General features: G+C 40.3%; 1 long non-coding RNA gene across 1 annotated transcript; it reads right to left on the bottom strand.

Moving 5' to 3' along the window:
* Positions 1-16,203: 16,203 nt before the first annotated feature.
* Positions 16,204-58,107, bottom strand: LOC145398638 (uncharacterized). Its single transcript, XR_013897172.1, has 3 exons — positions 58,045-58,107; positions 17,661-17,774; positions 16,204-16,255 (listed from the first exon to the last, which is right to left on the bottom strand). It is a non-coding gene; the product is annotated as an uncharacterized LOC145398638 (long non-coding RNA).
* Positions 58,108-72,089: the final 13,982 nt, after the last annotated feature.

Below are 72,089 nucleotides of genomic sequence, written 5' to 3'. Positions count from 1 at the left end.
TTGAAACAGGGATGTGTCATGTCTCCATGGTTGTTCAGTCTGTATATGGATGGGGTTATAAATGAGATACAAGGTATAGCAGTGGATGTTGGAGCGGCCCCAATGAGAGAGGGCAGTGTTTGGAAACTCTCTGTACTGTTGTTTGCAAATGATACTGTGTTGTTAAGTAAACCATAAAGCGGAGCTGCAACGCTTGGTGGATGAGTTTGGGAGAGTGTGTAAAAAACGGAATCGAAAGATGAATGTAGGGAAGAGTACAGTTATGGTCTTAGAGAGAAGTGAAGTCAGTGAATGTACAGTGAGGTTGGATGAGGAGGAAATGGAAAATGTGAGTGCATTTAATACTTGGGTAGTGTGATGAGTAAGAATGGAAGTTTAGTGGTTGAAGTGCTTGAAATGGTACAATAAGGAAGAAAGGTTGCTGGTTCCATGAAAGCAGTGATAAGAAACAAGGAAATGAGCGTGGAATTGAAAAAGTTACTACATGACAGTATTGTGATACCAACTCTAACATATGGAAGTGAAGCTTGGACCTTGTTGGAGGGACAGAAGTCAAGAATGAGAGCAGTGGAAATGAGTTATTTGAGAGGAGCATGTGGAGTCACATGGAGAGACAGACTGACAAATGAGGAAGTGAAGAAGCATTGTTGCGTGGATGTGATAGGAAGCGTTAGGAGAAACACACTGTGGTGGTTTGGCCATGTGGAGAAGATGGAGAGTGAGAGACTGACGAGGAGAGTGTACGTGAGTGAGGTGGAGGGGGGGAAGATGGAGGGGGAGGCCAAGGATGAGATGGAGGGATGGAGTGGAGAGGTATTTGAGAGAGGGGGGTCTGAGCTGGGAGCAGGGGAATGAAATGGCAAGGGACAGGGCGACATGGAAGCGATTTGGTTGTGGCCACCCCTTACGGGATTAAAGCGTCTGGCAATACTGTAGACAGACGTTTTTTCCGGTGTCTTTTACCTTGTTGTCCGGTGGCATATGACCCTGGCAGTTGCGCTGCCAGATTTTTATTATTCTCAATCAATCAACATTCCAGTTCCCCTTCAACTTCACTTAATAAGGTATCACCTACAAACAACAGAACAGGAAGTTTCCAGACGCTGCCCTCTCTCATTTGGGCTGCTCCAACATCAACTGCACTACCTTGCTTGTCATTTATAACTCCATCCATATACAGGTTGCACAACCATGGAGACATGACACATCCCAATTTCAATCCAACATTCAACCAAAAAAGTTAACTCAATTCACCATCCACACGCACTGCAGCCCTAGCACTTTCATACATACTCTTCACAGCATTCAGTAGCTTCCAATTTACTCCATATATTTTTAATATTTTCCACATGCATTGTCTATCCACTCTGTCTTATGCTTTCTCTAGTGAAGCATCTTTCCCTTCTCTAGAAACTTCTTCACGAATCACCTTAGGATGAATATCTGATGTATACATCTTTTTACTTCCTGATGCATTCCCGTTCTTCTCCAACTAATTCATCAGTTGTTCCCCTATCTCTGTCAGTATCCTACCACAAACTCTGTGCAATTCTTGGATAATAAATTTTATTTCCTGCTCCTCGATAGAAAATGTCGATTCAGATTGCTTCTTCATTCTGTGGCGGTAAATTTTCTTCAACTGTGACTGCACGTAATGTGAAAATTAATGCAGAATACCTATTGGATTATTTTCGTAAATGAAATACAGTATACCTGTCATATCACAATATACATGATGGTAAAACATCCCCTAGTGATGAGGTCTGAAGGCAATATGAAGGAAATCGTAAGTCCTCGGGAAGGAATTTTTATATTTATTCTTCAGTATTAAGTGGATAAGACTAAGCAGTCATGTATATACACTGATACCCGAGGATTTTAAAATGCTTAATACATACTGACACGTAATAGTAAGAGTTTTATGCTAATGAATACAAGGGATTTTAGGTACGTTACGCAGATCTTGAGGCATACCAGATATTAACTTTATTGTGAATATGCACTTTTTATTTTGCTGCAGCTTTTACCTTGTTGTCTGGCGGCATATGACCCTGGCAGTTGGGCCACCAGATTATCAATCAATCAGTCTAGAGGCATACGCCAATTGTACTGTACTGTACAAAAATATTTCACCCAGAGATTATGTGAGTCTGCAGCTACACATTATAAGAAGACTCTATAACACTGTCCCTTGTCATTAAAAAAAAAATTAAAACCAGTGACCAACACACAGGTAGCTACTTCCCATTGCAATATCTATCTATCTATCTATCTCTATCTATCTATCTATATATATATATATATATATATATATATATATATATATATATATAATCGGGTGTTCAGCTAATATAGGGGAGAAAAAAAACGGATATTTAGGTGGGCAACGTATGCAATCGATTCCATATATATATATATATATATATATATATATATATATATATATATATATATAATCGGGTGTTCAGCACTTACAGGGGAGAAAAAAAAAGTGGATATTTAGGTGGGCAAAGTATGCAATCGATTCCACTTTACAAAGAACGCATTCAAGCAAAAATTTATATTTTTTTATCAATGCAAAGTCGTGCCTCACTACCCCTGTATTCTGTAAATCTAACTGATCTGAGTACATGAATGGTATGGTGAGAAAGGTAAAAATAAACAATGTAGTACAAAAAGAAACAATATTTTTGTGCTATACAACAAGCATAATCAGTTTATTACATGTGGGATTTTTTGGTCGAGTCGTTGAGGGCTCTGTGGTGCTGCACCACATGGAAGATCAGCTGTCGTTCTTCTTCATTCTTCGTCAGACCATCGTTGTAGTCCATTGCCAGTTTGACTGCCCGCCTGAGAAGCGTCACTGACCACTTTGAGGTGGGCCATGACATCAGGAATGGGGCAGAGGTCATTGATGCTTGTCGGACTATCCAGCTTCAAACGCTGGAAGAGGTTTTTCGACTTCTGGGTGACAAACTTAGGAGATTCTCAGGTCTGATGCCGTATCAACCGTCTTCATGTTCACACGGCACGCACCCTTCTTCCTCGGCAGTCCTGTGGTCACATTTTTCAGCATTTCCTGCTTTTCCTCAGCAAAGACTTTGTCAGAATACATGGCTAGCGTAGCCAGGTCCTCACTGATGTACCAGAGGTGGCTTTGGACTTTGTCCAGTGCCTTCTTTGCTACAATGGGATCCACCTCTTTGAATTCTTCAATCTTCTTCAGGAGAATGAGGTCATTGATTGGAGAGTCGATAGCATTTGGGGCTTCAAACCAGTGCATCAAACAGATGGTGACAAGGAAGACACAGATGCATTTGATGGCCTCCTTTTGATGCCATGTGAAAGGGAAGGAAGCTGCATCGTTCAGTTGATCTCTGAAAAAGGAAGATCTTGAGGCAGTAAAGGCCTTTGGCCATCCAACGTGATCTGTGATAGGCACCTGGACGGTGGAAGGCCATCCGTGTTGGCTTCTTGCCGAGGAAAGCCAATGACGGCTGGAGGAGCTCAAGGTAGTCATCACGAGCTTGCACACGATCCATGTGGCTGAGTATGAAGTGTTCAATGTCCTCGGCTCTGTTGGCTGTGCATGACTAAGATTTTTCATCTAGGTCATCATCGAAGGGATCGAAGGAATCTTTGTCAATTTTGTTCCAGAACTCTTTGAACTGACCGAAAAGAGGAATTTCAGGACCAGAAGAAGAGAAAAAGAGGTCAAATGTACCTACAACTATGAGTTCACACATGTGGTGCCTGCATGCCAAGAACAACAGCGGGACTTGGAGACCTCTTTCAATAACAAAGCAAGCTCCGTTGTGAACCCGTGTTATATGCTGTAGTATCAAAACAGAGCCCTGCAATCCAGGGCTTCACTTCCGGACATTCATCTAGAGTCCTTAGCACTGCCACTCCCATTGCTTCGCCCGTTCCATCAGGGATCTTAGGGATCACCAGGATCTTCTCTGTACCAATCTCTGTAACAACAATCGCCAGGCGATCACTGAGGCTGCTACCATCGATGTTGGGCAAGAGCGTTCCATTAGAATAGAGAATCAATGATGTTTGTGGCTGGAATTCTTTTTCGATCTTTTCAACGATCTCAGTCCTTGATTCCTTCCGAACAGAGTGGAGAGATTTGGCAGACAACGTGAGTTCCCTCATGTCAAGCCCTGCTGCGATCAAGGCGGGAGTTACCACTTGCATTGCAACTCGTGTTGAAACGAGTCATGGGTTTGAGAAGGCCAAAGAATATATATATATATATATATATATATATATATATATATATATATATATATTATATATATATATATATATATATATATATATATATATATATATATATATATATATATATATATATATAAAACCTGCTTAAAGATGGTGTAAAAAAAAAAGGACTGAGGAAAAGAAAGCTAAAAACTGTGACCCGTCTATTATAGAAAGCAAATGACTTTGTTAAGTAATAAAGTAAATATGAAGATTTGTTGCCAGTATAACAACACCACATGTAAGATTATGTGCGTAGATCTATTTTTACTACAATAGCATACAACCTACCCTCTGAGCTTCACTAACTGTCTGGATAAGATGTTTCCGAGTCGTGTTCTCGTCTTGGCCGTGAATCTTGCTCTCAAAAACTGCCAGTCCCCAGGGTGCTCGCAGCTGAGGCAGATCCTGTACCAGTGGAATACATTATTAGCCATGTCCTTCTCTTCTATCCTGCCTGCTACTCGGAGAGCCATACCCTGGATACATTCTAGTGGGGCTGTTTGTTTTACCCTTTTCACTCTTATTTGGCCCCGATTTTCGTCCTTTTGGAGCTTATACCTTGCAGGTCAGTGGCAGAATAGGCCAATACTAGGGCTCTATATTCTTTCCAAAGCATCTCCTTGTGACTAGCACCATATTCGAATGTTAAAAACTCTTGTTCCAGCTCAGTATTCATGATGAAGAGATGGCAATTTAAGGTGGTTAATATAAAACGAATATAGTGACTCTGGAGAAGGGGTGGAGACATTATAGCCGGTCTGCTCTCATACGACGGAACACTGCCACTCTTACAACTCGAATACTTAAGTTGTGGTTGTGTGAATTTCGGTGAGCCTTAGTCATGAGGTAGGAACGAACTTTCCCTGATTTTTAGTCGAAATTGCTCTCCCATTTGACTGCATCTGGCCATCAGTTTAGCTTTTTGAGGGTTACATATCTTTGCCAGTATATATGAAATCAACTGTAACATGTACAGTATAGTGCATTCTCATCGTAACATCTGTTCAACATGTGCTATGCAAAGTGTAAAATGTAGGCTACTCTCTGTGATATATATACTGTATATTACATATATGTAAAACAAGTAATTGAAACCGTTCCCCAATTATTTTATCGCTATGACCATTATTTCGCCTTTTAAGAAAATTATTGTGGGACATCTCCCAAATTATGGAAGAAGAAAAGACTAACATATACCATACTCATGGGAGACTTCAATGCAAAAGTTGGGAAGTCGAAAAATGGAGAAGCATGTATGGGAAAATTTGGAGTGGAAGAAAGGAATGAAAGAGGAGAAATGCTGGTAATTTTTACTGAAATGTTTAACATGAGAATAATGAACACATTCTTCCACCAAAGTACAGGGAGAAAGTGGACTTGGAGAAGCCCAAGTGGAGAAACAAAGAATGAAATCGACTTCATTATAGCAGATAAGAATTACACGATCACAAATGTCACAGTTATCAACAAAGTAAATATAGGAAGTGATCATAGAATGGTGGGTTCCACAGCCAGATTCAATATCAGAAGTGAAAGAAAGAAATGATTAAAGATAAAAGATATGCCCAGTAACAGTAACTGAAAACAAAGCAGCCTTTCAGTTGGAAATAAGGAAAAGATTTCAGGCTCTAAGTAATGCTGAATGTGACATTGATTAGCTGAATGACAGACTAACAAAAGTGCTAAGAGAATCAGCGGAGGTAGTAGGAAAACCTAATACAACCAAAACCAAGAAGTATTCAGAAAAGACACTCGAGCTTATGAAAAAACGAAAGGAAATGAAAATAAAAACAAAGAAAGACGAAATAGAACGAGTAGAATTAATAAGCTTATCAACAAGAGACAAAGATAAGAAAAAAGAAAGAGAAACATGAATCAGATCAAAGAAACGATAAAAAATGGTAAAAGTCTGAAGCAGGTCCGAAGTAAAATGGCACTAGGAAAGCAACAAATGACATCACTGAAAGAAATAAACGGTGAAATCATTAAATGCAGAGATAAGATGGTGAAGAGAGTTGAAGAATTTTACAGAGAACTGTATGCATCAAAGACAGTAGTACCAATAGCTAACTTTTCAGTTGACACAAGTGAAATACATGAGGTAACACCACACGAAGTAAATATTTGTCTTAAAAATATGAAAAGAGGGAAGGCTCCGGGAGAAGATGGAATAGTAACAGATTTACTGTTGGATGCAGGTGTAGAAGTACAATATAGGCTTGCTCACTTATATGCCCAGTGTATAAAACAGAAGAAAATTCTCAAAATATGGTGTAATGCAATAGTTATTGTACTCTACAAAAAAGGTGACTCAAAAGATCTTAGTAACTATCGACCCATTAGCTTATTATCAGTCATTTACAAACTCTTCACTAAAGTCCTTACGAACAGAATAACAACAATTTTGGAGGAAAACCAACCTCGTTTACAGGCAGGATTCCGAAGCGAGTATTCGACCACTGATCATCTGCACACAATGAATCGGCTAATTGAGAAAACTACAGAATATAACAAACCACTGTGCTTAGGTTTTGTTGATTACGAAAAGGCTTTTGATTCAGTGGAGCACATAGCAATTATAAATTCATTACGAGTATAAGGAATGAATGAGAACATTGTAAAACTGCTTGAAAACATATATAAAGAGGGAACTGCTACAGTTAAATTACATAAGGACTCGGAAAAAATTTAGATTGAGAACGGCGTGCGTCAGGGAGATACAATTTCACCAGAAGTATTTACAACATGCCCAGAAAGTATTTTCAGAAAGCTAGACTGGGAAAACAAAGGAGTGAACATAGATGGAGAAAAGCTAAACCATTTAAGACTTGCAGATGAAACTGTCCTAATCTCTGAAACAGCGGAGGCATTGCAGGAAATGTTAAATGACCTGAACAGAGAAAGTCTGAAAGTAGGGCTGAAGATGAACCGGAGTAAAACTAAAGTAATGTTTAATCCACAAACACCGAAGAGCGTCATCAGAATAAGCGATGAAATTCTTGAAGAAGTTGAGGAGTACAACTACTTGGGACAAATAATAAAATTAACAAAAGATCATGATAGCGAAATAAAAAGACGCATAACAATAGGATGGAAAGCTTTCGGTAAACATAGACATTATGAAAAGTAGCTTGCCAGTTTGTATGAAACGAAAAGTATATAACGAATGTAAAAATCCAGCAATGACGTATGGTTGTGAGACCTGGAAACTGACAAAATCAATGGAAAATAAATTAATTCGTTCTCAGAGAGCAATGGAAAGGTCAATGTTGGGAATATCTTTAAGAGACGGGAAAAGATCAATTTGGGTGAGAGAGCAGACTAAAGTCAAAGATATTAAACAAGTTATAAAAGAACAGAAATGGAGGTGGGCAGGCCATATAGCAAGAATAAGGGATAACCGATGGAGCAAGAGCCTCACTGACTGGACACCAAGAGATTGTAGGCATAGCAGAAAAAGGCCAGACAGGAGATGGAGAGATGAGATAGAGAAATTTCCTGGGAAAACGTGGCAGAGATTGGCTCAGTCAAGTAATTTGTGGAAAAGGTTGGGGGAGGCTTTTGTTCAGCAGTGAACTATACTCATTTTTTTTTTTTTTTTTTTTTTTTTATCAAGGCGAAGATGCACTTGACTGGTTAACGATGACTGGCTGAATGCAACATTACTTCGTAATCTCTTTACTCGTTAGCATTTTTAATTAACATCATATATCTGAGGCGGTCATTTGGGTCAGTAAATGTTAATCGGACGTTGCATTTAACCAATCATCACCAACCTGTCAAGTGCATCTTCGCCTCGATAAAAAAAAAAAAACTGTATAGTTATGGGTGCTGTTGATATATATATATATATATATATATATATATATATATATATATATATATATATATATATATATATATATATATATATATATATATATATAATGAAGGAAAATTAATAATGAAAATAAGAATGAGACGACAAATCATCGAACACTTGAATGAAAAAGTACAAAGATTCAGAATAAAATACTTACAGACGTTCTTGACAAAGAATATTTACGTCAGTATGTTTGAGTAAAGATACGTGACAGCGATCCACTGTCACGTAACTCAGCCCCAAACAAGAAACGGTGCCAAGGCACTGCAAACCTGTCCCCGGCAGTCATTTTAGTGCTGACGTATAAGCATAACAGTATATCTAGCCAAAGATATCACATATCAAATATGGAGTAAATTGGGTGAAAATTGACGATTTTAAGCCCAGTCGAACTTATAGGCCCAACCCACCTAACACTGACTCCCCTACCGATAACTGGATGTAATGAGGCATGTTATACGATGAAGATTTGAAAGATGCACATGTAGGCTTTGGTTTCACGTCGATATGATGAATTTGAAGAGTCATGGTAAAAAAATGTTTTTTTTTTTTTAATCATACTTTATATTACATTTTCTGGGCCTACAGCCCCTCCGGGGCTTGGACGAATAACTACCGCAACTAAATTACTGTTAAAAAGGAGTTTTTCCCTCTACATCCCAAAATGTATGCAACAAAAGCACACAGGATGTTTTAGGAGGACTTTAGTGAAATCTTTCAAGTTGATATTGTACATAATTTTATGAATGAAATAAAAAGAACATACTATCAAGAAGTACTTGATTTTGGGTGCGGCTGTAATATTTACCTCTTTTTCCTTAACCCATAGATTGTGCAATTACTTTTTTTTTTTTTTTTACCCACCCCGTGGTGCGCAAATAATGAAGGAAATTTTTTAGCTTTTGTTTTTATAAACTTGAAGATAAATATCCAAGGCATCATCTGGTGAAAAAAAAAAAAAAAATCTCTCTCTGTCTTTGCGTAGGGCCATGCGTAAGTTTACGTAGGGTAGTACTGAAAAAATGAAAAGAATGTTTTTGTTTATAATAAACTTGAAGATAAACATGCAGAGCATCATCTGGTGAAATGAAAAATCTCTCTCTCCATCTCTGCATAGCGCCATGCGTAAGATTGCGTAGAGGTAGAGTTGTTGACTGTGATGCACGGCCAGCACAGCCTGAGCTGTGCAGCAGATATTTTATTGCTGTTAAATACTGACTCGTTTATGCCATTTAGTGTCAGTGCACAATTAAAATCTAAGGTAATGGCACAAATGTTCTCAAGTTAACTCCTTTGAAAATCCATGATCTTGCATTTGACCTTTCAGGGTCATTCAAGATCAAAGGTCATGCTGCCAAATGAAAGCCCAGATGAGACATCCTATATCTTGGTTTTGGTAAATATCTCTATCTTCAAAGAGTTTCGAGTTATAACCACCTGATTATCCATGACCTTTAGTTTGACCTATCAAGGTTGCTTACGGTCTAAGGTCAAGGTACCAATAAAAAACCCATATGAGATTTCGTATATGTTGATAATAGTAAATATCTCTCTATCTCCAATCAGTTTCTAATTTATTGCCCTTTGAAAATCCGTGACCTTGATTTTGACCTTTCAGGGTGACTCAATTACCTCCAAAATTTAATCACTTTCTTTGGGTACCAGTTCCCACATATCGTAAAAGTTTCATGTAATTTCATTCAGCCTTTTTTCCGTAATACTGCTAACAAACAAACAAACAAAATTCCACCAAAAACAATACCTCATAGAACTCTGTTCGGGCGAGGTAACCAACCATGCCATACAGCATTTCCTTCTCTGCTAATCAACCATGCCATACAGCATTTCCTTCTCTGCTAATCAACCATGCCATACAGCATTTCCTTCTCTGCTAATCAACCATGCCATACAGCATTTCCTTCTCTGCTAATCAACCATGCCATACAGCATTTCCTTCTCTGCTAATCAACCATGCCATACAACATTTCCTTCTCTGCTATTGCTTCTAAAATCTCCCCATCAGTCCTTCATCCTCCAATAAAAGCTAAACTGTTTCCTTCTGCTTTATCATTTTTAATTAGACAAGACTAGTAGTGGTCAACCATTCCATACTAAATTCCTCATTCTGTCTCTGCCTATGGAATCTTTCCATCAGTTCTTCATCCTGCAATAAAAGATCTACCGTTTCCTTCTGCCCTGCTATTTCTCCATGCACACTGCAGTGACAGGAAAGAATGATTACTCTTTTTACTCTAACTTGGCCTAGGTTTTCGTCTTTTTGCAGCTTATGTCACGCATATCAGTGGCAGAAACAGGCTACTATGACTCTTTACCTCCCCATGGCACTTTTTTGTGACAGGTATGTTCTATGATAATCAGTTTTAACAAGTCAGCATTCTTGATAGATACATGATAATTTTAGGACGAGTCAGTAGAGATGTGGTCTACGGTTCTATTGGACGCGGGTTTTAATCCTGTCTAGGGCAGGGAACAGCTTAAATAATTTGAATCTCAGTGAGGTAGAATTTCCTAATCTACCCAAGGACAGCTGACATGTCATACACACATCCCCACTAATATTAATACATCAGTCATGCGACAGCCCTAGCATGTGTTCGACAGTATAAATAGGGAAATGCGATCACTGCACATCTAAAGCAAAATTTTGTAATCCATTATATATATATATATATATATATATATATATATATATATATATATATATATATATATATTGTAATCCATTATATATATATATATATATATATATATATATATATATATATATATATATATATATATATATATATATATATATGGTGGCTCAATCGGTAGAGAGGTGGGCTGCAGTCCTACCGGACCCAGGTTCAAATCCCCACTGCGGCAGGGAACAGTTTAGGGATTTGAATTTCATGAAATCAGACTTTGCTGATCTACCAGAAGACCCGCCGACATCTCGTAAAAATACCCCCGCTAATACCAATACACCAGTCCTGCATGAGACAGCCCTAGCATGTATTCAATTTAGACGGTGGGTAATAGCACCGAAGTGGTGACATGTAGAGAGGTGTATGGTATGGAGGACTACTGGGCCTTGAGAGCAGGCTGTGAAGCCTACTGTATGTCCAGAGCCTGAGACATATATATATATATATATATATATATATATATATATATATATATACATACAGTGGTGGTTGGGGGTGCCCATCATCCACTCGCTCAAAGTAGGGTGATACCATATGAGCTCTACACTGAGTAACAAGCCAAATGGTTTCCTTTACCCAGGAAATCATTTACTGTGCTGGGTGTTAACCATATAACCGAGGTGTCTGGCAGGGTTAAGTGTCCCCCAGATTCCTCTATCCAAAATTACTTAATCATGGCAGTCGTTTCAGAGAGCCTCAGAGGGTCCAATACCTGCCCAGGGCCCCAACCAAATGGGCAGACTCGCGTGGACATGTTGAATGTGAGAGATGTGAATGAGGACAGCAAGAGGGTGGAAGTGGTGAATGTGTTCAACAGTGCGAGATATGCTGTGATGGCATTCTGTGAAACGAAGATGAAAGGGTGCGAAGTGGAGGAGTAGGAGGGTGTGAAATATGTAAGACCGGGAATAAATGGGCGAGAAAGATGTAAGGAAGGAGTTGCTTTGTTGTTGAATGAGGTGTGGCAGAGTGGAATGAGAGACTACAAATGTGTCAGCTCGAGATGTATGTATGTCAAGTTCAAGTTTGAGAAGGTGAAAGTGGCAGTGATTGTAGCATATGCTCCGTGTGAGGACAGGAGTGAGAGAGAGAAAAACAGGTTTTAGGATGAGCTGGGTGAAGTAGTGGGAGAAATGCCCAGGAGCTATAAAGTGATTGTGATGGTGGATATGAATGGAAGAGTAGGCGCTGGTCCTGAGGATGACAATATGGGTTGTTATGGAGTGCCCGGAGAAAAAGATAATGGGAAGCGACTAAAGGATATGTGTCAGGAGAGGAGGTTGTGCATTTGTAACTCGTATTTCAGACACAAAGATGCACATAATTATACATGGTGTAGAGGAAATGGGGATCGTGTTCAGCGAAGCCTGATTGATTACGTGTTCGTAGAGAGGTCGATGATGGGAATGGTTGCTGATACGAGGGCTGTGAGAGGACGATGTGGAGGTCTGTCAGATTATATCACTGTGGTATGCAAGATCAAGCTGAGAGGAGTGAGGTGGATCAAGGGAGAGAGGAGCAGTTATGGAAAAAGACTGAAAATTGAGAAGCTGAGGATCAAAGAAATAGCAGATGATTACAGGACCAATGTAGAGGAGTTAGAATCAGTGAACTGGAATGAAATGAATTTGGACAGCCTGTGGAATGCATATAGGGATTGCTTAGTTAAGAATGCTTAAGTGGTGTGTGGTGTGGCAAGAGTAACAACAGAGAAGAAAGGTACGGCATCGTGGGATGAGGAGGATAAGAGAGCGGTGGAGGAAAAGAGGAAGTGGCTAAAGTGGTTACAGGATAGGGGTTCAGTTGAAATAAGAACTGAGTATAGTGAGAACAAGAAGCACGTAAAGAGACTAGTAAAGAGGAAAAAGAAGGAGGTAAATGATAATATTGGAAGTAAAATGAATGCGAAATACTCTGAAAATAGGAAGTTATTCTGGAAAGAGGTGCGGAAATGTAGAAGTGAAGGCAGAAAGAAATGTGATGGTGTGAAGGATGCAGGTGGTAGATTATTAACCCATGGAGATGAAGTAAGGACCAGAGGGAAAGAATATTTTGAAAGCCTGATGAATGGGAATAGAGAAAGCAGAGCAACTGTAAACAGGATTGGTTTTGGGGGTGTGCAGAGAAGGAATGCAGTACCAGGAAACGTGACACTCGCACAGGTGAAAAGTGGTGTGAAGCGGCTGAAAAATGGGAAAGCAGCTGGGGTTGATGATGTGTATGCAGGGATGCTTAAGTGTAGTGGAGAGAGTGAAATGAAGTGCTTGTTGGAGATAGGTAAGAAGGCATGGATGAGTGAAACCGTGCCTGCAAAGTGGAAAAAGTCTGTGATTGTACCCCTGTACAAAAATACAGGTGAGCGAAGTGAGTGCAAGAATTATCGTGGCATAAGTTTACTGAGTGTGGTAGGGATGGTATAAGGAAGAATTATTATAGAGAAACTAAGAGAGATATCAGAAGTCCTAGTGAGTGATGAACAGGGTGGCTTTAGGAGTGGTAGGGGATGTGTGGAAAAAATATTTGCAGTGAGACAGATGTCAGAGAAGGCTTGTGAGAAAGACCATAAGGTGTTTATGGCATACATGGATCTGGAAAAAGCATACTACAAAGTGGACAGAAAGGGATTGTGGAAAGTTTTCCGCATGTATGGTGTAGATAGTAAGCTGCTAGGTGCTGTCAAGAGTTTTTATGATGGTAGCGAAGCATATGTAAGGGTTAATGGGCATCTAAGTGAATGGTTCACGATCGGCGTGGGCGTGCGATAAGGTTGTGTAATGTCCTCATGGCTGTGCTAAATATATATATATATATATATATATATATATATATATATATATATATATATATATATATATATATATATATATATATATGGATGGAGTGATGAGAAAAGTTAAAACACGAGTAATGGAGAGAGGGACGGCGTTGGTAATGAATGGTGATGGATGGATGGAATTTGTTGTGTGCTAATGATATAGTACTGCTTGCAAGTACCGGACAAGAACTTGGTAGGCTAGTGCAGAGTTTCGCTGATGTCTGTGAGGATCGTGGCTTGAGAGTAAATGTAGAAAAAAATAAAGTGATGGTTATTGAGAGGGTCGGTAATTCCCAGTGTGATGGTACAGTGAATGGAGAGAGACTGGAATTGGTGAGAGTTCAAATACTTGGGTACAGTGATAGAAAAGAGAGGAAAATGTGCAAAAGAAATTGAAGGCAGAGTGACACAAGGGAGAAAAGTAGCTGGTGCAATGAAGGCCTTGATAAGAAACAGAGGCTTGAGTGTTACCGCTGCACGAGGCTTACATGAGGAAATGTTAGTGCCAACTTTAAGATATGGATTGAGGAATGCATGTCGAGTACAGAGGGTGGATAGGATACGAAATAATGTGATTTGTGAAAGATGTGGAGTGAGAAAGTCGGCGGACACCAGAATCAAAGAAAGTGTATTGAGATGATATGGTCATGTGGAGAGAATGGATAACAATAGAGTGGTGGAAGAGGTATACCTGAGCGAATTTGAAGGAGGGAGGAGGCGAGGTAGGCCAAGGAGGTGGAAAGAAATGGTGGATGAGTGTGTGAGGAAGAGAGGTTTGGAAGTCAGTAAGGCTAGGGAACTGACAAGAAATCGAGCTGGCTGGATGAATGTTGTGAGAAGAAACGCATGATCAGGGATTTTTGGTACCCCTTTTTAATCTGGCAGCGTCCGGATTGACTCAATTGGATACGTTTGTGTGAAGCTACAGAATGTGGTGAATGTTGTTGACGTATCCGATAGAACAAGGATTCTGGGGGCTTGAATGATGAGTTAATGGAAATGTGGCACATTGGACTGGGCATATTTGGGCTGTCTGGACATTGCTACTCCTCACTCTGACCTTGGGTGGGAAAGGAGGTCCGGATGATGATTACATATATAAATATATATATATATATATATATATATATATATATATATATATATATATATATATATATATCCCATTGGATCCCAGGGGTGCTGGGTGAGGCATGGCGCTGCGTGGGTACTAAGTGTACCGCTCTCTACCTATCGGCTCATAGTCGCGAAGCTCATAGGTCCCTACCCAGCGGTTCCCTACTTTATAAACACTTGAAAAATCCCAGTTCTGTCCAATATTCCGGACACCGGGCTCCAATGGGTTAGAGAGAGTGATAGGTTTGCCAGTCATTATATATATATATATATATATATATATATATATATATATATATATATATATATTATATATACATATATATATATATATATATATATATATATATATATATATATATATATAAGGTAATATTTCGCAGTATTACAATTTTGAGTTTCATGTACCAAATATATTTAGCAATAATATTAAATTCAAATAAGGAAAAGATTAACTAAGGATACGTAAAAAAAAAAAATATTCTTACACATTTTGCATAAAGTTGATTGTGAAAAAAATGGAGGCTAATGAATGTTGAAATATGTACAAGTAAATAATTTGAGAAATTGTGTTCGAAAACACCTGAAATGAACACTGTTCTTAAAAATTTCTGGTTTAACAATGGAAAAAATACAATTATTATTTAAAAAAAAAAAATAAAACTCATCATATTTCAAACATAAATCCTGCTCTCACGCTTACTCAAGTTTAACAGAGAAAGTAAAGTTAGGATACTAGGTGTTAAAGAGAAGGAAAGTGAATGAGGTAGGGTTAAGAATATATACAGTATATTTCTCCACAGTCCTTATTGTTTTTTAGGATATAAGATCAGGCGCAGCAACACTGCTAGATACACTGGTCTGTGAGACTCCCAAACCCCATTTCCTGTCTTGAGATTGCCAAAATCGCCAAGAAAAAAAAAAGCGGGAAACTTAGGAAAGCTTTTTTTTCTTTCATAAAATAAAAAGGGTTAAATAATAAAATTAAACTTATTGCTATCTCTTTTTAAATAATTTGCGAGACTACTATAGAAATTCTGAGTAGGCTGTATTCCCAAACGTTTTCCATTTACCCGAACAAGTATTTTTGACTGCACATAATCAATTTCTTCACTACACAAAATCAGATTGATCAATTCGGAAATCAGATTGATCACTGCACAATTTGTGATCATTGCACACTTATTTTAAACCCTGATGTGATCAGTATGGACGGTGGGTGTTAGTGCCGAAGTGGTGTCATGTGGAGGTGTATGGTACGTTGGAGGACTGCTGGGCCTAAGGGGACGGACTGTTAAGCCTGTGCCCAGATTCCAGCATATAAAAAAGAGGGAATAGCAGATAATATAATACTAACCCTGGACACGACGGAGGTCCAGTACGAGCCATCTGTCAGCACAAACACGGAGGAGCGATTGCATGACTGTTTGGCCAACATGGCGTCCAGTGCAGCATGGAGGTCGCCCACAGATTGGCTCAGGTCTGGAACAAGCGTAATAGTAGTAGTAGTAGTTGTAGTACTAGCAGTAGTAGTGATTTTAACTGTAGTTGTTGTGGTTGTTGTTGTAACAGTGGTAGTAGGAGCAGTAATTGTTGTTGTTGTAATAGAGATAGTAGTAGTAGTAGTTGTAGTAGTAGTACTAGTAGTAGTAGTTTTTGTTGTTGTTGTTGTTGTAGAAGAAAAACTATTGGTAGTAGTAGAGGTATAGTAGTTCCTGCCCCAGATTTATGTGAGACGTGACCCCAGTGGACTGCAGGCTTCAGTTCTCCTCCTCCTGGAGTCAACATCTTCCTCTAAGGGGATAGCGAGGGAAGAGTAACGTTTTTACAACCTGGCAGGCAGGGTCGCTCAGCTATATTGGTGCCACCACGTGAAGGCGTCCCTGTCTTGTACCAGAACAAAAGAATATCACAAAATTGCATAGTTCTTGCGTAGGGCTATCCGTAAATAGCGCTACAGTAGAACTCACCTGGATGTATCTTATGTATTGCATGGACGGCTCAGTTTGTTGGTGTGGGCATGGGTACAACGGTGGGAGTAGAGAATGAATAAATTATGCACTATACAGTGAAAACACCGAAGAAGCCGTCCCCGCAACACACGAAACATAGACCAGCAGAGTGGGAGAAGTGCGTACCACTCTTCATAGCCTACAACGCATTACGAAGCTCATATTTGTGTGATTCGTTTAGCCAGTAAGGTGTTGCCATGAATTTTTAAAGTTCAAACTTTAAAGATGGGTGAACAGACGCTAGTTCATTTCAGTGGAAGTCTGATAGTTTCCCGGTGTTTTTATAATGTCTGTTAATGTTTTTTATCCTAATAACCTTCTCCTTTTTATGGGAAAGTGTATATGGATGCTTACCAAAACTAACAGTACAAGGAAAGCACTAACTTAACATACATCAGTCTTTAAGAGCAATTATTATGTATTAGAAAATGAGTTGCATTCTACATATTGTTACACACCATCGCCCGAGATAAAATATTCCACATCTTTACAGAAAACCTACCATATTAAATTGCTCTTACCATTTGCAATTTTTAACTTATACTTCTATGCTCGAGGGATGGTAAATGTTCCGCCCATTTAGGAACTCAGATTCGTGTAATACTTTGTCTCCTTTTTCATGTCACGGTATTTTGGTGTGATGTAACAATAATGCCATTTCCTTCTTTATTGTGACCTTGTACAAAGCTTTAAAGGAGCAGAAGAATTTTACTTGCATTTGCATAAAACGGCTATGGCAGGCCCTTGACTCTCTCGATATGGGTATTATTATTCCTTTTTAATACTCCAAGGCGCTGTAACACAATTTCTGCATATTATATTACACCCGATGTGTGATGGTACTGAACATAATTAATTACAAGCGAACAACATACCACAGCATCGGGGCAGGCGGGCGTGGACCATGAGGCAGGACACCCACAGGCCAAGCCAAAATCTTCCCAAAGCGGCTGCCATCAACACCACACTACCACCAGTACGGCAAGATTCTGTAGCAAGAAATGTTTGTTAAAAAATACATGTTTACAGTAGCATATTTTACAGGAATTCATGTAAGATACATACCAAAAATAATATTTACATATGCTTCACTGCCACGTGAACAACTTTTAACTTCATCAGTTCAGTGACGTCATCCATATTTTATCGATGCCACTCCAGTCTATTTAATTCTGTCTCAGAAAAACTCTTCGAGTTAGAAGGGTTAGATATAGCCCTCATTAACTTCTTCAGTTAGTAGCCTTTCTTAAAATTGTCTAGATGTAGCGAGAATAAGCCATTGAAAAGTCGTCATTTCCTTCAGTGATGCATCGAGCAGTTTTCATTCCGCATAGTATATTCTGTCTAACTGTTTTATTCTAAACCATCCTTGCCACTCATACATACATACAGAACATACCTCCTTCCATGTTTCCATTCTTTTTGACATGTTGTCCCTTATTTTGAACCATTTATTCCATACTTCCACTCTGTTTAACCTGCCCTCCCTCATTCTGTACCATAAATTCCATAAGTATTTTCCATTCTTTCTCACATGCTTTATCTACTGCTTTCATCATCGTCCATATCGAATTAATCAACAGATCCTCTACCACTGCGTAAAACCAACCTGTTCATCACTCACCCGATCAATTTATGTTAGTCTAACTCTTTACTGTGTCAAAATTATGTTCATGTATCTTTAGATTATTTGACACAGATCTGTATTTAGCTTTATCTTGTTTGACATTTTGGAAGGGTCTTTTTTCGGCATAAAAGTAACATATTACACCAAAAGTTCAGTACCACATATTGACACATTTAACAATCAACAATGCACTACACCAAGCCACACTACAGTACATTATATAACACCACGCTACAAAAAATATTCTACAGCAGACTATGATTTTTGTTATGTGTTTACTTGTAAAGAATAGTACGCAAGTCATTATAACAAAACACATCACACCACACCTCATTACGCAACACTATAGCATGCATTACAATACATTTCGAGACAAAAAAAAAAAAAAAAATTGCGTCCTGCAGCACACACACACACACACACACACACATGCACACACATGCATGCTATAGTGTGTGTTATGTGTTTACTTGTAAAGAATAGTACGCAAGTCATTATAACAAAACACATCACACCACACCTCATTACGCAACACTATAGCATGCATTACAATACATTTCGAGACAAAAAAAAAAAAACATTGCGTACTGCAGCACACACACACACACACACACACACACACACACACACACACACACACACACAAGACAACAGTACAACATTGCAGTTCATTGAAATATTTTATGCTACACATCAAAACACCATCCCCAAATCCACACCACACAATACACCAATTTTCATACACTCACCACTGTACCACACCACATTAAACCACACTACACTGCGCCACAAATCATCATGCACACCTCACACATCCCAGCATAGCATTTACTCAACAACCTGCTCGATTCAGTATTCACATTCCCTGTTTCATCCCAGCAGCAGCAGCAGCAGGTGCAGTAGCAAGAGTAGTAGTTGCTGTTGTTGTAGCCCTAGGTTCAGATGAAACGTGACCCTGCTGTACTTCAGGCTCAAGTTAATAAATTTCAGCAGTCTATCATCCATCTTGCTGGGGACAGGAAGAGAGCGATGTGACATTTGTTTGACCGAGCAGCACACCCACCTCATAATGTCGGTGCCACAGTATGAAGCGGTTCCTCTCCAACACCTACCTCACCCTTCAGTTATAAAATATCCTTATCAAACTTAACCCGCCCCATCCCGACCACTTTTCCACCACTGACTCCCCCCAATCCCGACCATTTCTGGAAAAATTTTCTTTTGGCTCAAACCTCCGCTTTTGGTGAGAAACATCGAAAATTCATAGAGAAATCGCTCACCTGAGGTTTAAAATACTCAATACAGGTAGCAGTACCTCCTTACCTTACCGGGTTTTTTGACAGGCTGGCACCAAAGAAAACGAGTTCTATGGGAGGATAACTATTTCACACCACTCATAAACGGTATTTATTTATTTACTTGGTAAGAACTTATATGTAGTACGAGAGTATATTGGTTTTCAAGCAGTAATATAGGCATTATAAGCATTGTTACACTCACTAACTCATCAACATACATGACCTTTTTTTGCCACATCACCTGATCATCATTTCTGACTGTTTCTTCTTCTAATCCTATGTAAAGTTTGTCCTCTACATTGTCATTGATTGGGGAATCACTCTGGCTCTGAATTTCGTACCGTGGCATGACATGGCTTTACTGGCCAGGTCACTGATAACAGGTGAATTGCTGAGACAATGGTGTGCAGGGGGGGGGAGGAGGTCATGCTGAGTAAGGCATTGTCCCTGCCTGGCATCTTGAAGAGGAAGGTGTCACGTGTATACGTGCCAAAAATCATTCACGAAAATTGAAAATTGTGCAAATTAGGGGCCTTGCAATTGATCCGCATTTATGTACGTCGACGGGATTGGCAGTGACAAAACGTGTGGACGTTAAAGAACGTCGATGGGACGCTGCGGGTTAAAGCACGCAAACAGTCATTTCTATAATACACAACACAAAACCACATTATATCTTGTCTGACATCCCCAAAATAACATTATCGTCTACCTTCACAGGCAGGGTAGGGCTAGTGGCTCGGGTCGTCCTGGTAGCAATCAAGTGATTGTACTGACAGTGTTGTTGCAAACATTGTTCATGCTAAAATACAGATTCGGCCTTATATTTCACCAATATCCGTGGTCTTAGTACCAATCTGAATTCCATTCCCTTTTTCCTCCAATCAATAACCCTTCTAGCCCTGTTCCTCACAGAACCCCAAATCTCTCCCTCTACAGACATCCTCATTTTGTTTTCCTGGTTATCATCTCCTCACAGACTTCCGTAACAAGGGTGACACTTGTTGATATATAAAATCTACATTTGCAGTTGACACTAATTTTAATTTCACTTCAGCTAATTTTGAATACTCACTATATAAACTAAATTATCTAAACATTACCCAATATATCTGTGTAGTTTATCACTTCCCCAGTGCTTCTTCAGAATCCAGTATATTTGACTCCATATCCACACAGTTGCCTAACCTTAACCTCACCCTTACCCCTCAAATTACCGTTTTGGGTGATTTTCGTGTCCATGATGTAGAATGATTATTGCATTCTGCCAGGACTGATGATACTGGTCTGGAACGCGAGCCATCTGCTGAATCATTTAATCTCATGCAAATGGTAAAACAACCAACCAGGACAACAGTTAATCATGGCCATAACGCCTAACTCTTGGACCTATTCCTGACAAATAATCAAGATCAATACAGGATAAAAGTACTGTTACAACTTGGATGATTCGACCACAATCTCATTAAAGCCTCATTAGCCAGTTCCCCCAAACCATCCCATTCTGAACCTGTCAGAGTGACCAGATGTCAGGACTCCATACTATAAATACAGATCATAATAGATAGCATCATAGATAGATAAATAGATAGACAGATAGAAGCATCAAGCCAGGGGATGAGATAGGTAGTGTGTCAGCGAGATCAAGCAAAGGTAAACAGGCTTTCACACTCTTAACTGAAGGAATGCTTGATATGCACATGAACAGCGCTTCGTGACCATACACACAGATACACACATACTCACACACAGGTTTCTAGAAGCTTCACAACAATATATTTCACGTGACATGACCCCTGCTAATATGGGAATTTAAGAAACAGAGATCAGAAAGGGGCGAGCCATACAACTGAGAGGTAATTGGGAGAAGGAGGCTAGCAACAGGAGTGAGAGGGTGGCAGAGAGAGAGATAGAGCAAGACAGGGAGGTAGCTAGCGGGACTCTACTTTATACTTCACTTGTGTGTGACAGACTGTTAATATTTCCAAGACAAATAAAAATAGTCCCATACTAATCTTTCCCTCTCCTGTCATTGGATGACAAAGGGAACGAAGATTATCTACTTACAAAACTAATCACGTATAACAACAGCTCGTCCACGAGTCTAATATATGTATAACCGATCTCCAAAACACACTAAAAGAAGCTACGAAGATTCTACAAAAGATGGTGGCAGTTGATTCTACATTATCAAGAAACTACAATTCTACGATCAAGTAACTACAAGCGAGTATACAACAAGAAGAACGAGTCTACAAGCCTATGAGCCTACGAGTCTACAAGCCTACGAGTCTATGAGTCTACAAGCCTACGAGCCTATGAGTCTACAAGCCTACGAGTCTACGAGTCTATGAATGTACAGTTGAGTCTACATTATCAAGATAGAAAACAAATAATACCTCTTACAACCAACAACTCACAAGCAGCTTCTGAGAGTATTCTCTCCAACCCCCCCTCCGCCTATTCCCCGATCATCAAGTTGATGTAGAGGTGAAGAAGTCATATGACGCCTTGCCAGTAGTTTAACAAAATATTGATACAAACAATCTTCCAATTTCTATGACGAACCAATGAACTACAACCATCTACGGTAAACTACAAGTAACAAGTCTACAAGACATCTCCATAATCTTCTACACGCTCCTACAAGTAGTGGCAGTCTTCATCCCACAACGAGTAAATCACAAGAGGAAAGGACCGACAATACATCGAGAAAGAAAAACAAAAGAAACAAATGAAGAGCGAGACACGACTCACAGCTCACAACCACCTACCCTCACCCTCCTCTCTCTCCAACCGCAGGAGTGCGAGGTCAAGACGACGCGGCAAAACACCAGAGCCACATTAATAACGCATCTTACCTTTCCTCCCTCAGGTTACACATCGCTACTCATTTACTTACCACGGCTACCAGTGTGGAAAGTCAACGTCACCATGCATGTTTGCTGAGAAGACGCCACGTCAATCAACTCGTGTGTGGCACCACCACTCACACCATTCCCACCAGTAAAATCTAGTGAGTTACATAGTTACTTCATTTATACAATACACAGTGGTAGACAAAAAACTTTTGCACAAACATATAAAACGTGCCGTATAGTTACAACTTAAATACATATACCTACTTCTATTATCTTCATAATTCAATCATTAAATACTTGCACCAACAATAAATATTCTACACTGTATATATTCATTCATTTACTATAGCATTTATTTACTACTAACGAGTGTTACCATTTATATGTACATAAAATACGTGTTTCATACATACAACTATACATTATTACAGCTACAAAATAATAAAGAAAATATACTATCACAGTTACTCAGTGAGCGATTAGAAGAACTGTATTAAACATTTAGTAATTAAAGCTACCTAGTGGAAACAGACCAATTAAGTTAAAAAAAAAATGGCCAACACAAATAGCGTTAGCAGGAATGAACATCTTCCACACAATCGTAAAGACAAAGATTTCCACACAGTGCTGACACATACATTGCCCACGAGAGGTACAAATGAACAAGTCAGTGTATTTACTTAATACTGTATATAGTGTATATATATTTTTTATATAAAATAACAAAATATGGGGGTATATAATATCATTTTCAGAAATATCTGTGCAATATAAACTAAACCTTAAAAAAGGTTTCCAAGGGAATTAGCCAGCAATTATGCAACCTCGGACAGCACCGAAAAAGCGTAGACAAACGAAGAAAAACGAACTATAGAAAATCAATACATACAAAAAAAAAAAGGTCACATAAGAAACAAATGAAAATAGGTGTGTTACTACAAATGCCAAAATACTACATAAACTTTTATAAGTTAAACAAAAAGCAAATTACTGTTCTCCACGAGCCAATGGCAAGACACATCATTACTATCATCGACCGTAGTATGACCTGATTAGCGTTGTCAGGACTGCAGTTACTATAATATTATATAACAATTCATACAATGTTACAATTATGCATTACCACAATGTTACTACAATATTATGTAACAATTCATACAATGTTACAATTATGTATTACTACAATGTTACAATATTATGTAACAATTCATACGGTTACAATTATGCATTACCACAATGTTACTATAATATTATGTAAGAATTCATACAATGTTACAATTATGCATTACCACAATGTTACTACAATATTATGTAACAATTCATACAATGTTACAATTATCTATTACTACAATGTTACCACAATATTATGTAACAATTCATACAATTTTGCAATTATGTATTACCACAATGTTACTACAATATTATGTAACAATTCATACAATGCTACAATTATGTATTACCACAATGTTACTACAATATTATATAACAATTCATACAATGTTACCACAATTCTGTATTACCAGAATCATCATACAAGTTAGGTGAAATATTAGACATTACTAAAGGGACAACTCCATATGTAATGTAATGACCTAGCAGTATTACCATTGCACAGTTATATGTGTATGTCTGTTATACATACACATCTTACAAAATGTCATACAATAACCAGTTTAACCATATTGTATTTGTTCAATTATGTATACAATTTGTTTACCTTCTCCTCAGGTAATGTGGGGTCTGTGGGACCCCATGCTATTTTTCTTAGTGTTTTTCATATCAAAAAGGTCTTGGGATCTGGTTTTCCCTCTACCTTCCTGACTAATAGACTAGTTTAGGGAGGTGATGGGGTCAGTTCGGGATCTGGCTCTGTTTTCGCGATAAAGGGCCTTTGGGGTCCAGTGGACCCCACTTTACCTAACCTGTGATTATTTTCCCAAATATATAACTTCCAAACAATTTTTTTTTATGACGTGCTTCTCTTACTGCGTACAGAAACATTGGCCATTACTGTACAGCATGCAATGATAGAACACTGGTGAAACATATCAGTGTTGGTATGGCAGCCACTAATTTCAGATTGTATAAAATTTTTCAATGTTTTTTCATTTAATTTTCCATAAAATATTTCGTCACTTATATTTCCATACATTTTGCACTAAAATAAAGGAAAAGGCCTACAGAAGCTGTGTAAAAGCGATTGTTTCAATAAAGTTGTTGTAAGTATTTTTGACGATTTTTTAAATATTGGGGTCTGACAGACCCCACATTACCTAAGTAAGGGTAAAATTATAGGTTTACCGGAGAAGGGTTAAAATGTATTATTACTGGATCATTGCAAGATTGACATGAATATTATATCTATACAATATTATAATCAATGTTATGTATGAACAGACTTGAATATGTCAATAATGATTGCTGTCGGAGGACCGCCAGTGGCGTGACTGAGTGATGTCAGGACTCCATATTATAAATACAAATCATAATAGATAGCATGATAGATAGATAAATAGGTAGACAGATAGAAGCATCAAGCCAGGGGATGAGATAGGTTGTGTGTCAGCGAGAATTGAGCAAAGGTAAACAGGCTTGCACACTCTTAACTGAAGGAATGCTTGATATGCACACTAACAGTGCCTCGTGACCATACACACACATACACACACACAGGCTTCTAGAAGCTTCACAACAGTATATTCCACGTGACATGACCCCTGCTAAAATGGGAATTTAGGATACAGAGATCAGAAGGAGGTTAGCCTTAGAACCGGCAGGTAGTGGAGAGAACATAAACGAAGAGGGGGTCCATCTACCCTTGTTTAGCAAGTTAAGTCACTTGTAGTATATATGCTACTCAACTTAGACTTTATCTGAAGATAATAAATCAAGATCAACTCCCTGTATTCATCTTTAATTCCTCCTGCTCTTCGATTACCAAAATAACTTTAATCAAAATTCAAGACTTACATATTACAAGACTAAAGAGTTTATCTATCTATCTATCTATATATATATATATATATATATATATATATATATATATATATATATATATATATATATATATATTGGCTATAAAGTTCCAACACAATGGCACTTTGATAAGGCAGATTGGGATGGATTTAGAAATTATCTTGATATTCCATGGCAGTTTTTCTTCTCCAGTGACATCAATTCAACCGTGTCCCACAATAATGACTTAATACAAGATGGTATGGAATTGTTTATACCCAGTCTACAGTTCAGTAAAAGATCTAACTCCCCAAAATGGTTTGACAGCTACTGTGCCAGAGTAACGACCCTACAGTCCTTAGCAAAATAACTCTTACTTAAAATAAAAATATTTGATTCCTTTAGTCAATTAAAATTGCTAGAAACCATGCAAAAGCAGTACTAAATCTCGTTAAATCAACTCACAACCAAGCAACGAAATTGTTAAACAGTCCTAATGACAAAAGAATATTCTGGTCAAACCTCAATTGTTTCAATAACAACTTTAACATCACCCATTCTCCCACTAAAATCTCCAGATGGTAACACTATAACATTACTGACCCGAACATTCTTGCCGGTACATTGCCAGAAATTCTACCTCAGAGGACGACAGTCAGAACGACCCTGCACTAGAAATTGACTCTCCCGAAATTGCTTCACTTAAAATACTGACTAGACACGTAAAATCCATCGTAGACAATTTACCAACTATGTTCCAGGTCCACATGGAATTCCTCCAGTTGTTTTGATAAAGTGTTCCCCAGAACTTGCTCCTGTTCTAGCTAAATTTTTCAGACTATCCGTACGTGCTTCTTCATTCCCTAATTCTTCGAAAGAAGCCAATATCCACCCAATTTCAAAGAAAGGTATTTCCTCTGACCCCTCTGATTACAGACCAGTTGCTTCCACATCTTGTCTTGGTAAAGTATTTGAGATTGTAACTGATGACCACAAGGTTAAACATCTTGAATCCAACAATATAATTGTTAGTGATAGACAGTATGGTTTTTGCCTTGACATATCCACTGTTGATATACTCACTCACTTAACTCATACCATCCATCAGTCAATTGACCAGCATGGAGAAACTCATGCAGTAGCCCTTGATATTTCTAAAGCTTTTGACAGGGTGTGTACAGGCATTAGTAGGTCATATGTAATAGACATGTAATAATTATAGACATTAGTACTTATCTCATAGCACAACAGGAACCACTTGCAATGTCTAGTTCTTACGTGGAGACATACTGTACACATCCTCTAGCCACAGGGCAAACCGAACGTATGGCAAACATTTTCCAGATGATAGAGAATACCATTATGCAGGAAACACGTGAGGTAACTGGCGAAAGCTGGTTAGCCCATGTGGTGGAAAAGTGCTAGACATTACACACATCCCCACCAAGAAGTATATATTGCTGGAAGTCAGGTATAGAAGTCAGAGAGCCAGAGAGAACAATAGAAGGTTGAAGAAAGCTAAGGAGAGAGGGTTGTGCAGGAGGTTAGCCGTTAAGTAATGTTACTTTTCAGCACAACGATAACTGTGTCACAATAAAGTACTGTAATCCAAAAGTATCTATCACTCGCCTACAATACAAGAGAGACAGAGGTGCAGGAGAGACAAAGAAAATAAGCAAACCCACAACGCGCTATCCAATGCCTCACGGCTTTATATTGGTAGCATGTTTTCCCACATCATACATATCATCGACACTGGTTCTCACCTATCTACCTGGCTACCTACATACCTCCCTACCTTACTATATTGTTGAGAAGCGGGATTTGCCAGTTAGGTAGTGCTTGAGAATTCCCGATATTTCTCAATTCCATACTTCCGTTACGAGTCAGAGTAGCCAGTTACCCCCACCTGGGGGTAGGGGGTAGGGGGGTTTCAAGAATACTCCCCCACTATCCCTGCTTGTCGTATGAGGCGACTAAAAGGGTTGGTGGTTGGTTAGTGCCCCACCCCGTAAAAAGAACTAAGCAAGGAAATAAAGCGCCTTGGACCAGGACAGACCATACGCTGACGACTAAGAAATGGACAAAGGACATTCTGAGGGTGGGAACATGGAATGTGAGAGGAGTGAATGATGAAGTGAAAGAGAGAGAGATTGTTCAGGTGCTTGAAGATGCAAGAGTGGATATATGTGGACTGACTGAAACTAAATGGTGGTGAAAGTGTGAGAGAATGGGATTATGGTTTAGGTATATGTGCGGGACTTAATGAGATTGAGGGCAAGTGAGGGAGTATGTCTGATGATAAGCAAGAAGGGGAAGGAGAATATAAGAGTATGGAACAGTGGATGCAAGGATTGTATGGGTGAGGATGAAAGTAAATATACAAGCATGGAAGATTGTATGTGCGTATGTGCCAACAGAGGACCGAATGGCAAGAGTGAAAGGTGAGTTTTGGGCAAGTGTTGAAGCATGTATGGATAAGTTTGAGAGGAGCGAGAGATTGTTTTTGACTAGAGACATGAATGGCAATGTGGGGAATGTACAAGTGGATGGAGTGGTTGGTCAGTGGGGTGTGCTAGCTGAAGTAGATGGGAATGGTAGTGCTTTGGTGGACATCTGTGCTGGTAAGGGGTTGGCAATAGCCAGCACCTACTTTCGGCATAAGATGATCCACAGGTATACATGGAAAGTCATGAGAAGGATGGATGGTGAACTTGTGGAACGAAAGGCAGTATAGACTACGTGTGTGTGGATGAGCGAATGAGAAGACAAGTGTTGGACACAAGAGTGTGAAGAGGGTGGGGAAATGGAATCTCAGACCATTACATAGTGATGGCCAAGGTAAGGCTGCAAGGAAAGTGGAAGAGGAGACAAAGGGGAAGACAGGAGGAAACAACTCCTGTGAGAAGAGTGGAGAAGTTGCAAGATAGAGAAAAATGGCAGAGTATAAGAGCATAGTGGAAGAAAGATTGGAAAGGTATGAGTTAGAGCAAATGGAAAGGGTGGAAAACGTATGTATGATATTCAAGGAAGAGATAGGTGCAGCATGTGAAGTGGTTTGTGGAGTGAGGAGGAGATGCAGGGGTGTGCAAGGGACAGCATGGTGGAATGATGAGGTGAAATGAGCTGTGGAATAAAAGAAGGCATATAGTGAATGGCTAGCGAGCAGAGGTAGGGGAAAAGATGAGAGAGAGAAGAGAGAGGTATATGTGAGCAGGAGAAGGGAGGTGAAGAGATTGGTGAAGGAGAGGAAGAAGAAAGTGGATGAAGAGTTTAGGAGGAATCTGAGTGTGAAATGGAGGGAGAGTAAGAAATTATTTTGGAAGGAGGTAAAGAAAGTAAGGCAGTGTGAAAAGGGAAATAGTAGGGGAGTGAAAGATAGGAAAAACAGATTGTTGATGGAGAAGAGGGAAAAATTGAGGAGATGAAAGGAGCACTTTGAGGATTTGTTGAATATAGAGAGTGAGAGCAGTGCGAGTGTAAGTGGTTGAGGAATGGCTGGGAGAAGAAGAAGTGAGAGAAGGGAGGAAAAGATCAGTAGGGCGGAAGTAGTGGAAGCAATGAAGAAATTCAAGATGGGAAAGGCCCCAGGAATTGATGGAGTGTGTGGTGAAATGCTGAAGTATGGGGGGTGAGATTGTAGTGGAGTGCATATGGAAGTTGTGTAGATTGGCTTGGGAAGAGGGAAGGGTTCCAGAGGACTAGAAGTCAGGTATAATTGTTCCTTTATACAAAGGAAAAGGGAAGAGAGAGGTATGTGGTAACCATAGGGGTATTTGCCTTCTTAGTGTGACTGGAAAAAAATATGGTAGAATACTCATTGATAGGGTTAGGCATATAACGGAGGAGCTAGTTGGAGAAGAACAAGGGGGATTTACGAAGGGAAGAGGGTGTGTAGATCAGATATTTGTTCTAAGATGTTTAGTGGAGAAGTATTTAGAGAAGGGAAAGAAAGTGTATGCTGCCTTCATGGACTTGGAGAAGGCTTATGACAGAATAGAGAGGGAATGCATGTGGAAGGTATTAATAATATATGGAGTGGAGGGGAAATTGTTGAGTGCTGTGAAGAATATGAACGAAGGAGCTAGGGCTACGATGCGAATGGATGGTGAGCTGAGTGAGTTCTTTGGTCTCACTGTGGGACTGAAACAGGGTTGTTTGATGTCTCCATGGCTGTTTAATATATACATGGATGGGGTTCTAAAGGAGGTGCATGGTAGGGCAGTGGATGTGGGGGGTGGCTGTAATGAATGAGGGTGAGATGTGGAAGATTCCGGTGTTGCTGTTTGCTGATGATACAGTATTGTTTAGTGAAGATGAAAGGTTTGGTGAATGAATCTGGGAGAGTATGTAGGAAGAGGAATCTGAAAGGTAATGTAAACAAGAGTAAAGTTATGGTGTTTGAGAGGAATGAAGTCACAGAACGCACAGTGAGGTTGGATGGTGAGGATATGGAGAATGTGAGTGCATTCAAGTACCTGGGTAGTGTGATGAGTAAAGATGGAACTTTTTGGGATGAAGTGCTTGAAAGGGATCCAACATGGAAGGAAGGTTGTTGGTACACTGAAAGCAGTGATGAGAAATAGGGAGGTGAGTATGAAAGTTAAGAAGTCACTTCATGATAGTATTGTGATCCCTACCCTGACATATGGAAGCAAGGCATGGACCTTACTAGAGGGGAAAACAAGTCAAGAATGAGAGCAGTGGAAATGAGTTACTTGAGAGGAGCATGTGGAGTGATATGGAGGGACAGGTTGACGAATGAAGAAGTGAAGGAACGTGGTGGGCTGGAAGTGGATGTGGTTGAGAAGATTAGGAGAAATACACTCATGTGGTTTGGACATGTGGAGAGAATGGAGAATGAAAGACTGACTAAGAGGGTGTATGTAGGTGAGGTGGAGGGAGGGAGAGGAAGGGGAAGACCGAGGATGAGGAGAAGGAATGGAGTTGAGAGGTATATGAGGGAGGGGGGAGTGAGTTGGCGGGAGGGTAGGCGAATGGTGGGTGACAGAGTGACTTGGAGGCGTTTTGTCTGCAGCCACCCTTTGCAGGATTAGGGCGTTGGGCTATAGATAGATAGATAGAATCATGACTTAGTTTGTATGCTAAAGAATTTAGAGTGCTATGCAGTGCAAGAAATCTCTGGATAATTTGGATATCTTTGAATTGGCAACTGTTGCTTCTCCTAGAATGTTGATCATTCTAGAACAATGCAAACTTATATAAGGATGGGGAAGAGACTAGAGCAGTTTAGTCAGTTTTCAGTTCAGTTTGAATGTAGATCAGTGTCAGTGCAGTTAGTGAAGATTATTTCCATTACTTGTGAAAATAGTGAATTGTTGTTGGAAAATCATAAAGTGTTATTGCAGTCTGTGTATCTTCCGTGCTTGTGAAAATAGTGAAGGGAAATTGGAAAGCATTAAGTGTAATTACTTGGAAAATAAAGATAGTGAACTTAAGAAACCAGTGTTTCTTTTCACCTCAACTAATCTTGTTTGCTGGGTTCCCGCACATGTTGGTGTGGTGGGCAATGAGACTGCGGATGCATTGGCCAAGGCTGCGGCTACTCAACAGCCCCCAACAGAATATCCGCTTCCTGCATCTGATCTAACACCTTACTTGCGGGACAGAATGCATGTGTGTTGGCAGAGACGCTGGGATGGTGTTGCTCATAATAAGCTGAAAGAGGTCTTCCAGAGAGTGGTTGTGCCAAGGGTTATTCCTTCCATGCCTCGGCGATTGGAGGTAGCTCTTGCTAGGCTTCGCATTGGGCACTCTCGGCTTACACATGGGTTCCTGATGAGTGGCGAGACTCAACCGTACTGTGATAATTGCTTTGTTCCCCTTACTGTCCGTCACTTGCTGGTCGAGTGTCCAAGTTTGGGGGACCTGCGTCGGAGATTCCTCCATAGGCATACAGGGGTAGATGATGCCTTCTCTCTCTCCTCGATGCTTGGCGGAGCCCATAGTGATTTTACTGATGTTTCTGGTTTTCTTCAGGAGGCGGGCCTCCTTCCACTTTTATAAGAAATTGTTTTCTCTTTTAATTATTCTTTTATTATTTTCAGTGTATTATTTCTAGAAAAAGTTATTAACTATGCACTATTTATTTGCCATGTGTTTTAGCTTGTTGTCCGGCGGCATATGACCTTAGCAGTTGCGCCGCCAGTTTTTACTACAATCAATCAATCAATCAATCAATTATCTTTCTTCCCTTCATTCTTTCCTCGTCCTTTTGCCTACGGGTGACTTTACACTCCCTCTTCTGTCTTTCATTTCTTCATTCTTTCCTCTTCCTTCTGCCTGTGGGTGACTCTACATTGAGTGACAAGCCAAATGGTTTCCTGTACACCAGGAAACCATTTACTATGCTGGGTGGTAACCATATAACCAAATTTTGGCACCTGGTGGTTTAGTGGGTAATTATTGTGCTCCAGTCGGATTGAGCCGGTGAAGGTTTATATCCAAGGGGTGGCTGGGGTTTATTGCTCACGTAAAGCCACTCAGGGATGAGTGAGGTTGGTCACTCTCATCTTAAATATCAGGACCAACTGCCTAGGCCCGGGCTGCTACGCTCCTCACGGGGCAATGTACCCCTGGGGGTAGGGGGGTTTCAAGAATACTCCCCCACTATCCCTGCTTGTCGTACGAGGCGACTAAAAGGGTTGGTGGTTGGTTAGTGCCCCACCCCGTAAAAATAACTACCATAACTAAAAAAGCAAATAAAGTGCCTCGGACCCTAGACGGACCATACGTTGACGACTAAGCAATGGACAAAGGACATTCTTAGGGTGGGAACATGGAATGTGAGAGGAGTGAATGATGAAGTGAAAGAGAGAGAGATTGTTCAGGTGCTTGAGGATGCAAAAGTGGATATATGTGGATTGATTGAAACTAAATAGTAAGGTGAAAGGGTGAGAGAATGGGAGTATGGTTTAGGTATATGTGCGGGAGTCAATGAGAATGAGAGGGCAAGAGAGGGAGTATGTCTGATGATAAGCAAGAAGTGGAAGGAGAATGTAAGACAGTATGGAACAGTGGGTGCAAGAATTGTATGGGTGAGGATGAAAGTAGGTATACAAGCGTGGGCGATTGTATGTGTGTATGCCCCGACAGAGGATCGAGTGGCAAGAGTAAAAGATGAGTTTTGGGCGAGAGTAGAAGCATGTATGGATAAGTTTGAGAGGAGCGAGAGAGTGCTTTTGATTGGAGACATGAATGGCAAAGTTGGGAATGTACGAGTGGATGGAGTGGTTGGTCAGTGGGGTGTGCCAGCTGCAGTAGATGGGAATGGGAATGCTTTGGTGGACATCTGTGCTTGTAAGGGGTTGGCAATAGCCAACACCTGCTTTCGTCATAAGATGATCCACCGGTATACATGGAGAGTAATGAGGAGGATGGATGGTGAGCTTCTTGAACGAAAGGCAGTGATAGACTACGTGTGTGTGGATGAGCGAATGAGAAGACAAGTGTTGGATGCAAGAGTGTGGAGAGGGTGGGGGAATGGAGTCTCGGACCATCACTTAGTGATGGCCAAGGTAGAGCTCCAAAGAAAGTGGCTGAAGAGACGAAGGGGAAGACAGGAGGAAGCAGCTCCTTTGAGAAGGGTGGAGAAATTGCAAGATAGTGAGAAATTGACAGAGTATAAGAGCATAGTGGAAGAAAGATTGGGAAGGTATGAGCTAGAGCAGATGGTAGGGGTGGAAGACATACGTAAGATATTCACGGAAGAGATAGGCACAGTGTGTGAGGCAGTTTGTGGAGTGAGGAGAAAATGCAGGGGTGTGCAAGGGACAGCATGGTGGAATGATGAGGTGAAACGAGCTGTGGAACAAAAGAAGAAGGCATGTAGTGAATGGTTAGCGAGCAGAGGTAGGGGAGAAGATGAGAGAGAGAAGAGAGAGGTATATGTGAGCAGAAGAAGGGAGGTTAAGAGACTGGTGAAGGAGAGTAAGAAGAAAGTGGGTGAAGAGTTTGGGAGGAATCTGAGTGTGAAATGGAGAGAGAGTAAGAAATTGTTTTGGAGGGAGGTAAAGAAAGTAAGGCAGTGTGATAGGGGAAACAGTAGGGGAGTGAAAGATAGGAATAATATATTGTTGGTGGAGAAGAGAGAGAAATTAAGGAGATGGAAGGAGCACTTAGAGGATTTGTTGAATGTAGAGAGTGAGAGCAGTGCGAGTTTAAGTGGTTGGGGAATGGCTGGGAGAAGAAGAGATGAGAGGAGGGAGGAAGAGATCAGTAGGGCAGAAGTAGTGGACGCGATGAAGAAGATTAAGTTGGGAAAGGCCCCAGGAATTGATGGAGTGTGTGGTGAAATGCTTAGGTATGGGGGTGATATTGTTGTGGAGTGGATATGGAAGTTGTGTAGATTGGCTTGGGAAGAGGGAAGGGTTCCAGAGGACTGGAAATCAGGTATAATTGTTCCTTTATACAAAAGAAAAAGGGAGAGAGATGTATGTGGTAACCATAGGGGTATTTGCCTTCTTAGTGTGACTGGTAAAATATATGGTAGAATACTCATTGATAGGGTTAGGCATATGACAGAGGAGCTAGTTGGAGAAGAACAAGGGGGATTTAGGAAGGGAAAAGGGTGTGTAGATAAGATATTTGTTCTAAGATGTTTAGTGGAGAAGTATCTAGAGAAGGGAAGTAAAGTGTAAGCTGCCTTCATGGACTTGGAGAAAGTTTATGACAGAATAGATAGGCAAGGTATGTGGAAAGTATTAAAAATATATGGAGTGGAGGGGAAATTGTTGAGTGCTGTGAAGAGTATGTACGAGAGAGCTAGGGCTACGGTGCGAGTGGATGCTGAGCTGAGTGAGTTCTTTGATGTCAATGTGAGCCTGAAACAGGGTTGTGTGATGTCTCCGTGGCTATCTAATATATACATGGATGGGGTTGTAAAGGAGGTGCAAAGTAGGGCAGTGGATGTGGGGGTGGCTCTAATGAATGAGGGTGAGATTTAGAAGATTCCGGTGTTGCTGTTTGCTGATGATACAGTATTGTTGAGTGAAGATGAATGGGAGTTGCAAGGGTTGGTGAATGAATTTGGGACGGTGTGTAGGAGGAGGAATCTGAAAGTTAATATAAACAAAAGTAAAGTTATGGTGTTTGAGAGGAATGAAATCACAGAGTGTGCAGTGAGGTTGGATGGTGAGGATATGGAGAACGTGAGTTCATTCAAGTACTTGAGTAGTGTGGTGAGTAAGGATGGAACTTTGGGGGATGAAGTGCATGAAAGGGTACAGCAGGGAAGGAAGGTCGTTGGTACACTGAAAGCATTGATGAGAAATAGGGAGGTGAGTATGGAAGTTAAGAAGTCACTGCATGATAGTATTGTGATCCCTACCCTGACGTATGGAAGCGAGCCGTGGACCTTGCAAGAGGGGAACAAGTCAAGAGTGAGAGCAGTGGAAATGAGTTACTTGAGGGGAGCATGTGGAGTGACGTGGAGGGACAGGTTGACGAATGAAGAAGTGAAGGAACGTTGTGGGGTGGATGTGGATGTGATTGAGAAGATTAGGAGAAATACACTGAGGTGGTTTGGACAAGTGAAGAGAATGGAGAATGAAAGACGGACTAAGAGAGTGTATGTAGGTGAGGTGGAGGGAGGGAAAGGGAGGGGTAGACCGAGGATGAGGTGCAGAGATGGAGTTGAGAGGTATATGAGGGAAGGGGGGGGGTGAGTTGGGAGGAGGGTAGTCAAATGGTGGGTGACAGAGCGACTTGGAGGCGTGTTGTCTTCGGCCAACCTTTGCGGGATTAGGGCGTCGGGCTATATATATATATATATATATATATATATATATATATATATATATATATATATATATATATATATATATATATATATATATATATATATATATAATTTTTACTTTTTCATTTTTTTGTATATAGGGATATGGTTTTTGTACATATTATGTATATATCAATACACTTTTATATATTTGTGAACCGCAAGAGCAGGTTACATTTATATGTGTATTATTTTTCTTTCGTTCAGGACCATAGCTTTGTAATTGTTCCTTTTATGTACTTTTTACATATATTTGATAAGTATTTGATTATTTTGTAGTAGTATAGTAATGAGACTACATGTGATGTACAGATGGAAGTATTTGTCCAGGTACTATCCATGTATACTGATGAATTCTTTATTACTTATTGTATTTCATAATCATGAATAATAACATAATATTGGTATGAAATAGATGCAAATATTTCATATCATTATTTTGGCTTTCATGATTATTGATTCTTGCTGGCCTAATGCCCCTTCACGGTGATGGCCACACAAAAAAAAAAAAAAAAAATGCCAATCAATCTTAATGCTGACAGACCCTACCCCGCTTACTAATTTAGTGAGTTTGGTTTAGTGTTTTATCTTGTTAGCTCAAGTGAAGACAGTGATTTGTGATACTGCCTTTGTAGAAATATATATTTATCAATTATATATTTAACTATTATTCTGCAAACAGTGGTATAAAGACTGGTTACTTGTCAGTAACATATGGTGTGATTGTGGTGCTTGGTATTATATGAACTTAATTTATTGCACAATAAGGGTGGCGGTACTTAGGTTTGGAATCTGGCCTGAGGCTGGAGGATCAGTGAAGTACTCTGTGTCTCCTGTGTGTCTGGCGACCTTACTCCTCGACATGCAGAGCCTGGTCAGATGTATCAGAGATTGTGGCAAATGTTCCTGTGATACTGATGGGATCTTCGTCTGCCAGTTCATGTGTTGAGCCTACTTGGTCCTGCCCTGCGTGACTGGCTCTTCAGTTTTTACTCTACGTGTACCTGCCTGGCCATTGTGGCTGCTGTTATCCTCCACCGTTATACATCAGGCCGAGGAAGTGTGGAGAGTGACGGATTCGTTCTTTGATGTTCACGCTGCCTCTTTCAACTGCAAGAGTGCTTAAACTGTCTGTACTCTACGGAGTTGATAACCTTTTATTCTAGTGGATGTGTGCTTTGAATGCATTTTCCAGTCACCACCTCTACCACCGTTTCCATTAAATTGTGTGAATGTTTGCGTGAAAGTAACGTGATACAGGGTTATGTACATGTTTTATATATATGTACTGGTAATACACTGTAAAATTTATTATTGTCTTCTATTATCCTTGATGGTGAGTCGAGTCACATGGCATAAATATATATAGGTCACTTTCCAGACTCGAGCCAATAAGTGCCGAACCTGCTGTAATGACGCACTTTTCACTTAGTCATTAGCAGATTCTCATCAATAAGACAAATTATTAACACTACCAAGTTATTAAATTTTTCAATAAGAAGGTGGGGTTTGAGAAGTTTGATCCCATGGAATATTGGCTGAGAAAGAAATAAAGCAATTATTAGGGAGAGCTATTTGACCTTTTAGGCCAAGGCACTGGTAACAAGAACAAGCCAATAAAAGATTTAGTTTTGTTCTTAGACGGAAAGGGCCTAATTAGATGCCATGGCCGAATAATAAAGGCTGATTTGCCTCTCCAAACTAGACACCCTATATTGTTACCCAAGCATGATAATTTTGTACAGTTAATTGTTAAGGAGGCCCATGTTTTGGCTCTCCACAGAGGTGTGCTGCAGACTTTGGCCCGAATCCGGGAAAGGTATTGGATCCCTAAGGGTTGACAAGTCATAAAGAAATATCTCAAAAGTTGTATTATATGTAAGAGGTACGAACAACGACCATATGACTAACCAGGACCACCTGCCTTACCAAGGGATGGGGTAAATGTAAGTTGGCCCTTCAAGGTAAGTGGAGTTGATTATACATGGGCTATAACTGTTACGGATGAGGGAACTCCCCATAAGGTGTATATATGTTTGTTTACATACACCTATACAAGGGTAGTCCATCTAGAATAGCAGAAGATTTAAGTTCAGACATTCCTGAATGTATTTAGAAGATTACAGCTAGAAAGTCTTGTCCTAATAAATTTATAAGCAATAACAGAACCAATTTCGTTGGAGTAGCACCTCTACTTTTAAACATAATGAATAGGCCAAAGCTTAAGTCGGTGCTGGGAATCCGAAATTGTACCTGGCAGCTCATAGCTCCAAGAGCACCATGGCAAAACGGATACACCGAACAAATGATTGGTATCCTGAAGAACTCCCTTAGGAACACCATACACAGAACTAAGATCACCAGAGAGGAGTTGAGAACACTGATAACTGAAATTGAGGCTAGGATTGATAGACCTTTAACCTATCCTATATGGTACTAGCATTTCAATTGAGGCACAGACACCGGATCATATGTTATATGGCAGAAAACTCCATGCGGTGCCTTGTGTTGATATCCAGGAGGATGTAGATGATCCTACAATAGAAAATAATGAATTAGGATAAAATCTGCCTGAGGGATACCAACGTCTGAAAAGGGTATTGGACACCTGGAATAGACTATGGAGCGAAGAATAACTTTTGAGCCTAAGAGAAAGATTTATGGGACTCAGGTTGCCAGCAAAAAATCAGCTATAAACATAGGAGATATGGTCTTAGTAAAAGCAGAACAACCAAGATCCCATTGGCCATTAGCTAAAGTGATCTCCGTGCACCCATATTCAGAGGGGGTGCTGAGACTTGTAAAAATTAAATGTAGGGGACATACCAACATATAAACTATTGACAAACTGGTGAGCCTTCAGTTAACGGCTACCCCAGAGACAATGGATGGTGGAGAGCAACTGGGTCAAGATGCGTGACCTAGAAGGGCCGCAGCACAGGGTTCTCGAAATGAATGGAGAGACGTACTGGGTAAGGGTCACATTACATGATTCAGTATATCATTTTTCGCCTGGCCCCAAAACTGTGGGAAATATTTTCCCCCAAAGCAGTTGCACTCTTTTCATTTTAAAATAGTTGTCCCTGATTAAAAGCAGAGGAAAACCAGGAGAGCATTAATGACTATTTCAAGTGGTTTTATAACCCAGAGATTATGTTCTCTTTAATAATTCTTCTTATTAATAAATTACATGCTACTGTGTTTAACCCGTGTGGACAACTATATTGTAAATACATGTAAATACTTAGGAATTTTCCATTGACCTAACTGTGCTTGCATGGTACGATGACGTGTATCCTCAGGAGAAAACAGAGAAAGGTTTAATACATATTTACATTGATAAAGGGAATATTTGGCTTAAAATTAAGATAAATTTAGATTCCCCTTGTATATTTCATGAAGTACTGTAATTTAACTGTATTTAGCACTGTAAATAATAAATAGTTAGCATCTTTTTAATCCTATGAGGGAGAAGAGACTCTTCATGTTTGCTCACTCTGCTTCCTAAGCCCGTTCAAGCTGCATGCTGAAAATACGCACCTAAGGACGCTTGCATGCCCCAAGCAACTGACCGAAACATCAGGCCCGTCGTCATGTGTTGTTCCAACTCAGTCTAGGTAAGTAAGCTTTATGATTTGGCCAAATCTGTGAAGAACTGGCTAGGAGATATAGAGAATAAATACTGGTGAGTTAGAATGTAAATTCTACCTTAATCTCCTAAGAGACTCATGTAAATTTACTTTAAGGTCGTGTTTAGACTGTCACTCATCAGATAAAGGACTGTATTAAAATTTCTGACAAGTTTGAACTTTGTGTGTGTGTGTGTGTGTGTGTGTCATTTTGTTACAGGATTTTGCTCTTGTGATACCGTTTTATCAATTATTTTTTAAAATCTGATACATGGTTCCAAGTATCATATGCTCGTACCAGAAAACAATACATCCTTTACATAGTCTTTATTTTTGCCATATCCAGTTGCGTAATACTGTCTGTCCCTCTTGGTTTTTAATATTTATAGTGTACAGGCGACATTCAAAGACATTTATCTAAATTATGAAGAGATTTTCTCCCAGACTTTTTACAGTCCACATTCGTCATTTTTCTACTTTCATATTTTGTGTGTTTTTTTCTACAGTAAATTCCACCTGCCTTTTTTAAAACTCTGTTCAGTTGTCTTTGTATCATGAAGTTCCTTGAATGAAACAAAACAATACTGAGGTCCAAGAATCTCCTTGAATGAAACAAAACATTTTTGAGGTCCAAGAATCTTTTCATCACCTTCAGTTAAATTCAGATTGCTGCCAATTTTGACATTTGCCAAAATTATATTACTCATAAGTGTGACATCCCACCTGTAACCTTTCCATTTTGTATAATTTCCTTTCCAGTACTGTCCAGGTGCATATATTCCAGGTGTGCCAGGTGTGCTGTCTATACCCTCAGCAGACGGAAAAAGCATTATTATGCTAACTCAGTTCCACAGATCATCACAGTACGAAGCTACTTTTCCCACTCATGAAGCAAATAGGCAGTTCGTAGCACTACGTACCCATAATAAGTTCAGTCTAAATGTGACTCTACAGACAGTGTAGATAAGAGCAGACAGTGGAAAGAGCGAATGTGAGCGTTTCTATACAAACACGTGACCAATGTTTGTGTTCATGGCTGAAGAATTTACTCAAGATAGATCGCTGCATGAACATTATATAGATAAAATATATGGGTAATCTCCATTTCATCGTGAAGATAGGTATGGAGATTAACCACAGAAGAAATGAAAACCGAGACAGTAATCATTTACGTGTATTTCATATGCAGAAAGAGTGACACAGAAACATGAGAGTGGAGGTCTTACATACACACCAGCAGCAGGGAGGGACACAGAACAAAAGGGAACCTGACCTGACGTAACCGCATCTCATCTTACCAAGCCTATACAACCACTGTTTGCGGTTTTAATTACATAGCTTCCCAGTACCTCTTTTGTGGCAAATGCATTATATTTACTTAGTATATAATTTTTTTTACGTTTTTTTTTTTCATTTTGGTCAACTTTAGCTATTTCATATATGTTCTTGATCATTCCTAATGCAAGTTATGTAATACATTTTTTATTACTCTTTTATGCATACTAGATACAAATAATTGTTGTTTTTGTACCAAGGTCTGATAACACATGATGGGATCGAAACATCTCACTGATGAAGAAAATGACGTTTGTGCTGGCTTTGTTGTTATCACCAGCCTCGCGTCCTCAAACGAGTTATTTGCTTTCAATATTTATTTTTGTAATTCCACAGTTTTTCAGTACTGACAGTGAAAATTTATATTACACCAAAGAACATTCACATGCACTAGATACAAGGATACTGCTAATGTTGAGCCTCTAGAAAGTGTCCTAAACACAAAGGTCCGCATTCTCATCGGTTAAGGAGGCTCCCTCTTACCTCTTCCTTAGCTATATATTTTCAGATCTGGCTGGCTATTATCCTTTGGTACAGTATGTATGTAACATGAAGCGAGACATGAAGCATATACATGGCACAGTAAGGTGTAATAAACAAAATATATCTCTTAGGAAGAATTATTAGGGGGCGTCCTTAACCGACAAGAATACGGGCCAAAGAATACATCTTTCAATAATAATCTGTAGCTGACCAAATCACATTTTCTCTTATCTGCATTTACATAATATTACAATCACCGGTATCGTGGTTAGCCTATTAAGAATTACGGCAGGGCTATTCAACTACTCTAGAAGTTGGGCCATGTTATGAAACTCAGATTAACTAAAGGGCCATACATTATAATACCTGTCGTTATTACCCTCTATTTCAACACATATACATAGAAAATAAAAGGGAAACTGATATATTGTTTGCGTTTACATTTTCCGCTAGATACATGAATAAAAAGAAAAACGCAAAACTTTCTTTTTTATGCTTATTTATTTGTTTATTTTCGTTCTTCTGAGTTGGTCAAAGGGCCAAACAAAAAGGACTCAAGAGCCGAATTTGGCCCCCGGGCCGCCAGTTGAGTAGCTCTACGGTATAAATTTCATCACCATCATCCACCCTTGAAATAGGGTTGCTTGGTTCCTGCCTCAAAGTATGGCTACTTCTTTCCACATTAACCCCTGCACTGGTCCTGCAGAGGGACGCCTTCAGGTGGTGGCATGCTTAAACCAGGTCGCTCAACTGCCTGCTTGTACAGAATTCCCTCAGCTACTTCCCCGTCCACAAAAAGAAGGGGAGGTAAACTCCAGATAAACTTAAGAATGCTACCCATCGGGATCACATTTCAAATGAACTTAGGGCTACAAATGCTACCACTCCTACTGATCCCTACACTACGGTAATGTATGCATTCTATTCTTGCTACCTCCAGATGACTGTACTGAAAATGGAGAAGAGCTTTGGTATTGAAGGGATTAATGACAGTGACTTATCATTCAACCATTTTGCATAGTCGTCTGTAGGTAGCAAGTATAATAAGAATAAGGCCTTGCATTGAAGTTATGAGTAGATGTCCGTCCTTTGCCCCTGATGGCACTGCATAATAAAAAATCCTCCATTATTCTCCTTGGCCCGTTTTCTCATAGGGTAAGGAGGTTCCCTGACGTCTCTTGCATATCGATTAATTTTGGGATTGACTGAGTAATATTCCTTTGCAGGTTATTTATGCAGACTATGGCGACATCAGAAGGATTTATATAACACAGGCGAGGTCAGTAAGGTGTAAGAAACTAAATAAAGCGCATGGGAAAACGTGTTAGGGAGTTGCATTAACCGCCAAGAATTCTGGCCTTCAGAATATATCATAATGACATTGACCTCATCCATAGATCATTACAGAATACAGTATATAAGTTTCAGGTGGGCTTCATACGCAACAGTATTGAAGTACTTCCCTAACACTTTTTCCTAAACGATTTGTTTTGCTTATTGCGCCTCACTGTCCCATTGCTTTATAAATCTTTCTAGTTTCACGATACTCTGAGTAAATTATGTTCAAAAGGATATTAGCAAGCCATATCCAAAATTAAACCGCCAAGGAAGAGGTGCTAGAAAGCCTCCTTTCTCGACGAGAATATGTGCCAATGACACAAGTATGTTCCCTAAGTTTAACCAATAAATAGCGGAAAAATTTAACCATCTGAAAGTAATAGAAAATATTGGGTTTTTCATTGTTTTTCGTCAGATGTAAATGTTTTTTCAAACGGAAAGGGGAAGATATAGTTGTGTCTTTCATTTTAAAAATATATATCGGTGCACACTTGGTGCGAAACAGTCTGACAACAAGAACGATGGCTACTGGAAACTGCCCAATAATTTTTTTCCCACGATGCTTAGCCCCCCCTTTTTTTTAGGGTGCTACAAATTTCTTGCTTTTAACAATTTCCGATCGATATTGTTGTTGTGTGAACAATTAGATGATTGCAAATAATCATTCTTGGGACTGAACAAATTATATAGATCATTTCGGATATCATCGTGCCGCTCCTGAGCAACGCAATTTTGATTGACTGGCCTTAACCATGTTTACGTCATTTTTAGTCACTACACATATTCGGATTTGAATACTATTGACCTTGAAATGTCTTCATAGGACAATTCTGTTGTGTTATTAATAGTTCTAAGTGCGTAATTTAACATCCAAATCGCGTGATGTATCATACAAGGAGTCATTGACACATACACAGGAATATCTTCTGTTTGTGCCATTTGCCTCCTTGCCTCTTTTGATTTGGCAGCATTACAGTCTGAGGGGATGAAAGTTTTACGTCCATTGCCTTTTTTAACATTATGTTTCCGTCTGCGTAGTTCTTCTCTGCGTGGTCTGTTCTGGATGTGACCCTCCTGCCTCCAGCGCCTGATCCACCTGCTGACGGTGGCAGCACTGACGCCTGTCTCCCGGGATATGGCACGAGCTGACATGCCACCCACCCACAGCCACACAAAGTTCACGTGCTCACTTAACCCCTTGACCGCGGGGCGTCACTTTCGTGACGCTTGGGAGCAAGGGATCATACCGCGGGGCGTCGCTTTTGTGATTCTGTGTTATTTTGAATTCACCCGGGCTTCCAAGTGGGGGCTTGTATCATCTATCGGTACTGCCAATGTCCAACACTAGTCAGCACTCCTAATCTCATCTGTACTCCCATCCATTGTTGACAATTTAGCCATTTCTCCCCGTTCTTGACTCCCCTCCCTACCCCCCCTCCATTACCCTATCCTCTCGCCTGCCCGGCCGTGCTACGCTAAGTAAATCTTTCCTGGAATTTTTCACTGATTTCATCCATTGAAATAAGCCCTATGTCCTATTCTTATACCAAATAATATATACAAGAAAGAAATAAGGTAAGTGAGAGTGCCATACACCTGGAATTGGCTAATTATCACCTGACAACACCTCACGTGCACTCGTTCGCTAATTTTCGCTGTTTTTTTCCCCTTGAAATATGCCCTATAATCTATTTTCGTAATATACATGTAAGGAGGGAAGGGAGAACCCTAAGTGATATTTACATTCACCTGGAACTACCTAATTTATAATGTATTGTCTAGATTTCCTGCCAATCATATCTGTGCTAGACAAAGCTGTTTCAAGATATAACATTGGTAGCTCTGATTATATATCTCCTAAGTAGGCCTCTAATCTATTTTCGTAATAAATATACCTGTAAGGAGGGAAGGGAGAACCCTAAATGATATTTACATTCACCTGGAACTACCAAATTTATAATGTATTGTCTAGATTTCCTGCCAATCATATCAGTGCTAGACTTAGCTGTTTCAAGAAGTAATATTGGTAACTCTGAATAACCCCTAAAGCAGGCCTCTACAGTAGGCTAGCTGGCCTGGCAACTGCGTTATCAGTGTAGTCTCATCTTCCGAAGTGAGAGGACGTATGTTTCATCTTGCTGACTTCAAGGCCTTTTTTCACCCCCATGCAAATGGCTCTGTGACCTTTACCCCTACTAAACCTCGTGTGGAAAGAGGTAAAGGGCTGACAATTGATAAAGAGTGACTACGATCTTTCTATTGAGTAAAACAGTGCAAGTGGAATTGTAAATAATGTGTAAATAATGTGTAAACAGCAAGTGAAAGTAATGAATGTAAATATACGTGAACAATGGAAAATAGTTTTATAAGTTATTTCAAGTGACAGTGCATAACACTGTAAATAAAATAGAAATGTAAATAATGTAAATAAAATAGAGAACGTAAATAGAAATGTAAATGAGTAGTATTATAAGAATACGAGTATATACCCTAGGAGTAATGAAAGTGAAAGTTTCACTCTAGCATGTCTGAATGCTATGAGTTATGAGAGTGAAGATGAAAGTGACATTCACGCTCAATGCCAGTATACAGGACGAGAAAGTGAATGCTACGTATTTTACTGAAAGAAATTGAATCCCTACAGTGACAATAAACTAATACTACAGAAGGAAACTTATGGATAAAGACTGTAGATATATATGTTATATAGTAATAGAAATATAAAGTGTGAGGGGTTTTATGAATAATAAATGACAGACTACCATGAGCGAACTAGTGCCAGTGCGACGATCAGACGCGCTCGTAATTTCCATTGCTTTCACAGTGATTTTTTTTTTTAGTATGGATCCCAAACTACTTGAAAATTGTAGAATAGTGTTTATAGTGTTTGTATCTGGCTGTGGTAATCATATTACGGGTTGTTGGGAAGTGTAAAGTGGAGACTTTGTTACCCTACTTCAGAGGTCTCCACAAGTCCTACGGTAACCGACGAAGGCTCAACAATCATTCCAGGAGAAAGCTGAAGGTATGTGCCATAAGCATATGTAATTTTATTATTCTAGGACTAATAACTGATTTTTGGCAAATATTTTTTGAGAGTCTGTCGGAGCCCAAATAACCCCGCGGCACACGCAAGTAATTGGTAAACAAGCCCGCGGTGTAGGGGTTAAGCTGGTGGACCGAGGGAACTGCATTCTGGTTCTGTGGATTGTTTCACGATCAGTAAAGCGCTTACTTAGACATAATATATAACACAGGCAATGCTTCGCTGTTGCAACCCTCCACTGACCAAACACATACCCCCACATCCCTGCACACCAAACCAAGCGCATAATGGCCCTTACGCTGTATAACACAGCCCCGCTGTGGGGCTCACCTCGACATGATGGCGGGGCTTGAAGCATGGTTGGCAGTGCCACCTACTTGGAGGTCTGCCTACCTTTGTAGAGTTCGGCATTTGCTGGCCTCGTGGACCAAGCACCCCCTACATCGGTGGTGGAGGAGGCCTGCTGGTGATGTTAGTCCTTCCTCATTTGCCAACTTGTATGGGACTGTTGCCTCCCCACGTGTTTGCCTTGCATGGCGTCCTGTAATGCTGGGAGATGGGAGTCCTGAGGGTTGAGTGATGCTGCACAATGCGCCCTGCAGCTAACAATACACCTCTTTGGTCCCTTATTGTGGCTATATGGGCGGACTGGTTGGGCCCAACCAGGTCAATCGGGTGGTCATGCATTGGCTAGGGTTAAGTGGGCACTGGGGGGCCTGGTGGCTTCTATCATCCTGGAGTCACCCTTGTCCAGGACCCCCGGTGGTTACCCGCATATACTCTCTTGCTACCTCTGGGGTCACCAGTGTTATCCCTGGCATACGGCCTCCCCTTGTTGGGCTCCATGTTGGGTTGAGGGGTGGGGGAATGAGGATTATTTGTTGATATATGGAGGGGAATATTATTCAATCTGTTGATGATGATGCATGTGGCCCTGACCATTCTTCAGACACTTCTTCAATGTTTTTCACTCTGGAGCCTTTCCAGACCCCTGAGGAGTATCCTCCGCTACCCCAGCATTCTGCTGCATCTGGGAGGTGTTCCCGTCGGGTTGGTGTGGCTCTGAGGGTGGCCTCAGACAAAACCGTGCCGGCATCATATGCCAAGTATCTGGTAATGAAATCCACTGTGGGTAGATCACATTATTTCATATTGCCTTAAATCAGCTATCCTCTTTCCATAAAACACCAATCTTGTCATTACATATCATACACATTTCACAACACATTCCTGCTCTCCACCCCATAAAAAGAACCATGACTGCTGCTATACTGGGAATTAGTGCGGTGGTTTCTCGGGTGACCACCACCGGCAGGGCTGGGTCATTTGCACAGGGCCCTCCCGGTCGTCATCAAGCAACTGTGCCACCTCCAGTGTTGCGGGGCCCTAAATCTGCTCGTCAGTGCAGTAAAATTTTCTTTTCCAATATTAGGGGACTTCACTCCGTCAACTCTGTTCAAAATTTCCTTCAGTTTGAATCCCTTGATCTGCTATTTTTGACAGAGACACAAGTAAACTCCACCTCTGATTTTGCTAGATTTAATTTTCCTGATTATATCTTGATTCAAAATTTCAGACCCAAAGGAGGCGTATGTTGCCTTGCTAAATCAGAAATTGCCCTGGAGGAGATTACTAAATTTAATTGTCCTTATTTCGACTATTCCATATACAAATTAAATTCTTTTGGTAAAATTAAGTAATTCTGTTGTGTTTATCGTTCCTCTAATGCCCCTTCAGAGCCGAGTTTATTTGACTCTCTGTCTTCACAACTAAGTGTCCTCAACATTAATACTGCATCAGAAATTATTATTCTGGGTGATTTTAATGTCCATAATGTTGAATGGCTCACTTATTCAGCCAGAACTGATGACTATGGTCTTGAATGTGAGCTATTTGCAGACTCATTTAATCTCACCCAGTTAGTCAGTCAACCCACCCGTGTACCAGACAACCTTGATCAAAATCCCCACCTATTGGACTTGTGTCTAACAACCAATTCAGATAATTATAGTGTCGAAGTGAAGTCCCCCCTCGGATCCTCGGATCATAGTCTGATTCAAGCCACCAGTTTAACACCTACCACACCCTCCAGCTCTAAACGGGTCGTGGTGACTAAATGGCACTATGGCAGGGCAGACTGGGAGGGACTCCATAATTTTTTCATGGATGTTCCTTGGACCTCCTTTTTCTCCCAAGATGTAAATAACACATTGGGCCATATACAGGATTTAATTAAAGTCGGCATGGAAACATTCATTCCCCATCATAGTTACAGAAAAAGATGTAATTCACCGAAATGGTTTGACCACGATTGTGCTAGAGTAACAGAACATAAAACAATAGCCTATAACACTTATACTGTACAAGGACCAAAACCAAAGAAGCCTTCAACTATTATAGAAATATCAGAAACCATGCTAAAACTATCATCAATCTTTCTAAATCAAACTTTCTACATAGACAGGCCAACAAACTACTAAACAACCCAAATGATAACTAAATATTCAGATCAACCCTTAATTCATTCAAAACTAATTTCACTACCACCTCTTCAATTCCACCTTTACAGTCCCCCGATGGAAATCTAATAAAAGACCCACGTGGAAAAGCCAAATTTCTTGTTGACATTTTTTCAACAAACTCAACCTTAAGTAAAGAAAATTTCAATATTCCTGTACTTGATTTTGATTCCCCCCAAATACTTCCTTTCATGATTCACACCAGATACGTACGAGATTTATTGCAGAATCTCTCAGCAGACAAAGCTACTGGTCATCATGAAATTCCTTCAATAGTACTTAAAAATTGCTCCTCAGTGTTGGCTCCTGTATTGGCAAAATTTTTCCGCTTATGCACTTGTACCTCAAGTTTTCCAGCCACTTGGAAAGAAGCAAATATCCATCCTGTTCCTAAACAGGGGGCAACTTCTGATCCATCAAACTATATATCAATTGCAATAACTTCCATTATTGGTAAAGTGTTTGAGACGCTAATTAACAAACACATAATCAAGCATTTTGAAATCAATAAATTAATCAATGATTGGCAGTATGGATTTAGACAAGAACGTTCAAGTGTAGACATTCTTTGCCTACTTACCCATCAGATTAAGAAAACAACAGACCAACACGGTGAAACACACACAATACCACTAGATATATCAAAAGCATTTGACAGAGTATGGCACCGGGCCTTATTGTCTAAGATGTCACACTGTGGCCTTGCATCACAGGTTCCTCTAATTTCTTCTTACCTACATAATAGAAAAATACTGGTCATGGTAGATGGTATTTATTCTGTTTCATTCCATAAATGCGGGCGTACCTCAGGGATCAGTTTTGGCGCCAACCCTCTTTCTCATTCATATAAATGACCTCGTATCTGTCACTCACAACCCAGTACACTCTTATGCTGATGACTCAACCCTTCATAGTTCTGTCACATTTAGTACCTCCTTTACACAATTTGATATTATATATAACCAAATCAACACAGCAATTTCTCTGAACCAGGACCTTTCTAAATTTTATCAATGGGAACAAACAAATCTGGTCTCATTTAATGCTCAGAAAACTAAATACATTAATTTCTCCAACAGAAAGAATCCCTTAGACTCTCACATAGTTTTAAATGATGTCAGTATTCCCATATCCACTACAATTGATATCCTAAGCGTTACTCTAAACCCCGACCTAAGCTGGACAGCTTATGTTAAATCCCTTGCTAAAAATGCTTCCAAAAAATTGGGACTTATGTACAGAGTTCGTGAGTTCTTCACTGAGGAGCAGATGGCCACAATATACAAAAGTCATGTGCGTTCTCAGATCGAATACTGTTCACTACTGTGGACTGGATGTGGAGAGGATGCATTGAGGCAGTTGGATAAAATTCAAAATAAAGACATTAATCAATAATCCTGCCATCAAGCAAGACCTTCCTCCATTATCAGTACGTAGAGATGTTGCTTCTTTAGGATTATTTTATAGATATCTTTACCGTAAGTGTTCTGACGAATTGGCTTCAATTGTTTCTCCCCTTCACGTTTTTTCTCCCGAAATACTCGTGCAGCTGGGAGCGCCCATGAATTCACACTCTCTCCCCCGCAATGCAAAACCTCTGCTTATCAAAATTTATTTATCCCCAGAACTACTACTCTCTGGAATTCATTTCCTGGGAGCTGTTTCTCACAAACATTTAATCCACTTCAATTCAAATCCAGTTGTTATAAATATTTTATGAATGGATGATGCCTTTAGGCACATGGACTTATTTTTTCCCCTTTATTTTTCCTTCCTCCATTCATTATCTACTAAAAAAAAAAAAAAAAAAAAAAATTTCATTTGCTCTGTGCCATTGTTGTGGCCTGTGGTCGGGAACCTAAAATCTGTTCCCAGGGGGGATCGAAGCCTCCTTGCTCAGGTGTCCTCCCCAGAAGAGAAATCACGATTACTGAATATGACCTCTGTCTCTGGTGCAGCTGTAACATGTGCTCCTCACAATAAGTTTAATCGATTTAAGGGTGTCATATTTTCCCATGACCCCCTTCAATACTCTGAGGCACAGATGTTGAAGGAATTGCGGTCTTCTGGTGTGGTAACTGTTGAACACTTGCACGAGAAAATAGAGGGTATCCTGAACCCAACACCCACCTTGTTCCTGATATTTGACACGCTAATGTTACCTACATCTGTTAAACTAGCTTGGCTCTCAATCTCTGTTAAGCCATACATCCCGACCCCAAAGCAATGCTTCCACTGTCGGGGGTATGGTCACGTTAGCCGATTTTGCCGTCGTGCACAGGCTGGCCATCCTGGTGTCTGCGTCTTCTGTGGCAGACCAAGCCATACCAGCAACTGTTCAGGACCCCTTAAATACTATCTCTGTGGGGGTCCTCATGCTGTCTCTTCTAATAACTGTCCAAGAGACTGCCTTGAAAAGGAGATTTTGTCCATTCGTACTCATGAAAGGGTTTTCTTTTCCTGAAGCAAAAAGGAGAGCCCAGACTCTCTTCTTTCATCATGGGGTTACTTATGCTTCTGTCCTTTCTCGAACGCCAGTGCATCGCTCTGTATCTCAGAGGCTGTCTCGACCCATTCCAGTAACCACTCCTTCAACTTGTGATTTGCAGGATGCTGTCCCCATGGTTAGTACTGTTGGTGAGAATAATGTTTGCCCAACCACTGATTCGACTCTTTCCTCCCGTATTATAGTGGCTGCTGGCTTGCACACTTCTATGGTGGTGGCAGATGTCCATGATGACCGGATTGCTTGTCCTGTCTTACCCAGTATTTCCGAGGCTCCATCTGTACCTGGCAAACGTCATCATTGTTCGTCAGTGTCCTCTAAGCATGAAGACCAGCCACCTAAGGTCTCTGTTGTCGAAACTTGTGTTGACACCTCTCCTGTTTCCTCTGCCCAGCAGGCTGACGAATCTAGCCAGGTGACAGCTGAAGCTGATGGTTCACCTCTGGTCCAGTCCCCACCTGGAGATGTTGTTCGACAGCTCGTAGGTGCTTCAGATCTGAAGCACAGGATAGCCTCCTCAAATGATTCAAGTCCTTTGAACTCTACTTCCACTTCTGGGGCTTCTGGTGGGAGTACTTGCCGTCCTACATCTCCAAACGCGGCCCCCAAGCCGCCTTCCAAACAAACTGGAATGCCCACTCCAAGAAGGAGAATTCTAAACCGTATTTCCTCATCCTCACATTTGCCTTCGGATGTTTGACAGAGGGTGCAAGTTTCTAGTGCTGGGCAGGCTCTCCCGAAGCACTTTCATAATAATCAATCCAAACATGCTTGCTTGTCAAGTGTACAGTTCCGCACGTAATCATCATCCCTCCACTATGCGTTGCATCACCCAGTGGAATTGTTGGGGTTTACGTGCTAACTGTGAGGAACTGTGCCATCTTGTTTCTCAATTTATTCCCCTATGCATGTGCATCCAGGAGACCATGGTAGGTGATGCTGTTCCTTCCGGTCCTTCTGGCTACCATGCCTTTTATTCTGATCCTGTGCCAGGCCAAGGTCGTCATGGAGGTGCTGCTATCTTCCTTCACCAGGATATTCCATACAGTCATCTGGACATCTCCACTACGGATGTTTTTACATCCGCAATATACACTTTGCAGTCTTTATCTTCCTCCAAGTGCTACTGTTGAAAGGGCGGCTCTGGAACGCCTTATTTGTGGCCTTCCTTCTCCCTTTCTGTTACTAGGAGATATGAATGGTCACCATCCACTATGGGGAAACAGTGAGGCCAATTCCCGGGTTGTCATGCTGGCCTTTTTAGTGGAAGATGAGGAGCTGGGCAATTTCTTCTTTGATAAAATTACTTAATTCCATAGCCAGACAGGAACTTTTACTGCAGTTTATTTGTCCTTATGCTCAGCTGATGCCGTTTTAGATTTTAACTGGGATGTGTTGCTAGAGCTTTATGGCAGCGGCCATTTTCCATTACTCTTAACTGCTAGTGTAGATGGACCTCAGCCACGTCTTCCTCGCTTGCTTCTGGAAAAGGCTGACTGGCCATGTTTCAGGGAATTAAGTTCCACTTCCCTTTCTGTCAATGAGTTTGGCTGTCTTACTGAGGCAGTGTCATTTTTCATGGACGTGTTGCACTCAGCAGCCTTTTTATCTGTTCCAAGAAGGAGGGGTCAATTTCCGAAATGCCCTGTTCCTTGATGTGGAAATCTGAGTACAGTTCCGCAGTGAAAGCCAAACGAGTCGCCTTCTCTCGACTTCATTGTCACTGTAGGGATCCTTTGTATTTCATGGCGTATCAGAGGGCACGAGTTCATACGAGGCTGGTTTTAAAGGAGGCCAGGCATTCATCCTGGAAGGGCTGTGTTTCCTCAATCTGTTCAAGGACTTTCATCACTCTGGTGTGGAACTGGGTAAGAAAAATTTCAGGAATGTTTACTGTTCCCTCCCCTCCTGTTTTATCTGCAGCAGGAGGAACTGTGGCTGATCCTTTCACCGTTGCAGAGTTCCTTGTCGATCATTTTGTCAGTGTGTCACAGAAGGATACAGATATGCCTTCGGCTTGCCACCGTAGGCGCCTAGAGTCTCATGGTCTCAGTTTTGTGTTTTCTGGGGGAGAATCTTACAATGTTCATTTCTCTGTTTCTGAACTCTAGGCGGCTTTGTCACGGTGTCATGATTCCTGATCTTGTTGTGATGATATTTCCTTATGCATTTTTACCTCACCTGTCCAATGAGTACCTTTTGTTTTGCCTTGATTATTTAATTAGATCTGATGTTCTGAGGAGTTTCCTGGTTGTAGGGGTGTTGCTGTGGTTATCGCCATCCCCAAACCAGGTAAGGATCATCTACAGGTAAAGAATTATCTGCCTATTTCTCTGGCGTCTCGTATATGTAAAGTTCTGGAAACGATGGTCATTCTTAGGCTTGTGTGGTTTTTGGAGAGAAGTGACTTCTTATCCCCTGCCCAGTACGGTTTTCAAAAATTGCCATCTACCTCTGATGCACAACTGTCCTTGGAATTTTCTGTGTGTAAGGCTTTCTCCACTAACCAACACCAGGTCACGGTCTTATTCGATCTGGGGAAGACATATGACACAGCCTGGCGTCATGGCATTTTACTTGCTCTTCATGAATTTTGTCTTAGTGGGGGCTTGCTTATTTTTATTCAGCAGTTTATATCTAATAGTTTTTTAAGGGTCCGAGTGGGAGAGTGCTTTCTAATGCCCGTGCAATAGAAGATGGAAGTACTGCAAAGGGGTATCCTTAGTGTTACTCTCTTTGCTGTGGCCGTCAACAGCGTAGTCAGTGTACTTCCTGATGGTATACGAGGCTCATTATATATTGATGATCTCTTAATTTCCTTCACCGCATCTAGAATGTCTCTGATAGGGAGGAAGTTGCAGCTGGCTCTTAACAGAATTTCTGACAGGGCGCGGTTTCCAAGTTTCCGTTTTTCTTTACGAAACACAGTGGCTATGCATTTTTGTCATCTTCAGGGGGTTCACCCAGACCCTGACTTGTATCCCTATGGTCGGAGAATATCCTGTATAGAACAGACACGATTTCTGGGTGTTCTGTTTGATAGACGACTAACCTGGGTTCCTCATATTCGTTCTGTTAGGGCAGCTTGTCTTAAAGCTTTGAGTCTTTTGAGAGTTTTGGCTCATACCTCTTGGGGTGATCACCGTCAGACGCTCCTCCTCTTGCATAAGTCTCTTATTCTTCCTAAAGTTGAATATGGGTGTGAGATCTACTCCTCTGCAACAGACACCCGTCTCTGGTTGTAAAGTTCTGTGCATCATACTCGTATATGTCTGGCAACAAGGGCATTCAGATCATCCCCGATTTCAAGTTTGTTGGTGGATGCTGGTGTACTCCCCTTGGATTTGCAATGCCAGTCATTGATGATGAGGTGTCGGTATCATCTTCACCACATTCCAGACTCAATTTCTTGTTCCATCATCTCTCAAGATTCTCGATCTTCTGTTTGTGACACCCGTCCTAGTTTCCCAAAGCCCTTTCGTTCCAGGTTCCGGTCTGTTGTGTTAGCCCTTTCTGTTCCGAGACTGGCAGTTTGTCCTGATTGGATCCCAAGGGTGGATATTTGGCTAATCCCTTGTATGCATTTAGTAGGTCCACTGTTAGTAAAAAGGGCTCACTTCCCCCTCAGGTGTCCCTCTCTCTCTTTTTAGAACATGCCTCCACTCATGAGGGTTCTGTCCCCTTCTATACTAACGGGTCTAAGACTGATACTGGAGTAGGTGTTGGTGTTGTCATCCCTTCCTTTAGCAGAGGCAGTAGCCTTCCTGGTATTTCTTCAGTGTATACGTTGGAACTGACTGCGATTATATATTCTCTCAAAACCATTTTACTCTCCCCCGATCTGTTTTTGTGATTTTTAGTGACTCGCGTATTGCTCTTTCTGCCCTGGAGTCTTTCAATGCATCCCATCCATTGGTTTTATCAATTTTAGAGTGGCTTTTTCTTCTTGGCCGTCGTGCCCGTCATGTGGACTTCTGTTGGGTTCCCACACATGTTGGTGTGGTGGGCAACGAGAGGGCAGATACATTAGGTAAATCTGCGTCTTCTCAACAGCCTCCAACCGACTATTGACTACTCGCTTCCTGCTTACTTGCAGTACAATTCGTTCGTTTTGGCAGAGACACTGAGTTTGTGTTGCTTATAATAAACTAAAAGAAATCTTTCAAAGAGTGGTTGTGCCAAGGGTTCTCCCCTCCATGCCTTGGCGATTGGAGGTGGCTCTTGTTAGGCTTCGCATTGGGCACTCTCGGCTTACACATGGGTTCCTGATGAGTGGTGAGACTCAGTCATACTGTGATGATTGTCTTGTTCCCCTTACTGTCCGCCACCTGCTGGTTGAGTGTCCGAGTCTGCATGACCTACGTCAGAGATTCCTCCACAGGCATAAGGAGGCAGATGATGCCTACTGTCTGTCCTTGATGCTTGGTGGAGCCTCTAGCAATTTTACTGATGTTTTTAGTTTTCTTCAGGAGGTGGGCCTCCTTCCACTTTTATAAGTAATTGAATTATTATAAACTATTCTTTTGATATTTTGTTTTTTATTTTTCCTAACGGGTATTAACCTTACTTTGAATATGCACTTTTTTATTTTTTCCTTCATCTTTTATCTTGTTGTCCGGCGGCATATGACTCTGGCAGTTGCTCCGCCAGATTTCAGTTACATTCAATCAGTTAGTCAGACATTAAAATCTTAGTACTTTACCCATCATAGTAATGAAGTTATGAGCAGATTTAAGGAAATTATGACTCGTCCATTTTTCATTTACGGAGCCATTGTTTTATGATGAAATAATAGGTATGGTCATGAAACTTCATACGTGAATAGATATTCTTATAATCATTTATCATGTACAGTTTCTGTCTCCTAAGTGTAATACTTGCAGTTTTTATAGAAAAATGCTTTAAAAGAATCAGTTTTATGTATTTCTGTAATTTCATTTTATTATATAATCTCACAGCATTCCAACTACTATAAGGTACCAGGAGGCATATTAACACATATTCCTGGAGAGTTTGAAGCCTGTGCCTGTATTAGTTTCTGAGTCCTAGCCCGGAAACGATTTTTTTTCCTTTTTCATTAAAAAAATACTTAAAACACAGCACTCTACCTATCAAAAGCCACCAGTTTACTATACGACACACAACTCTGTGAAATTTCATGACTCTGTATTGAATACTTTCTGAGTTCTGGTCCGGAAATGAAATTTGTACACCAGGCCAGCCACACTGCCGCCCAATTCTGCGGACAGACATCTATCGATCACAGTGATAACAACACCCTCCTCTGACTCTGTCAGGTGGAGGGTATCAGTGGAAGCATCTCTTTTGTCTAGAAGGAACCAACGGGTTTGCAGGCGCCTGGTCTGTTCCTTCTTCCATGCATTAAAAAGAAGTTACTTGCATGAAATTTCAAAATAAATAAATACATAAACCAAAATAACAAAATAAAGCTATCATTCTTGTTTTCGCCAATCGAATTCATCCCGTTAGAAGTGGCCACAAAGGAATCGCCTCAATGTTACCAAATCCTCTACAATCTAGTAGTTTTCTCTTTCCATCTCACACCCCTTTGTCGCATATACCTCTTCATCCCATCCCTCAATCTCATCCTGAAGTCTCCCCCTCCTCCCTACACCATCACATTCATACACTCTCCTAGTCAGTCTCTTAGCTAACATTTTCAACTGTTATTGTAACAAAATCAGATAATTAGAGAGGTTGTTAATCCTCCGTGTATCCCTTTAGCGTTCAACTCTGTGATTATGGGATTAATTCCGTTCATAGATGATATCCCTTCCAAAAATGCATTTACCGTACTATTTTAACTGACTTGGGTTTGGTTTTCGCCCTTTTCCAGCTCATATCACGCAAGTCAATGTAGGAGAAAGACAATACATTGGCTTTACATCTATGCCATTGCACTTATTCTTGACTGGCATCATAATTTTAAATTTATTTTTGTAACTCAGTGGAGGGTTGGGGCGGCCTCCAGGGAGACAGTGCCATAGTTTTTAAGTAAGAATATGAGTTTCATATAATGGTAGAGCATTACTGTGGCTACACTTTAGGCAGGGTGAGACTCCCAAGGACACCCCTCAAGGGAGGGGGGACCCACGGGGGTCCTGGACAAAGTTTTAGGCACAGTCATGGGTTTTAACTTGGGAACACGAAATTTTGCATATTGGTCGACCTTCACCCTGGCAGCTTTTTAAGTAGGATACAACCCCCGATGGTTACTTCACACGGGGAGACTACTCCCAGTGGTGGGACGCGTTTTTTTCACAGTTGTAGGCGTTCACCCTGATCAGACAATATAGAGGGAGGGATCCATGGAGTTCACTCTTGTGCCTCCCCCTGAGTGATTTTTTTTTTTTTTACCTCAGTATTGCTGAGGTAGGTGCGGGTATCAAAGGCGCCCTTTGTCTTTTTCACCTGTATTTCTGTTGTTCTGCTTGACCACAAGGTATTGATTGATTAATCTGTCAAAAGTCGAATGGAATCCCAGAGTACGTCTTCCACACGTCTGTCAAATATGCAGCACATCTTCTCTTAGCAACTTAAATATATATATATATATATATATATATATATATATATATATATATATATATACATTGTTATATATTCTAATGCCATTTCTGTTGCTGTTGTTGTTGTTGCTGCTCTTTCTCCATCATGGTATGCCTGGCCGCAGGTAAGCAATTTCATCTATGAGATCGGCCCACAGGTTCCCTTACATCGCTGACATTGTGTCTGCGTCTTAGTATGATATGTGCTGTGTTGTGTTCCATTATGTGTGCAATGTTGTGTAAGCCAATTCTTCAAGTTGGGCATGTGTCATCTGTGATTATGCCCAACCCAAATCTAAGCCGATAATTGAGGAGGGCTGCATGATACGCTGAACTAAGCCTAGCTAACTGTTCTCGATCACCTCATATTAAGGATACCTGTGATCGGTGGATGACGGATGGGAACTTGTATTAGTGTTTGGATCGAAATGTTGTACTGCCTTGCGTGTGTACTGAGAATGTAGATGTTTCTTCGTTGCTACTGTAGGAATGTCTGGAAATGAGACATTATATCCCATTGTTTTACAAATATATTCCTCGTAACCTAATAGGATTTCCTCATGTACAACCGAAAGCTCAGCCACTTTCCATATCTAAACGTCAAGTTAGAGAACCACATTTTATCCCGACTGTTCTGATTTTTACATCAAAATTATTAACTACGCCATTCCCTGATCTGACACAGGCGCATTTCTTCCTTCCACAATTATAAAGAGATAGAGAGACACTTATATTCACGTACTTTGCCTCTGTTATTCTTAAATACATCTAGAAGATTAATATACTTTAATACTCGAATACAGATTCATAAATTGTCCATAGAGATACGTGGAATGGGAGTAAGAATTATTGTCCTCGATGGAAGAAAAGGAAAATAGCACATCACCAGTAACATAGCACGTAACACAATTGTATTGTTGTAAAATTAGATCCCGACGTTGAGATGCCTTGCCACAAAACTGACAAGAAAATGTGTAGTAGCACTGTCCCACATGACTGACTGAGCACAAACTATGTTGAAACACGGCATCAAAAGATTGATAAAGTATGCAGTGGCACGGTGCCACATGACTAACAATAGTGTAGTAACAGGGTGCCGCATGACTGACAATAAAATGTGTTGTAACATGGAGCCACATGACTGACAATAAAGTGTGTTGTAACACGGTGCCACATGACTGACAACAAAGTGTGTAGTAACACGGTGCCACATGACTGACAACAAAGTGTGTAGTAACACGATGCCACATGACTGACAACAAAGTGTGTAGTAACACGGTGCCACATGACTCACGGTGAAGGTGTGGGAGCAGGTGAGGCCGGAGCGGGACCCTCACAGCCCGAAGCAGGAGCTGAGTACTAAGTACTGACCAGCCTCCCGCCGCCCTTATATATGCACACCCAGCCAGTTAACGCCTCCCGTCTCACCACACGACCCAGAGAACACCTCCCCTTTCACCACTAGCCAGTGAACACCTTCCCTATTACCACACCACCCAGAGAACACTAATCTCACCACACCAGTCAGTGAACACCTCCCCTATTACCACACCACCCAGTGAACACTAATCTCACTACGCCAGCCAATGAACACCTCCCTTCTCTCCAAACCAGACAGTGAACCTTCCCTCTCTCCACACCACCCAGTGAACACCTTCTGTCTCACCATAGCATCCAGTCACCACCAGATTCTCTACAAACTCTCGTTGTTTCCACTTATGCTATGGTGTTTGATGGCATATGCCCCAGTGATCAAATGTAGGAAATATTGTAAATAAGCTTACATCGACAGAGAGTATTTGTGCCGTTTGTTGAATTACTTGAGTTAGATTGAAGGCAGGATGAGGCCTATAAGAACAAGAGGATGCATTGATATGGAAGCTGTAGGACCCATGAAGTAAACAGCTGACAAAAATGAAGCACAGATGATGGAAAATAGAACTACCTGGAAAAAAAAAAAAATGTGTTTCATTCCTATTTCACTTCATGAAAAATAACATGCAAGTTTCGAATCTAGGTTAGCAATAAAGTTTTAGCTTTTTTTCCTCTCAATTTTATTTGCATAGAATTCGCCATGGCTCTAGAAAGTTAGAGGGCATCTAGGCAGTAAACACCACTAGCTACATGTCGTGCCGCAAGTATTTTAGAAGACGAAAACCTCAATGCTCCTTGCTGTGTACTGCAGCTTTGGTTTCATGCGTTGATTTTAGATTCTGGAATTCCCTGCTAGGCTATGTGATCCTTTCCCCGGGAGACAGTAAGATGAATATTAATCCTTTAGCATCTTAATAATTCATTGGCAGTTCTTGTAGCTATTCCCAAACTGTAATATATCTTGTCAGCTCCCTACTTACTCTCCGTCCTTTTTGTTTCCAACCTATTCTCAAGTGTCAGTGATGATGTGGCTCACCTGTTTCTGGCCAGTGTCCGTATTCTCGTCTTTAAGGAAGCTAGCTGACACCTCTTCCTTAGCGATTTATTTTTGGATATGGCTGGTTAATATCATTTTGTACATTATTTATGCAGAGTTTGGCGGTATTGGAGGGATATAGGTAACAGGAAAGAGAACAGTAAGGTGTAATAAATACTGTATAATAAATCGCTTAGGAAAAGTGTTAGAGAGCTTCCTTAACCGATGTTTGTGGTGCCCTTACCAGCAACGTCTGACCATGTCATACTCGTCACTGCACAGTGATCCCCATCATTCACATATCCCATGTTTTCCCCACCTCCTCTCCACTTTTCCTCCTCTCTCACCTCCTCTCCATTTCTCCTTCCTCACCTCCTCTCCACCTCTCCTTCCTCAACTCCTCTCCCACCTCCTCCTCCCTCAACTCTCCACCTCTCCTCCTCTTCCTTCACCTTCTCTCCACTTCTCCCCTTAACCTTCCTCTTCTCTACTTTCTCTCAAGCTCTGCAATGAATAACAATTACCTAAATATTGTACACCCCTTAAAAGACTTAGGAATCATAATAGCAATTTTATACCGAATATAATATTTCTGATTTTTTAAAAGATAGTTATTAAATTAATCGGATTCACCGGTAGAGCATTCGAATTTATAATTATCTGAAAATATCATCCTCACCTTGTGAAAATCCCTAGTATGACCACACTCAGAGTACTGTATCCAATTCTGGCCGTCTTAATCTTAAGAAGATAGGGAGAAATTTGAGAATACAACAGAGAGGGGATTTAATGATATTCCCATAGAAAAAAAAATCATGGAACAAGACAATATGGCTGTTGAAATATAGATCAACAATAGTACAATCATCTTTCTCCAATTGCAGAATCATCTCTACCGGGAATCTTAGTGCAAATAACTTATCAATACATCCACTGGCCTCCCTGAATTCACCCTGCTCCCCACCCAACAACTATTATGTAACGAATATCGGGATCATGCCCGCTTCTGCCTCATTACAATATGCAAGACTTCTGTTCACGCAGAGCTGGCCTTAGTCACCTGCATAATCATTTCTTAGATTTATCTCTGTCACAAAATCCATTTCCAAGACTTTGGATGTACTAAGCAGTCTCCGAACTTATCTTTTGTTCTGCAAGACTGTTGACTTCATTCAATGGACTTTTTCGCCCGTGTGTGTGGAGTATACTTGTCATGTGTGGGGGACCTCGCCAGATACACCTCCTCTCAGAAGGATGGAATCAGTAATGTAACTGGGGGGTAGGGGAGCAGGCGAGCAGGGTGACTGCCCCAAGTGACACTTCAAAGGGGGCGGCGAAATTACATCAAGGTATTTTTTAAAATCGTCCCATTTCACTATTTGCCGTCAGGTTATTAGCGACTGTTTAAAACATTGGTAAAACACCAGAACGAAAAGTACTTTTTTTATGCAAGGAAGACGGAACCAAAGGCAAGGGGCCAGCAAACCGTTCCTTCCAATAAAAATCAAAAACAATACAGCAGAGAGCCAATTTTAAGATCCATCCATTTCGAGATGCCTGGACACACTGCGTTTGAAAGGCTGGAGATCATAAGAAGTAGGAAATACAGACAGAGGAAGACAGTTCCAGGTTTGACCTGCTGCATACATAAAAGACTGGGAGTAATGGTTATCTCTTGCATTAGACAATCTGACAGAAAAGGGATGTGAGTTTGTTGCTGGATGGGTGTTACGTGCCCATCGTAGTGGTGGACGGATGCAAGCAGACAGTTCAGTGGAGCAGTTACCATTGAAGTAGCGATAGAAAAGAGACAAAAATGCAACAGTGTTGCGAAAAGACAGAGGTTGCAGGGAGCAAGTAGGAGGAGGAGAGTTAATGAGACGAAATGCTTTGACTCCACCTTGTTGAGAAGAACTGTATGTGGGAAGCCTCCACACACATGAGAGTTGTACTCTACACGGGGGCGAATATAACCCGTGAATGAAGTCAGCAACTGTGCAGGGGTAATGAAGATGCAAGGTCGGCTTAGCACATCTAATCTCTTGGAAGCAAATTATACAAGAGATATAATATGATCATTCCAAGATGAATCCCAAGAGAATGAAACCTCAAGTATGTTTAAACATTATGCATGGTTGAGCTGGATATTATTATAGCAGTTCCATGTCCTGATGCCCAGTCTCACTGTAGGAACTGAAAAACAGAGGGGGTTCCTGGTCCCCTCATCCCGCCAATTTTAGTCGCCTTTTACGATGCGCTGGGAATACAGTGTCAGAATTCTTCCTAACACAACCTGGATGCAGAGTGGTTGTACCACCACATAGCATGGCCAGACTGCGTTCCCCCCACCACAGGGGGAACACAATCTCCCACTGAGGCTAAGATACGAATAAATGTGTGTGTGTGTGGATGAGTAAATTGGAAATGTGTCGTCCTGTCCCGGCTACCCCCCTTTCCTTGGGGGAAGCAGCCTAGGTATATAAATACACTTCCAGACATCCAGTGCCTCGACGATAGGCAAGAGTTGACAGGGCCGACAGGAGACAGCTTGTTCTCCAGTGGAGTGGTGGCCATTCGATACAAAATAATACTGTTGTCCGTGTTAGTCCCCTGATCACATAGATTTAATGAGCAATACTGATAGCCATACCTTGACTGTATCCGGGTGTTTGTTCGAGGGCTGGCAATTTTAAAGGCTTGTGATATTGATTTGCAGCCTTAATGTAGTCCACTATCGAAAGTGACTGACAGTGCAAAACATAGTCGGTCTGTCCACGATCTTGTAATACTTTTATCTTTAACTTTTGTCCTCAGTACTGCACTTGGCTTATGGATTATCCCTAGAACATTGTGTAAACTTAGATGCTAAATCAACAGCTGATGGAAGATTTATGACCAGTTTCTAAAAATATCCGTAATCTATGAAGTGCCACCAATCGTAGGGCAATTCAGACTTTGTTTTTATTTTGTTTTTTACCTGTTTTTTGCTGTTGTAAAAGTAATGAGTATGCCGTTTGGTCTTCCGCAATTAAGAATTTATGACAGCGTCAATTAAAATTGCTAATGGTGCCTTAGATGATATACCAGTTTCAGGAAAAATGTCTTTTTTTATCATTATTAAGGCTCTGTTTCGCTGTACAAATCATCACAGGTCTATTTCTTGTCATAACGGTTGTGTTATTTCACTAAAATAGCATGAACTGTGGGGTAATCGTGAACGTCTTTCAGAAACATGAGGGTAAGTTTGCCAGTGCATAAAATTATAGAACCACCCATACATTAAAAATATTAGAAATTTTTATCACTCCATTATTACAGAATGATTTACAGTGGACGTGATTCAGCCTGACAACATTGTTTTTATGTGTGCGTGGTCTCAACTTCACAATACCCTTCTGCTCGACTTTAATTTTCACACACACACACACACACACACACACACACACACACACACTCTCTCTCTCTCTCTCTCTCTCTCTCACACACACACACACACACACACACACACACACACACACACATACAATACACGGGAGGCACCGTGCACAAATGACGTCACATAGCTCCGCATATCTGGCTAACCTGGCCAAGTGGCCATACCGAAATTAGTATTATTATACGAGTCAAGCTCTGTATCAGGTTAAACTAATATGTGTCCTAATATAAATGAGGGAGTTTTAAGTAAGACTGTTGTTCAAACAGCAAAATAAAGTAGTGCAGCAATGCGCCCGTCAGCATCAGCTGATTGTCTGCGTCAGCCGCCAAGGAATGGAAGTAGAATCTGTGCTGTTAGTACCACATGATGTCGACCTACTTTAGTAAAGCAAATCTGGAAATGAAAAGGGATAAAGGTAAAAAGCATGATGGTGATTTCTACCAGGAACTGGTTGAAATGGAGACATAGAATAACCTGGTAGAACGGGTAAACAGATTGGAGAGATGGCATTTCAGAATGGAATGGATGAAATTAAGAAACAGTTGCTCATGCAGAAGGAAGAAACAGAAAAATTAGGAAAGGAAGTCAACAAGAAAGACACAACAATAAATGAGCTGACAGTAGAGGTTGGTTCACATAGAAGGAAAATGAGTGAAATGGCAAGTACAGTAGTCAACCACGAGAGTATCATGGAAGAGTTAAAAAATGTTACAGAGACAATTAGCCAAGTAAGCAGTCTGATAGATCAGAGCAGTGATATTGAGGAGAAGATAACACAGGTGAATGAAGCGATGCAAAGCTACAGAAATTATGTGGAAATCACTTATGCTGAAGTGGTGAAAATAAATAAAGACTTAGAAACAAGGGTTGAAGAGAAAAACATTAAAAAGGATGTGAAAAAAATAATCCAAAACAATCCTTAATTGGTCAGAGATTCAGCAGATATCAACATATCTATAGTAATCATTGGTACAGAAGAGGAATAAATAAAAAAAAAACAAGATCTATAGAGACAAAAAGGAGATGACAAATGTAGTGAGCATATTGAAGAAAGTACCAGAGGAAATCTGTAATAAAGACATAGAGGAACACAAAAGGATAGGGAAATATGAGGGAAATAAGTCAAGGCCTCTAAAGGTAACCTTCCAGAGTGTAAACACTATGAAGGAGATACTAAAAAATGCAAAGAAACTCATGGAAAAAGAGGATTTCAAAAATGTATCGATAAAAAGAGGCCTAACTCTAGAGGAACTGAAATTACTAAAAGAGAAGAGGGAGAAAGCAAAAACAAAGGACGAAGGAAGATCAGAGGAGGAGAAGAATACATTTTTTTTACAAAGCAATTGGATCGATGGTGCGAAAGTAGTCTACAACCAGTAGGGAATAAAAAGGAGGAAGGTAGTAGACCCAAGTAATGACAAGCATGTAAACAAGATGAATAAGTTATTGTACTCAAATGTAGATGGAATGGTATCAAATTATTAGAGATGACTATATCAGAGAAAATGAACCACAAGTAATATGCCTAACTGAAACAAAATTAACACCAAGGAATCAAATAACATCCTAAACTTGGAGAAATACAATACATTGAAAAGAGATAGCAACTTAAAAAAAAAAAAAAGCTACAAGAAGAATTTAATAAACTTCATGATATAAATGGCTAATGGAATTCATTGAGGACAAGTGTCATGTAATCAAGTTTGGTAAAAGAGGACTCGATGTACCCTCATTCCTAGATCTTATATTTACTAGGCAAGAAAACGATATTGATGATTAAATGTATCACCCTCCATTCGGCAAAAACGACCATGCAGTACTAAATTGCAACTTCAGGATTCCATATGACAAAGTTAACAGCAACGAGAGTTACAAAAAGAACCTAAATTATAAAAAGGGAAACTACAATAACTTAAAGAAGTACTTCCTAGAAATAGATTGGGAAAAGGAGTGTAGAGGACAAGATTTGAATGCTATATATAACAAATTCTGTGAACTTTATGAAATAGGAGTCCAGAAGTACATTCCACAGCACAAAGAAGCAGAAAAGAATATAAAGAAATGGTTCAATACAAAACGTAAAAAATCAAAAGAAAGTAGAGGCTTGTGGAATAGATACTGAAGACACAATAGTGAAAGGGCATATAACAAGTATAAACAGGCAAGAAATGATAATACAAGAATAAGGAGGGAAGTCCAAAAACAGTTTGTGCAGGACATCATAAATAAAAGTTTTGACCACCCGAAGCTATGTTATATCTACATCAGAAGCAAAACCAAAGTAAAAGGTAAAATACAATCCATTACGAATGAGGGGATCACCTATACACAAGAGAAGGATATTTGTGAAACACTAGATAAAAATTTCCAATATGTTTTTACAGAAGAAAATAATTTTGAGAGGGATGATATGGAACATGCATGCCTACACGTATTACCAGATATTCAAATATTAGAAAAAAAAAAAAATACAAGAGGAGTTAAGTAAATTAGACAAAGGAAAACCAAATGGTTCTGATGAAATTTCATGCTGGGTGCTACATGAATGGGCAAAGGAGTTAAGGAAACCAATATCTTTAATTTTCAAGAAATCCTGGAGACAAGGTAAACTACCTGATATTTGGAAGAAAGCAAACATTGTTCCCTTATTCAGGAAAGGGAATAGACAAAATCCACTCAGCTACCGACCCGTATCACTAACCAGTGTTGTAAGCAAGGTATTAGAAAAGCTGATAAGAAACGTTTGGGTAAATCATCTAGAAGAACACAACATTATAAAAGAAAGATAGTTTGGTTTCAAAAAGGGAAAATCATGTGTTACTACTCTGTTGAGCTACTATGATAGAGTAACAGAAACATTACAGAAAAGTGAAGGATGGATGGAGAGTATCTATATAGATTTCAAGAAAGCATTTGACTGTACCGCACCAAAGACTTTTATGGAAACTATACCATCAAGGAGGAATCCGAGGCAAACTGTATTGTTGAATGCAAGATTTTCTCAGAAAAAGGGAAATGAGAACAATACTTAGGGGAAATTACTCATCATGGAGGGAAGTGACTAGTGGAGTTCCACAGGGCTCAGTGCTGGCACCAATCATGTTTTCAGTGTATATAAATGATATAGATAGCAACATTGAAAATAAAAGCTATCTAAATATGTTTGCTGCTGAAATACAAGGGAAAATTACTAATGCAAACTCTTTTAAAGAGCTACAAGAAGAATTAAATAAACTTCATGAATGGAGCAATACATGGCAAATGGAATTCAATGTGGACAAGTATCATGTAATAAAGTTTGGTAAAAGTGGAAAAAGACCTGATTGGGTTTATAAGTTAGGAAATAAACCCTACACACATCAGAAAGAGAGAAGGACCCAGGTGTGATTATCAGTATCAGAGTATCTCCGGCTGACCACATCAGTGAGAAGGTACGGAACATGTATACACTGCTTGCAAATATGAGAATACCATTCACGTATATAAATCAAGACATGCTAAGAATTTTAATAACATCATTCATCAGACCAACCCTGGAGTGTGCGTCAGTAGTGTTGAGTCCTTGTCTCAAAAAACAAATAGATAAGATTGAAAAAGTTCAAAGAGCCGCTACAAGATGGGTACCAAGCTTTAGGGATCTAAGCAACGAAGAAAGACTAGAAAAACTCAATCTGCCTAAACCACAGGAGAGAAGGAAAGGAGGAGACATGATTATGCTGTATAAATGTATATCAGGAAAGGAGAAAATAGACATTATTGATTATATAACCTATGGGGATGCATCAGCAAGAGGACACTGCCAAAAACTGAAAAATGAGAGAGGCGATCAAGACGTAAGGAAATTTAGTTTCCCAAATAGGGCAATTGGTCAGTGGAATGCACTACCGAATGAAGTAGTGTGTGTCAAAACAATTAATAAATTCAAGGATATGTACGATAAAAATGGTTTAAGACAAAGGACAGTACGAGCGTGACTCATTCCTGTAAAGATACAATTAGGTAAGAACACACACAAACACACACACTGCTCTACTGGCACAGGGGTCGGATGTGTATCACTGAGCTCTGCTCTGGAGATACCTAAACTGTAACTGTTTATGGGTCAAGCTCGTATCAGGCTAATCTAGGTGATGCTCCAACATAGTAAAACAAGAAATCACAAGGAAGTGTAGCCTAAAACAAGTAAACATCTATATCAGTGACAAGGAATGTGATGAATATCCTTACATCAGCTGGACAACATCAAGGCTAGCAGACGACAAAGTGATGCAGAAACTGTAGAGATCTTTAAGATGGCTTCTTATTTTGGAAAGATGCCTTTAGAAGATGTTAGGAAAGAGACAAAGGTTAGAAACAACATGATGACTTCTACCCAGATCTGGTTGAAAAGGAGACACGATAAATTAGTTGAAATAGTGAACAGACTACATAGATCTTTTCAAATGGAAATTGAAGAAATCAAGAATGAGCTACGTAGACGGAAGGGAGAAAATGAGGAATTAATATAGGAAATAAACAGAAAAGCCACAACAATAGATGACCTGCCAGCTGAGGTAAATTCACTGAGAACAAAGGCCAGTGAAATGGGATGTACAGTTGTTAACCATGAGAGGATTACGGATGGTCTCAGAAATGATACGGAGAAAATCGGGCAAGAAAGCAGTCTTCTAGACCAAAGTAGTAACACTGAAGAAAAAATAACACAGGTAAATGAAATGGTCAGAAATTAGGAAGATGAGGTACAAACTATGTATGCTGAAATGGTGAAAGTAAAGAATGATTTAGATACAAGGGTAGAAGAAAAAAACCGTAAGAAAGGAAGTTTTAGAAGTTATAAAGAATAGTCCAAAACTAGTCAGGGAAGCTGTAGAGATTAACAAATCCATAGTAATCAGTGGCATAGGTGAAGAACAAATAAAAACAAGAATCTAAAAGGACAAAAAGGATATGGAAAATATAATGAACATACTGCAGCAAGTATCAGAGGATATCTGTGGGAAAGATACATAAGAACATAAAAGGCTAGGGAAATATGAAAGACGTAAGTCAAGGCCTCTGAAAGTAACATTCCAAAGTGCAAACACTGTGGAAGAAATACTAAAAAATGCCAACAAACTCAAGGGAAAAGAGGAAATTAAAAAAATATGGATAAAAATATACCTAACTCAAGAGGAGTTGGATACACTAAAGGAGAATGGGGAGGAAGCAAATACCAAAAAAAAACAGGAAAGAGAGATTTTTTTTTTTTTTTTACAAATTGGATAGCAGGTATGAAAGTGGTACATAACCAGAAAGGGGAAAAAAAAAAAAAAAAGGAGGATAATAGACTCAAGCTATGGCCAATCTAGATATATCGGGAGATAACACTGATGAGAAAGTTGCACACCTACGGACTTCCAGTATACATGCAGCTGAGGCTGTTATTCCCAAGACATCTACAATTCCAAAAAGTGTAGAATTTCGTGGTGGACACTAGATTGCCGACAAGCACTCACTAAGCGCAATGGGAGATACATGATTTTTGGGAAACAGCCAACAGAATCAAACTTTATTGCCTACAAAGCAGCTAAGGCTGAGGCAAGAAGGACAATTACAGTGGCAAAATGGAATAACTGGTGTAGTTTTGTGTCCACAGTGAATCGCTTCACCCCACTAAGTCAGGTCTGGTCCACCATAAATGTACTCAGAAAAAAGTACAACTGGTCACCAATCACCACACTTGAGGTGATCAGGAATGTCACTGACGATCCCGTGGACATTGCCAAAAATATTGCCGACCATTTTGCCCAGGTAAGCAGCTCAGCCAACTATGATCCTCGCTTTCTCCACCATAAGCATACGGCTGAGCTGCAAAACTTAGACTTTGCCACGGAAGATGGAGACACCAGTTACAACCCCGAATTTACAATAGATGAACTTCTCCTTGTCCTTAAATCCTGTAAAGGCACCAGTCCCGGTCCATCCACCATTACGTATGGTATGATTCAGCATCTTACTCAGGCCAACCTGAGTAAGCTGTTAGCGGTGTACAATGAGATTTGGGCATCTCGCATGTTCCCAAACTCGTGGCACTATGCACACGTCATACCGATACCTCGCCGGAACGATCTCTTTATGAGTCTCAGTTCGTTTTGACCTATTGTGCTGACTGTCTATGTAAGGTCTTTGAACATAAGGTTAATAAAAGGTTACTTTTTGTTTTAGAGTCAAAGGATGTGTTAAATGATCAACAGAGTGGAATCCGTAAATACAGGTTCATTCTGGATCATTTAGTGCACCTAGAGCATTGCATAGCCGAAGCTTTTGCCATCGCGAATTCATGATAGGAATTTTTCTGGATATTCATGAAGCTTATGATATGACCTGGCGAAACGGAATACTACATAAACTCTATGCTTATGGTTTAAGAGGTAATTTGCCAATTTTCCCTCAGAACTTCCTTACTGACAGGACGTCTTCTGTCAGGTTACCCCATAATGTAAATTTTGACATATTTGTCCAAGAAAATAGGGTACCACAAGGAAGTGTGCTTAGCCCTACTTTGTTCAGCATTGCCATTAATGACATTTTGTCATCCACTTTCATCCCAAGGACGCTTGGATACTCACTCTGCACTGATGATTGTGCAATGTGGCACTCTTCCCGCAATGCAGAATCCTCGGCACAGCAGATTCAACTGGCACTTGAATCTGTTCAGCATTTGTCCCTGGAGTAGGGATTTAAATTTTCCGTCGCTAAGTGTATCGGTGTTGTTTATACTCGAAAACTTAACGTACCTCATTTGCATTTAACCCGCCGTGTGTCAGTGCCGTTTTAAAACGGTCTGACATAATTCCGCGGCCAGTGCCGTTTTAAAATGGTCTGACATAATTCTGCGGCCAGTGCTGTTTTAAAAAGGTTTAAAATAAAGAACTTCACTGTGACCGCATTTTTCAAGATTCCTGGGTAAAAATTGGCAGGCATATAAGGTAACTGTTCCTCTACCATCCCCCAGGCTGTCAAGGCCATACACTCACTCGCTCCCCCCTCACTCTCGCTCTGCCTCATTCTGCCTGTGTGCCTCACCCAGTGCTGTACATAGTGAAGGCATTTGTAAATATTTTCATATAATGGAAGTGTAAGCTGTAAATATTTTCTTGTAAGTGTAAGGACTATATAGTGAAGTCAAGTTGTAAATACCCTCTTGTAAGCGCCAGGACTGTACGTAATGAAGTCAGGTTGTGCGTATCATCAAGTAAGTGTAAGATAATGCATTCACAGTGAGAAAGACATGCAAATTGTGATAGATGCTGAAGTAATAAGTAATCAGAAAAGTGTACTGAACATTGCTATACCTTCCCAGAATAAATACCTGAGTATACCTTACATAGAAAACGGCCTTCTCACGTACGTGGTGGGAGTGAGACAGCAGCTATGCCTGTACACAAGTATGCAGGACTCAATAAAACTCATTCCGAGCCTCGATGAGCATTATAATGGCGAAATTCATTGTTTCCATATCAAAATCTATCATTTTAGCCAAAAAAAAAAAGGTCGAGAAATGGCCGGGACTGCGGTGACCCATAGGGCTAAAAAGAGCTGGCACACTGTGGGTTAACTTAAGATAACACTGTGTAACAAAAAATTTGTGCACTAGTTAAAACTATTATTTTCTGATTTTTTAGGGCATAAATAAGTAAAAATGAGCAGTCAACAAGTTCAGACTTCAGTTCTGACTTCACGAGATCGATTTATTGATTTTTTTGCCATTTTTGCTTATTAATTAAAGGGTTCTTCACACTATCTGCTTGTAAATCCAATGAATCCTGTTAAGTATAATTTTAATTGATGTTAACACGATTATTATGATAAATCAATGATGAAAAATAAAGTCTTTCAGGCCCCGTCTTTAGATATGAAATTGAAAAGGAAACGAGTAGGGTATAATTATGTATTATATGTTAATACACAGGCAGGGATATAGTGCAGTGATGCAGAGCGTTGATAAAGAGTATTGCTACGGAGAATTGATACAGAATTGATACAAAAATTCTAGCATTATTTATAGTTTAATCAAAAAGAAGTTTTTCTACGAGATTAGCGATTGTATTTCAGTTCGCTCACGCAACAGGTTCCAGATGTAGTCCCCCTTCATACTTTCATTGTATTGTCCCTTGTAGGGTTCCTCGAAAGAGCTGACATCCTTGTTAAATCTTTCACCTGGTTCTTCTAAGTAGTCTCCCAAGTTTTCTCTGAACTTATCAAGGTGGACGTGTAGTATGTGCAGTTTCAGCGACATCCGGCGGCCCATGCTCTGGTACGTGGCCACAAGTTCGTCAACGATTTCCCTGTAGTTCTGTGCCCTGTGGTATCTGAGGAAACCTTTGACTAGAGAAACGAAGCTTGTCCAAGCTGCCTGCTCAACCTCAGACAGCTTCTCAGGAAAGCTGTCGGAGTTGATAAGTCACTTCACCTGAGGGCCCACAAATACTCCTGCTTTGATGTTCGCCTCCAACAACTTCGGGAACAGCTCCTGGATGTGCTTGAAGGCCTCACCTTCTGGATCTAGCTGTTTAACAAACCGCTTGATGAGGCCCAGTTTGATGCGCAGGGGTGGCATCAGCATTTTTGTTGGCCCCACCAGTGGCTCTTTCTTCATGTTATGGGCCCCAACCTCATAGCTGGTCCTGAGGGGCCGGTTCCTCTTCTCGTAGTGAAGGGCTGTATTTCGGCTATCCCAGAGGCAGAGATAGCAAGGGAACTTAGTGAAGCCTCCCTGAAGGCATGACAGATTTCCTTTGCACGGGTGCAACTGTCCAAGCAGTGTTTTTTAGCCGTCTTTGCGAAGAACTCGCCACACACGTAACAGAAGGAATCCTCTGAGTATTTGCAACCACGAGCAGCCATAACAGTAACTTCATCACACATTAAGCACTTCAATGTCAGAGAAAGTAAAAATAATGGATTAATTTTAAAAATAATACTCTTATTTCAACAAAATCGAGGTACTGACAATAAACCCGAAGATTAAGATCACTGACAGCTTTTTTCCAGTGTATTGAAGCATAATGAATCAGAAAATAAAGGTTATTGCCCAGAAACAAAGATTTTTTTTTTTTTGTTACGCGGTGTAATCAGCCAATACCTTTTCAAAATTCAGTAAGATTCCTGGGTCTACATTTTGACAGGAGGCTCAGTTGGAGAACACATATTAATCATTTGCTTGCTGCTTTTAGTAAAAAAGTTAACGTCCTTAAGATTCTTTACGGTAAATCGTGGGGAGCAGACAGAACGTCTTTATTGATGGTGTATAAGTCCCTTATCCATTCTAAGCGTGACTATGGCTCACAAGTGTATGGGTCGGCATCGGATGCTGTCCCCCGTAACTGGATGTGCTTCAGAAAGTGTGCTTCCGCATGTGGCTCGGAGCCCTTCGATGTACTTGTGTGGAGCAGTGGGAAGTGGAGGCTAATGTGCCTCACTTGCGTCTACAACGTGACCACCTGCTATTTTC

Source organism: Coenobita brevimanus, chromosome 46, assembly GCF_032717465.1.
Source record: "Coenobita brevimanus isolate Jiangsu-jjx chromosome 46, ASM3271746v2, whole genome shotgun sequence".
Classification (NCBI taxonomy): Eukaryota; Metazoa; Arthropoda; class Malacostraca; order Decapoda; family Coenobitidae; genus Coenobita; species Coenobita brevimanus.
This window is presented reverse-complemented; position numbering and strand designations above follow the sequence as displayed.